The sequence below is a fragment of the Sciurus carolinensis genome, chromosome 11 (genome assembly GCF_902686445.1).
Source record: "Sciurus carolinensis chromosome 11, mSciCar1.2, whole genome shotgun sequence".
Lineage (NCBI taxonomy): Eukaryota > Metazoa > Chordata > Mammalia > Rodentia > Sciuridae > Sciurus > Sciurus carolinensis.
This window is the reverse complement of record NC_062223.1, coordinates 65,794,697-65,866,785: the sequence shown is the minus strand read 5'-3', so window position 1 is coordinate 65,866,785 and position 72,089 is coordinate 65,794,697. Positions and strand designations below refer to the sequence as shown.

At 38.7% G+C, this 72,089-nt stretch overlaps 2 protein-coding genes and 1 non-coding gene across 5 annotated transcripts; all 3 read right to left on the bottom strand.

Moving 5' to 3' along the window:
- Nucleotides 1-18,070: 18,070 nt before the first annotated feature.
- On the bottom strand, nucleotides 18,071-29,327 carry Eif4g2 (eukaryotic translation initiation factor 4 gamma 2). Its single transcript, XM_047517927.1, has 23 exons — nucleotides 29,312-29,327; nucleotides 29,128-29,139; nucleotides 27,722-27,848; nucleotides 27,388-27,453; nucleotides 26,658-26,798; nucleotides 26,098-26,200; nucleotides 25,018-25,149; nucleotides 24,871-24,937; nucleotides 24,549-24,700; nucleotides 24,066-24,176; nucleotides 23,782-23,865; nucleotides 23,593-23,691; nucleotides 23,182-23,323; nucleotides 22,926-23,086; nucleotides 22,475-22,588; nucleotides 21,738-21,863; nucleotides 21,425-21,529; nucleotides 21,116-21,331; nucleotides 20,773-21,031; nucleotides 20,248-20,452; nucleotides 19,894-20,105; nucleotides 19,684-19,805; nucleotides 18,071-18,898 (listed from the first exon to the last, which is right to left on the bottom strand). The coding sequence occupies exons 1-23, from the start codon at nucleotides 29,325-29,327 to the stop codon at nucleotides 18,833-18,835; spliced, it is 2,838 nt and encodes a 945-aa protein (XP_047373883.1). The 3' UTR covers nucleotides 18,071-18,832.
- Nucleotides 22,282-22,423, bottom strand: LOC124960857 (small nucleolar RNA SNORD97). The gene has a single exon (XR_007104177.1). It is a non-coding gene; the product is annotated as a small nucleolar RNA SNORD97 (small nucleolar RNA).
- Nucleotides 29,328-62,536: 33,209 nt separating the features above from the next.
- Nucleotides 62,537-70,828, bottom strand: Zbed5 (zinc finger BED-type containing 5). Of its 3 annotated transcripts, none has more exons than XM_047518539.1 (3): nucleotides 70,621-70,828; nucleotides 68,907-69,020; nucleotides 62,537-67,898 (listed from the first exon to the last, which is right to left on the bottom strand). In XM_047518539.1, the coding sequence occupies exon 3, from the start codon at nucleotides 67,657-67,659 to the stop codon at nucleotides 65,656-65,658; it is 2,004 nt and encodes a 667-aa protein (XP_047374495.1). In that variant the 5' UTR covers nucleotides 67,660-67,898; nucleotides 68,907-69,020; nucleotides 70,621-70,828; the 3' UTR covers nucleotides 62,537-65,655. The 3 variants fall into 3 exon arrangements, with proteins under 3 accessions (XP_047374495.1, XP_047374494.1, XP_047374496.1); XM_047518538.1 differs by having other exon boundaries at nucleotides 62,537-67,865; XM_047518540.1 differs by having other exon boundaries at nucleotides 62,537-67,861.
- Nucleotides 70,829-72,089: the final 1,261 nt, after the last annotated feature.

The following is a 72,089-nucleotide window of genomic DNA, read 5'->3' as shown; positions in this document are numbered from 1 at the left end:
TAAAATTATGGCATTTGCAGACAAATGGATAAAATTGGAGAATATCATGCTAAGTGAGATAAGCCAATCTCAAAAATCCAAAAGGCAAATGATCTCACTGATAAGTGGATGATGACACATAATGGGTTGTGGGAGGGGGGCAAGAATGGAGAAAGGAGGGACTGTATAGAGGGAAAAGAGGGGTGGGACGGGTGGGGGGAAGGAAAAAATAACAGAATGAATCAAACATCATTACCCTATGTAAATGTATGATTATGCAAATAGTATGCTGTTACTCCATGTACAAACAAAAACAACATGTATCCCATTTGTTTACAATAAAAATAAATTAAAAAAAAAGAATAATGTTGGCTGTGGGCTTAGCATAAATAGCCTTAACAATGTTGAGCTATGTTCCTACTATCCCTATTTTTTCTAGTGTTTTGAGCATGAAGGGGTGTTGTATTTTGTCGAATGCTTTTTCTGTGTCAATTGAAATAACCATATGATTCTTATCCTTAAGTCTATTGACATGATGGATTATGTTTATTGATTTACGGATGTTGAACCAACCTTGCATTCCCGGGATGAACCCCACTTGACCATGGTACACTATCCTCCTAATATGTTTGGATATGGTTTGCCAGGATTTTGTTCAGGTTTTTTGCATCTATATTCATCAAAGATATTGGTCTAAAATTTTCTTTCCTCAATGTGTCTTTGTCTGTTGGGTATGAGGGTGATATTAGCTTCATAGAATGAGTTTGGTAGGATTCTCTCCTTTTCTATTTCCTGGAATACTTTGAGAAGTATTGGAATGAGTTTTTCTTTGAAGGTCTTGTAGAACTCGGCTGAGAATCTGTCTGGTCCTGAGCTTTTCTTGGTTGGTAGGCTTTTGATGGCTTCTTCTATTTCATTGCTTAATATTGATCTGTTTAAATTGTGTATGTCCTCCTGGTTCAGTTTGGGAGGAGCATATGTCTCTAGAAATTTGTCGATGTCTTTGGTAGTTTCTATTTTGTTAGAATACAGATTTTCAAAGTAGTTTCTAATTATGTTATGTATCTCAGTGGTGTCTGTTGTGATATTTCCTTTTTCATCACGAATTTTAGTAATTTGAGTTTTCTCTTTCCTTCTCTTTGTTAGTGTGGCTAAGGGTTTGTCTATTTTGTTTACTTTTTCAAAGAACCAACTTTTTGTTTTGTCAATTTTTTGAATTGTTTCTTTTGTTTCAATTTCATTGATTTCAGCTCTGATTTTAATTATGTCCTGTCTTCTACTACTTTTGCTGTTATTCTGTTCTTTTTCTAGGGCTTTGAGCTGTACTGTTAAGTCATTTAGTTGTTGACTTTTCATTCTTTTCTGGAATGCGCTCCATGCAATAAATTTTCCTCTTAGTACCACTTTCATAGTGTCCCAGAGATTTTGATATGTTGTATCGTTGTTCTCATTGATCTCTAAGAATTTTTTTTCTCTCCTCCCTGATGTTTTCTGTTATCCATGTTTCATTCAATAGCATATTATTTAGTCTCCAGGTGTTGGAGTAATTTCTGTTTTTTATTTTGCCATTGATTTCTAATTTCATTCCATTATGATCTGATGGAACACAAGGCAGTATCTCTATTTTTTTGCATTTACTAAGGGCTGCTTTGTGGCATAATATATGGTCTATTTTCGAGAAGGTTCCATGTGCTACTGAGAAGAAAGTAAATTTGCTGGTTGATTGATGGAATATTCTATATATGTCTGTTAAGTCTAGGTTATTGATTGTATTATTGAGTTCTATGGTTTCTTTGTTTAGTTTGACAGTGGTGTCAGCGGTGTGTTGAAGTCACCCAGAATTATTGTGTTGTGGTCTATTTGATTTCTGGAATTGAGAAGGATGTGTTTAACATACATGGATGTGCTATTGTTTGGGGCATAAATATTTACGATCGTTATGTCTTCCTGATCTGTGTTTCCCTTAAGCAGTTTGAAATGTCCTTCTTTATTCCTTCTGACTAACTTTGGCTTGAAGACCACCTTATCTGATATAAGGATGGAAACCCCAACTTTTTTTACTGAGTCCATGTGTGTGGTAGGTTTTTTCCCATCCTTTCACCTTTAGTCTGTGGATGTCCTTATCTATGAGATGAGTCTCTTGAAGGCAGCATATTGTTGGGTCTTTCTTTTTAATCCATTCTGCCAGTCTATGTCTTTTTTTTTTTTTTTTTTTACTTTTTTTTTATTGTAAACAAATGGGATACATGTTGTTTCTCTGTTTGTACATGGCATAAAGGCATACCATTTGTGTAATCATAAATTTACATAGTATAATGTTGTTTGATTCATTTTGTTATTTTTTCCCTTCCCCCCACCCCTCCCACCTCTCTTTTCCCTCTATACAGTCCTTCCTTCCTCCATTCTTGCCCCCCTCCCTAACCCTAACTCTAACCCTAACACTAACCCCTCCCACCCCCCATTATGTGTCATCATCCGCTTGTCAGCGAGATCATTCGTCCTCTGGTTTTTTGAGATTGACTTATCTCACTTAGCATGATATTCTCCAATTTTACCCATTTGCCTGCAAATGCCATAATTTTATCATTCTTTATGGCTAAGTAATATTCCATTTTACATATATACCACAGTTTCTTTATCCATTCATCAATTGAAGGACATCTAGATTGGTTCCACAGTCTGATTTTGGTGAATTGAGCAGCTATGAACATTGATGTGGCTGTATCTCTGTAGTATGCTGATTTGAAGTCCTTTGGGTATAGGTCAAGGAGTGGGATAGCTGGGTCAAATGGTGGTTCCATTCCAAGCTTTCTGAGGAATCTCCACACTGCTTTCCAGAGTGGCTGCACTAATTTGCAACCCCACCAGCAATGTATGAGTGTACCTTTTCCCCCACATCCTCTCCAACACCTATTGTTGCTTGTGTTCTTGATAATCGCCATTCTAATTGGGGTGAGATGAAATCTTAGTGTAGTTTTGATTTGCATTTCTCTTATTACTAGAGATGTTGAACATTTTTTCATATATCTGTTGATTGCTTGTAGATCTTCTTCTGTGAAGTGTCTGTTCATATCCTTAGCCCATTTGTTGATTGGATTATTTGTATTCTTGGTGTAGAGTTTTTTGAGTTCTTTATATATTCTGGAAATTAGTGCTCTATCTGAAGTATGATTGGCAAAGATTTTCTCCCACTCTGTAGGCTCTCTCTTCGGATTGCTGATAGTTTCCTTTGCTGAGAGAAAGCTTTTTAGTTTGAATCTATCCCAGTTGTTGATTCTTGCTTTTATTTCTTGTGCTATGGGAGTCCTATTAAGGAAGTCTGATCCTAAGTCGACATGTTGAAGATTTGGACCTACTTTTTCTTCTATAAGATGAAGGGTCTCTAGTCTGATTCCAAGATCCTTGATCCATTTTGAGTTGAGTTTTGTGCAGGGTGAGAGATAGGGGTTTAGTTTCATTCTGTTGCATATGGATTTCCAGTTTTCCCAGCACCATTTGTTGAAGAGACTATCTTTTCTCCATTGCATATTTTTGGAACCTTTGTCTAGTATGAGAAAAGTGTATTTGTTTGGGTTTGTGTCTGTGTCCTCTATTCTGTACCATTGATCTACCTGTCTATTTTGGTACTAATACCATGCCGTTTTTGTTACTATTGCTTTGTAGTATAGTTGAAGTTCTGGTATTGCGATACCCCCTGCTTCACTCTTTCTGCTAAGGATTGCTTTAGCTGTTTTGGGTTTCTTATTCTTCCAGATGAATTTCATAATTGCTTGCTCTATTTCTGTAAGGTACGTCATTGGGATTTTAATTGGAATTGCATTGAATCTGTATAGCACTTTAGGTAGTATGGCCATTTTGACAATATTAATTCTTCCTATCCAAGAACATGGGAGATCTTTCCATCTTCTAAGCTTTTCTTTAATTTCTTTCTTTAGTGTTCTGTAGTTCTCATTGTAGAGGTCTTTCACCTTTTTGTGAGATTGATTCCCAAGTATTTTATTTTTTTCAAGGCTATTGTGAATGGGATAGTTTTCCTAATTTCTCTTTCTGAAGATTCATCACTTATGTATAAAAATGCATTGGATTTACGAGCATTGATCTTGTAACCTGCTACTTTACTGAATTCACTTATGAGTTCTAAAAGTTTTCTGGTGGAATTTCCAGGTTCCTCTAAATATATAATCATGTCATCAGTGAACAGGGATAGTTTGAGTTCTTCTTTTCCAATTTGTATCCCTTTAATTTCTTTGGTTTGTCTAATAGCTCTGGCTAGAGTCTCAAGGATGATGTTGAATAGAAGTGGTGAAAGAAGGCATCCCTGCCTTGTTCCAGTTTTTAGCGGGAATGCTCTCAGTTTTTCACCATTTATAATGATATTGGCCATGGGCTTAGCATAGATGGCCTTTACAATGTTAAGGGATTTTCCCACTACCCCAATTTTTTCTAGTATTTTGAGCATGAAGGGATGCTGTATTTTATCGAATGCTTTTTCTGCATCTATCAAAATAATCATGTGATTCTTAACTTTAAGTCTGTTGATATGGTGAATGACATTTATTGATTTCCGGTTGTTAAACCAACCTTGCATCCCTGGGATAAAACCCACTTGATCATGGTGCACTATCTTTTTAATATGTTTTTGTATGCGATTTGCTAAAATTTTGTTGAGAATTTTTGCGTTGATGTTCATTAAGGATATTGGTCTGAAATTTTCTTTCCTCGATGTGTCTCTGTCTGGTTTAGGTATCAGGGTGATATTGGCTTCATAGAATGAGTTTTGGAGGGTTCCCTCCTCTTCTATTTCATGGAATACTTTGAGGAGTATTGGAATGAGTTCTTCTTTGAAGGTCTTGTAGAACTCAACTGAAAATCTGTCTGGTCCTGAGCTTTTCTTGGTTGGTAGGCTTTTGATGACCTCTTCTATTTCATTGCTTGAAATTGATTTATTTGAGTTGTATATGTCCTCCTGGTTCAGTTTACATAATTCATATGTCTCTAGAAACTTGTTGATGTCTTCGAGGTTTTCTGTTTTGTTGGAGTATAGATTTTCAAAATAGCTTCTAATTATGTTTTGTATTTCACTCGTGTCTGTAGTGATATTTCCTTGTTCATTACGAATTTTAGTAATTTGAGTTTTCTCTTTCTCTTTGTTAGTGTGGCTAAGGGTTTATCAATTTTTTTAATTTTTTTTTTACTTCTTTTGTTGAATGCGCTCCATGAAATAAATCTTCCTCTAAGTACTGCTTTCATAGTGTCCCAGAGATATTGATATGATGTCTTTGTTCTCGTTTACTTCTAAGAATTTTTTTATTTCCCTCCTGATGTCTTCTGTTATCCATTCATCATATAATAGCGTATTATTTAATCTCCAGACCAACACCAAAACAGAAGTTTCTGTTTTTTATTCTGTCATTTATTTCTAATTTCAATCCGTTATGATCTGATAGAGTACAAGGTAGTATCTCAATCTTCTTGTATTTGCTAACAGTAGCTTTGTGGCATAAAATATGGTCTATTTTAGAGACGGATCCATGTGCTGCTGAGAAGAAAGTGTATTTGTTCTTTGTTGGATGGTATATTCTATATGTCTGTTAAGTCTAAATTGTTGATTGTGTTATTGAGATCTATGGTTTCTTTATTCAATTTTTGTTTGGAAGATCTATTGAGCAGTGAGAGAGGTGTGTTAAAATCGCCTAGTATTATTGTGCTGTGGTCTATTTGATTTCTGGAACTGAGAAGGATTTGTTTGACGTACATGGATGAGCCAATGTTTGGGGCATAGATATTCATGATTGTTATGTCTTGCTGATTTATGCTTCCCTTAAGCAGCATGTAATGTCCTTCTTTATCCCTTCTGACTAGTTTTGGCTTGAAGTCCACATTATCTGAAATGAGGATGGATACTCAGCTTTTTTGCTGTGTCCATGTGCATGGTATGTTTTTTCCCATCCTTTCACCTTTAGTGTGTGGGTATCTCTTTCTATGAGATGAGTCTCTTGCAGGCAGCATATTGTTGGATTTTTCTTTTCAATCCAATCTGCCAGTCTATGTCTTTTGATTGATGAGTTCAGGCCATTAACATTCAGGGTTATTATTGTGATATGATTTGTATTCCCAGTCATTTGACTCATTTTTTTTTTTTTGACATGATTTGGTTTCTCCTTTATTTGGCTATTCCTTTAGGCTAGTTCCTCCCATTGCTGATTTGCATCGTTGTTTTTCATCTCTTCCTCATGGAATATTTTGCCGAGAATGTTCTGTAATGCCAACTTTCTTTTTGTAAATTCTTTTAGCTTTTGTTTATCATGGAAGGATTTTATTTCGTCATCAAATCTGAAAGTACGTTTTGCTGGGTATAAGATTCTTGGTTGGCATCCGTTTTCTTTCAGGACTTGGTAAATGTTGTTCCAGGCCCTTCTGGCTTTTAGGGTCTGGATTGAAAAATATTGGTTTCCCCTGAATGTAATTTGATCCTTTTCTCTCATGGCCTTTAAAATTCTGTCTTTATTTTGTATGTTAGGTATTTTCATAATAATGTGCCTTGGTGTGGGTCTGTTGTAATTTTGTATATTTGGAGTCCTATAAGCCTCTTGTACCTGGTTTTCCATTTCATTCTTCAGATTTGGGAAATTTTCTGTTATTATTTCATTAAATAGATTGTTCATTCCTTTGGTTTGTTTCTCTAAGCCTTCCTCAATCCCAATAATTCTTAAATTTGACCTTTTCATGATATCCCATAATTCTTGTAGATTCTGTTAATGATTTCTTACCATCTTCTCTGTTTGGTCAATTTTGTTTTCAAGCTTAAATATTTTGTCTTCAATGTCTGGGGTTCTGTCTTCCAGGTGTTCTATCCTATTGGTTATGCTTTCTATGGAGTTTTTAAATTGGTTTATTGTTTTCTTCATTTCAAGGATTTGTTTTTTTTTTTCAGTATCTCTAGCTCTTTATTGAAATGATCTTTTGCTTCCCGTATTTGCTCTTTTAACTGTTGATTGGTGCGATCATTTAATGCCTACATTTGCTCTTTCATCTCCTCCTTCAATGCCTGCATTTGCTCTTTCATCTCCTCGTTTGCTTCCCTGATTGTTTTAATTATGTACATTCTGAACTCCCTTTCTGACATTTCTTCTGCTGTGCTGTCATTGAGTTTTATTGATATAGTATCTAGGTTTGTTTGGGACATTTTCTTCCCTCGTTTTCTCATATTGGTCAGATGTCAGTGGGACTCTGAGATATTGCAGATTTCTTCTGTTGGCTTATAGTGTCCCTGTAGATTTCCAGTGTATCACCTCCCAGCCTTCAGTAGCCTGAAGTCTTGGAGGAACTTGATAATGCAGTGCTTCTGAAGAAAGCTGCCCTTAGCCCACTACTGGGATTCTGCGTGGAAATCCTCTTGCTGGGTGGTCCTGCTCCTAGAAGCTGGCTATAGACAGGGCCTGCCCCCGCATGAGGGAGCCAGGTTGCTTGGGGAAAGCCTCTCCCTGTCCTGCCTTGGTCCCAGAAGCCACCTGCGGGTCGGGGCCCACCACTGGGTCTGGGGTTTGGGGTTGGCTCTGTGCAGAAAAGCTCTCACTGGGCGTGCCTGCTCCTAGAAGCTGGCTGTGGATTGCACCTGCCGCTGGAGGGAGCAGGGTTGCTTGGGGAAGACTCTTGCTGCCCTGCCCTGCTCCGAGAAGCTGCCCCCTGTCCCGGCCTGACCTCTGGCCGAGCTTCACCTGGTGGGAGAGACTCACCCCGCGGCTCTATGTTGGTCCGAGTCTCTCAATACCTCCCCTTCTTGAATCCTGAGTTCTGGAGCAACGGGAGATGCAGTCACCCTCTAGTCCACCATCTTGGATGGTTTCAGAGGTCTCCATCCATACCCAGCAGGCTCAATTCCTCAGGGCTCAAGGTGAGGTAGGACATCATGTGGAAGAGTGTGGGCGAGGGAACCAGCTCATATGATGATCAGAGAGCAGAGAGACCCAGTCTATGTCTTTTGATTGATGAGTCTAGGCCATTAACATTCAGGGTTATTATTGAGATATGATTTGTATTCCCAGTCATTTGGGCTTATTTTTGTTTTTTAATTTGACTTGGTTTCTCCTTCGATTGGCTTTTCCTTTAAGGTAGTTCTTCCCTTTGCTGACCTACATTGTTGTTTTTCATTTCCTCCTCATGGAATATTTTGTTGAGAACATTCTGTAGCGCAGGCTTTCTATTTGTAAATTCTTTTAACTTTTGTTTATCAGGGAAGGATTTTATTTCATCTTCAAATCTGAAGGTTAGTTTTGCTGGGTATAGGATTCTTGGTTGGCAACCATGTTCTTTCAGAACTTGAAATATGTTGTTTCAGGCCCTTCTAGCTTTTAGAGTCTGGGTTGAGAAGTCGGCTGCTATCCGTATTGGTCTCCCCCTATAAGTAATCTGATGCTTTTCTCTCACAGCCTTCAAAATCCTATCTTTATTTGAATGTTAGGCATTTTCATTATAATGTGCCTTGGTGTGGATCTGTTGTGATTTTGTGCATTTGGTGTTCTGTAAGCCTCTTGTATTTGATTTTCCATTTCATTCTTCAGGTTTGGGAAATTTTCTGATAATATTTCATTGAATAGGTTTTTCATTCCTTTGGTTTGTATCTCTGTGCTTTCCTCAATCCCAATAATTCTTAAATTTGGTCTTTTCATGATGTCCCATAGTTCTTGGAGGTTCTGTTCATGATTTCTTACCATCTTCTCTGTTGAGGCAACTTTATTTTCAAGACTAAATATTTCATCTTCATTGTCTGAGGTTCTGTCTTCCAAGTGGTCTAGTCTGTTGGTGATGCTTTCCATTGAGTTTTTTATTTGGTTTATTGTTTCTTTCATTTCAAGGATTTCCATTTGGATTTTTTTGAGAATCCCTATCTCTTTGTTGAAATGATCTTTTGCTTCCTGCAGTTGCTCTTTCAACTGCTTATTGGTATTATCATTCATTGCCTGCATTTGCTCTCTTATCTCATTCTTTGCTTCACGAATCATTTTAATTATGCATATTCTGAACTCCTTTTCTGACATTTCTTCTACCATACTGTCACTGGATTCTATTAATATAGAATCTAGATTTGCTTGGATCATTTTCTTCCCTTATTTTTTCATGTTGTTCTTATATCTTCCCCTCTAGCAGTGCAGATCTGGGGTATTGCAGTTTCCCCCCTATAGGCTTATAGTGACCCTATAGGTTTACAAACCTTTCCTTTAAGGGGGAGATCAATATTAGCAGTGCCCAGTACAGACAATATGCAACCCTAAACCAAATAGCCCCTGTGAGGATGTTAACAATATTGACATAATAAACAGAATGAGTTCTATTATTATCTTCAGTATAACAAAGAGTTTTGTAATAAGGTCTGAAGTTTCTAATGGAGGACAATGAGGATGTGGAGGGGTGTAGGATGTGGCTGTTAATGGGATAAGAAAATAATATATAGAAGTTCTATATCATAGAAAGAGTGAGAGTGTAATCAAAAGAAGTTGGTTGTTAGCATGTGAAAAGGGAGAAAGAGACTTTGAGGGAACAGGTAAACAAGAGGAAAACAGAGGGAGAAAAGTAAAGAAATAAAAACTTAAAAATTGTCAATAAGGAGAAAAAGAAAATCTATACTACAACAGTCATATAGTATTCAAACCTCCCAGTCTTCTGTAGCCTGGTGCATGAAAGGTAGCTGACAATGAGCTTCAAGCCTCCAGCAGGCGTCTCAGGATGGGATTTGCCCCACCTAAAGATGGGAGCTATGGCTTCCAGGATTATCCACGATGGTCGTTCTGGCTTCCAAATGTGTTGGCAAATGGGGAGCTGCAGCACAGGGTTTGGGCATGGTCGGGCAGGGGTCCTGGAGGTGGGGTGTGGTCACTCTGGTTGCGGGATCCTGGATGCAGGGCACAGTCAGTCCGTCTGGGGGGTCCTGGCAGAGGGGAGCAGTCACTCGGTCTGAGGGCCAGAGGCAGGGAGTGATTGGTCAGGCTAAGGGGTCCTGGAGACCGGGCCCAGTCAGTTCGGCCAGGGGTCCTACAGGTCCTGGCTGTTGTCTCGAAATGGCAGCAGGCACATGTAACCAAACCTGCAGGTACTGTGACAGTGAACTTCCAGGCAGCAGCAGGTGCTCCATTGGAGCAACTGGGGCTCCATTGGCAGTCTGCGGTCAGTCTGCTGGCTGCTGTCGGATGATGGGCAGGTGAACTCAAGCAGTGGGTGATGGGCAGGTGATGGGCAGGGAAGAGGCAGGCAAATGGTGGATGATAGACACCAATAGTGAGAAACCTGCACTCAAAAATAGTCGATCTGCTGGCAGACTGCAGGTGATTGAGGTGGACAAATGGGGTAAACAGCAGGGGATCAATAAGCAGCAAAAACTGCCTCACCAAGAAACAGATATCCACTGCTTGAAACCCAAGTTATGGGGTGACAAGGAACGCAGCCTCCCTCTAGTCCACCATCTTGGATTGGAAGACTACTTTGTTCCTAAAATTAAATTTTTTATCTGAGTGGAGGTTGTGGAAAGTGACAAGATTCTAGGCGCTGAGGTCTCTGGTAGCTCCATCCTTCTCTTCCACCCTTTCAGCAAATTTGCTGTGTTGGGGTCATGTCAGTGGCAGCCAGGAGGCATGAGTCCAAGGGCCCTTCACAGGCACCGTGGCTGTGAGCAAATGCACTGGCGGCTCTCCTGCTTGCCTTCCAAACTGCTCTTACTGCTCACCAGATTTTGTTCTCATTTTGACAGTTGCAAAGGTATTGAGTGTTACTAAAACTACTGAAAGATCACTACCCTTGAGCTCAATCCTAATAAATGAATCTGTGAATTCGTTGTTAATCCCAGACAGGCCAAGTTCATCTAAGTGGGGTGGCGTCTCTGTATCCACGACAGTATCCTCTCCAGAGGGGTGTCAATGCCAAAAACTCTGTTCTCTTCTGAACTATTTTGTTCTTTGAAACAATACTGCTTTCGTTTCTCCCGCGGGAGCTGGTGCTCCAATTTCCTTAACTGGAAAGAAGGGGAGACTTCATTTCCTGCCTAACCACTGCCCATTGTCCCTGACCTGCAAGACTGCAGACAAGCTCCTGGTTTACCTCCCCTCTCGCTGCTTCCTGCCTGGAGTGGCAGCAGAGGCCGCATGCAGGGGCACCTGAGGGCTCAGGAGGTGGGAGACGGAGCCCTACTCTATTCCTTGACCAGGAGCAGTTATGTGAGGGGTCAGGACTGGGCTGGCTTAATGGACATAGCCGCCCTGCAATCCTCTTGGAGGTCCTTGTCTGAACTGTCTTGCAGGGGGACCTTCATATCCCTTTTCATGGTTCACAGAAATTGCGCAACACAGGATCCCATCCTCTTGTTCTTTAAGAAGAGCCAGGGACTCTTCCTTCTGGAATCTCACATTGTTGTGGCTGTATCTCTGTAGTATGCTGATTTTAAGTCCTTTGGGTATAAACCGAGGAGTGGGATAGCTGGGTCAAGTGGTGGGTCCATTCCAAGCTTTCTGAGGAATCTCCACACTGTTTTCCAGAGTGGCTGCACCAATTTGCAACTCCACCAGCAATGTGTGAGTGTGTTCAAGGCAGCTTTGAAGTTCTCAGTGTCTCCTGAGCTGGGAAGGGACTGCGTTTTCAGCAACAGGTCCTCTTACTGACTTCAATCCAATAACTAGGACACAGTTTTGAGAAAAATGAAAAAGATGGTTTATTGCTTTGCTAGCAAAGGAGAAATACAGGGACTCTTGTCCCAGAGACAGTGATTCTGCCCATCAGCAGGAACAGGGGGCTTTTAAAGAGGTGACTCAAAGGCTACATTCCATGTGTTCTCTGTTGGAGTTGTAATCCACTTGTTAATTTGGGAGATAGTCACTTCTGAGATCTGGTGCCATCCCCAAAGTCTGGATGACTTCGTTCCTGTGGTGGGTGTGTGCTCAAGGACAGATATGCTGCCAAGATGGGGAAGAAAGGTAATCCTGTTTCTTTGGAGATTAGGGAGGGGAAGAGATTAGGGAGGAGCAGGGAGAGAGGAAGAGAAAAACGTCCGTTTTAAAAATCAGTTGCAGTGGCAGAGCAGTGAGGACTATATTCGCAGCATAAAGTGGACCAGTTTCACAGGACGAGATGAGCGTCTTGGGTATCAGAACTCATCAAACTCTAATGGACTAATGGATCACCGAGTGATTCTGATCCCGTAGGTGCAGAGGGAGACCAGCGATTCTGCACGTCTAACAAGCTTCCAGGTGTCCTAGATCTTTGAGTAGCAAGGTTGTATAGCCTGACAAATGTGCCCTTGCATGGGGGGCAAGGGCTCAGGTGTTTCATTAGGGCTTACTTAAAGACCTGACAAGGTAGGCTGGTGATGTGACCCAGTGCTTAAATGCTCCTGGGTTCAATCCCCCATTCCAAAATAAACAAAAAACCCAAAGAACAAGGTGATTTCATCAAGTAGGGGAAGGGAGTGGAGAGGTAGGGTGTTTCAATGTCAAGAGGCAGATGGGAGCCAGAGGAAGCTTAGGGAAGAGAAATGAAGTCACTGAACTCACGGAAGAGTGACAACAAACAACACCACCAAAACTGCAAGAACATAGAAGTAGCCACGTTTTGCTTTGTTTCCACCACACTTTTGGAAACTAGCTCCAATTTCAACAACTGTGTAACCAGAAAAATACGGGCTTTAGCAGTTATCCCAGCCCTAGAATTGTAGGACTTCCTAATATAACATAAAGCTGCTCCCCAGCCCTTTACGCTGCAGTCATTTCCCCGCCTCCCAACTTACAACGTAGCTTGTCAGTCTGTGAACATCCTAGCTAGCTATTGGTTCATCAGTCAGCCTGCAAGTATCCTTCTCCGTTATTGGTCCCCTGTTAACCCGCGGAATTCCACTGCTTAAGAACAGCTCCCTCCCCCTCTCCATCCCCTCCCCCTCCCTCTCCTTTCCCCTCCCCTCCCCCTCCCTCTCCCCCCTCTTTCTTTCTTACCCTGTAGGGACACACTCTGCCTGTTTGCTTAATAAACTCTTATGTGAGTTCCCGCATCTGGAGTGGTTTCTGGGTTCTTACACTTCCACTGGCGTTTGTCTACATCCCAAGACATTTCTGAGAGTAATATAGTCAGGGTTCAAAACAACCTTTTCCGCATTGATGATTTTTTTTTTCAGGGCTGGGAATGTGAACCCAAGTCCTCATGGAAGCTAAGCAAGTTAAGCAAGTGCTCTAGCAGTGAGTTACAGCCAGCCCAAGCCCTAAAATTCTTTGTGTGTGTGCTGGCGGGGAGCGGGGTGCATTGATTTTTTTTTTTTTAAAGAACTATTTGTGATCGAGCCTATAATTTGTGTATAGCAAATATTTTTCTTAGATTGTCCTTTGTTTATAGCATTTTGAATCAAACATATTAAAAGGCACATTTTCCTTTGTGGTTTGCAGATTTTTTTTCCACACACAGGTGGATTTTCTGTAAAGTTATAAAGCCTATGCATCAGGGTTCTTCACTTACTTGGGTTTCTTCCAAGGCCCCATACATCATCTTGTATTTATAATTCCGAATTCCTTTTCTTAAACAGAATCCTTCAAACTGGGCATGGTGGCACATGCCTGTAATCCCAGCTCCTTGGGAGGCTGAGGCAGAAGGATCAAGACCAGACTCAGCAACTTAACGATATCAGTCTCAAAATAAATAAATAAAAGGGCGTGGGGATGTAATTCAATGAAGAATACCCCTCAATTTACTTTCTAGTACCAGAGAGCCCTATAAAACCCCATAAAATCTGGAACTCCCTCTGATACTAAGAAAAGTCATTCCACCCCAGGACAGAAAGATAGTAGAATCAGACAGTATTACCCTATGTATATGTATGATTACATGAATGGTGTGAGTCTACATTGTGTACAATCATAGAAATGAGAAGTTCTACCCCATTTGTGTACAATGAATCAAAATGCAGTCTGCAAAAATAAAAAGATTTTAAATATTTTTTTTTTTTTTTTTTTTTGGTGGTGCTGGGGATCGAACCCAGGGACTTGTGCATGCAAGGCAAGCACTATACCGACTGAGCTATCTCCCCAGCCCCTGAAAAGATTTTAATAAAAAAAAAATTAAAAAAAAAAGTCTCTCCACTAATTATGGACAATGTTAATCTATCTTTTCTTCTGGTTTATTTTTATTTTCTAGCTTGTTATTACTGAAGTTCAGTTTCTTCAAAGAATTCTCAGAACAGAGTTCTGCTGCATTCCTTTCTCCTTTGCTTCACTAGTTTGTGGAAGCCCTTCCCTCACCTCTGCACTCAGCTGAGCTGTGAAGCAGCTCCTGGGTTCTGGGGAGAGAGGGAGTGGGAGAGCTGGATGGTGTGGGGGCAGCCGACTGGTTCCCGGGGGCTGCAGTAACAGAGTGCCAAACGGGGTGGCTCCAAACAAAAGGAGTTTGTTAAGAATTCACTGCTTCTCAGTCACATCATGCATCCTTCACAGTTGGTGGGGAACCAAGCTGAGGGCAAAATTCTCACTCCCTTCTCCCTTTTCTTGTTGAGTCTGTTCACTAGGTCTCGGTCTTGCTTTCCTTCAGGATGTATAGGATGATAATCTTTTGTCACCTGCCATGTGGTCTCCAGGGCCCAGCAGAGGGCGCAGTAGTCAGCTCTCTTCAGAGTCATGGAGTTCCTGCCTATCTCCTAAACCTGATGTGGGGTTGGGAGGGCAGGGGAAGGGGCAGGGTCCCAGTCTGGGCAGCCATGTAGCTCCGTGTTCAGTTCCTACCAATCCACTCTAAGCTTGGTTGTCTCCATGGTTGCTTTTCCTTGGAAGGTTACCTCTAAAGCTAGTGAAGTAAGTGAGAGCTTTTGTAAATCCTGGTCTCTCTCCTGGTCTCACTGGACAGTGAGTCACAGCAGGGCCCTACTGGGCTTTCCAACAGGTTGTTTTTTTTTTTTGTTTTTTTTTTTGTTTTTTTTTTGTAGTGCTAGGGATCGAACCCAGGGCCTTGTGATTGCAAGGCAAGCACTCTACCGACTGAGCTCTCTCCCCAGCCCTCCAACAGGTTTTGAAATGTCCTCTCATTCAGAGCTGTTGGATGGAAAATGCCCTTCTGGTGGACAGTGGAGCAGGAGATGGTGCTCTCTGGAGGCAGGAGAAAGGTGAGCTAGGGTACAGGCAGAAAGGACCTACCTAGGCCTGAACAGCACTACCTATTTTTTGTTTGTTTTGAGACAGGGTCTTGCTGAGTTGCTTAGGTCTCACTAAGTTGCTGAGGCTGGATTTTAACTTGAGATCTTACTGACTCAGCCTCCTGAGCCTCTGGGATTACAGGTGTGTGCCACCACACCCAGCAGCCTTCCCTCACATTTGCTGGGAAAACTACTCTTCCAGAAGTCACTTCTCCAGATGTTTCCTCCAATCAGCTCCCTGGCATTTCGTCACATCTCCACGTGACCAGTTTGCCTTGGTGCTATCAGCACATGAGCTGTCAGTGTGTGTCTGCCTGCCCACTGGAAGATACCAAGTCCTTCATTAAAAGACCAGTCCAGAGAAGGGGCAGACTTTTGAGGGCACACAGGGGGAAGAAAAAAAAAAAAAAAAAAAAAAACCAACCATATTGTGAGGAACTGGGTCCTTTGTAATTGGATTGGAAGCATTGGAAAATGGTAAGGCTGAGGCTGTTAACCATAAGAAAAACCTGTCACTTCAACATTCATTATTAATTACCATTTTTTTCTGTCCAGTGGGGTGGGCCAGATTGGTACAAAAATTATTTCAATTTAGTGTGTCAGCTATAAAACTTGAGTTACCATGAAGTTTAAGTTTCTCTCTCTGGACACTGAACTATTTTATTTTCCTTTAAGATCTTCCTCCCCGGCAAACGTATTTAAAGTCAGGTTAATTCACTGTTGCATTCAATACTATCTGATTCCTAATACATGAACAGCAATAACCAAGACACTTAATTGCTTCCTTGGAGTGCTTCTCCAGTGAGTGGGGAGATAGGCAGTAAGCAGGTGGTTTCAGGGTAGGATTGGGATGAGACAGTGGAGTAGAGGGATTTGATAATGGGCAGTTCTTTATGACAATCCACCCATAAGCTTAATTTTTCTACTAGCCTTGGGAGAAGTGAATACCTACTTACCACAACAGGGACCCAAAAAGCCATATCCTGGCTCTGCTAAAGGCAGTAAAGGGTAGAGGCACATTACCTGTCCAAGAGCAACTGTGAGCTCCTGACGCTGGGGAATTCATTCCAAGGTACTGGTAGGGGAAGCTGCAAGGCCTAACAGGCTAGTTACAAAACTGCCCCAAATTTCTGTGGCTCAGGTTCAGGCTGCCCAACTTCCCTGTCCATTTCTCAGCCTGGTTCTCAAGGTACCTTTAGGTCACTTGAGTTCCAGTAAACTTCTACTTGTCCAGCATTCCCGCCCCCACAACCAAGAACTTGGTACAAACTCCTGAGCCTTGGTAGGAAGTCACATTTTCAAGAGTGGGACATTTATGCTAATACCTAAAGGATGTTACAAAAGATTTGAAGTGATGGGAATGAGTGGGATATTCCAGTACCTACCTGCCAAAGCAGAGATGAAAAGGAATGAAAAAAGGGACAAAACTTAGGATTTTGGGTTAAAAATCCAGGTGGAAAGCCATTTCGTGGGTTTTGAGTGGGAAGGTATTTTTAAATTCCTCTTACTTGGGCTACTGTGAACAGGGCAAATGAAGATGTAGATAAACAACGGAAGCCAGGTAAGGCTATTTATTTGGGGCACACAGGCGAGAAATCAAAGTCAATGAGGTGAGAAGTTGTGTAGTTTCTAAATGTTTGGAAACCAAAGCTAATAGAATCTAATGTTAGATTAGAACATAGAAGTTCTTGCAGCAGCTGCAAAGGTGGTTTAAGAGATCCAAGCGATTCCCACTGGAAATTCAAATGGAAGAGTGAGGTACAAAGGAAACTAAGCATGGTGCCCTGGAAACATGTAAACAATCCTCAAGAATTGTCTAATAAGGTGATAGGATGATCAAAATCTACTGCATAGAACACAGGAGTCACTACTCATAACCTGAGAGGGATACAAACCTTACTGAGGTTTAGGGGAGAAAAGTATTTGGTGAACTGAATACAAAAGGCAACTTCCTCAAACAGGAAAGCAGAAATCTGGGACAAGATGTACAATTTCTAAGTCTCTACATATGCTAGTCCCTAGCCAAAATGAATTATGACTATAAACTGAATTCAGTGGCCAATCCACCTCAATCAGTTTTCACCCCAGCATGGAGCACTGACCAGATGGCTAACACCATTTTACTTGAATACACTTCAGTCTCCTGAAATCTTAAATAGGTTGTTCACTTACCCACCATTTTTGCTGTGCTTTAGACAGCCACCCAAAGCTACAAATTGATAAAATTCTAGTGATGACAACCTAAATACAGGGTGAGGCTTTGATTCCAATGGAACACAAAAACATTGGCTCTACCTATCACCCTTTTCTAGTAGGAAGTAGGTGGGGCTTCCTGCAACAGTGTCATCAGTATGATGTATACTGCCTGCCTTGAGGGTTTCTGTAAACCAAGACCAGGTTGTACTTAAGTGGCAGGACAGCAACCAGGATGCCAGGACACTTTTTCCAGTGTTCCTGCCCAAGCTAATGTTAGGGTCAAGATTGCAAAAAATTTCCAGGGCTTGTGGGGATGTGGGTAAACCTTTAAGGAGTTTCTGAAAAACACAACTTAACCCCATGAAGAACCTTCAGTTAAATCAAGAAGCCAGATAATTTTACTGGGACAAAGGATTTTTCAAGAAGGGATGGAAGTCTTCCTGGGAACAGATTACCTACCTACTTCAGCCTGATGAGAAGATAAATGTCAGTTTTTGTTGCTATGCATAGATAGTAACATAGCTCCAAATCCATGAGACGTGTGATCTTTGACTAGAAACTGTTTATATTTATACAGATCTAATAAAATGACTTAAGGAGGAATGACCTTGAATTTTATGTTTTATCATGAAGAGAGAATAGATTGAGTTTATAAACTCCCTCAATCTTCAGAGATGAGTCTGCTATACCTCAAAAGTTAACAATTCCCCATAAAGTTGCAGGTGCTATTCAAAGTCACATAAAAGTACATCAAGTATCACAATGTTTATTGATAGATACAAGTATATAAAATCAGGGCATGAACATGACTTGATAAATTAAGTAGACTTAATTTCAATACTATAATAAGAGGGACCAATTCAAATTCTCACCATTTGTTTCACACCCACAAAAACCACTTCAAGGGCATTAACGATCTCTCAAAACTGATCAGTTTTGTGCAAGTAAACCATGTTTCTTTTAAAAAGACTTGTGCACTTGCCCAGGCTCAAGGATATTAAAATCTAGCACATAAAGCCCATTACTAGAGGTAGAAATACAGGCAATATACTATTACGGCAACAACCATCAATTACAGTTAAGAATTTTTCTGTAACAACCAAATGGATAATCAAATATTGCAACAACTCAAGTATTACTGAGCAAAGTGCATTTCTACAGTATTCAGTGTTGCTATTCAGTTTTCTAACTTAAAACAGCCTATGATAACTGGCAGCAAAGAAGGTCCTTGCAATAGACTGCCTCTGCTTGAGAACTTATGATGTAATTATTGCATGCTGCTAATATACTATCTAAACATTAAAGATACTCCTAAAATATTTGATGGTAGACTATGATTAAGACATTACACTACAAAAAAACCTTATGCAGAAGGAAATCCTAACTGACGTGCTTCTGCTTTAAATATCGTGAAAACATTACAGCGGAATGAATTTTCGCAGTGGTTAGGTCAAATGCAGTTACATCATAGCAACAGTATGTTTTGCACAATTTAAGGCTTTGGCTGGTTCTTTAGTCAGCTTCTTCCTCTGATTCTTCTTCTTCAGCAGTTTCTAGCCAGGTTAGCCACTGATTCACCTGTAAATTAGATTTGTGATTATTTATTCAACGGCAGGTTCAAGAACCAAAAATCTACCCAGGGGCAAGTCTTAGAATAAACCACATCTTTATAATTGCAAACAGCTGCAAATGTAAATCAACCGAAGTTTCAGTTCAAAGCTAATTTGACACTCTCCACTTAAACTTCAGTATCTTTTTAGTCTAAAAATGATCCTGTGAGGCTACTCTGTAACCCTTAGGAGTAAGGTAAGACATTATAAAAGTTTCCCAAAGCCTGGTCCTTTGGAAAACTAGCATGACAACTGTGTACCACAGACCTACAAAATCAGAACCTTTGGAATAAAGCAGTGAACCTTTCCTCTCCAGGTGAGTGAGTAAAGCATTTTAATTCTGGAATGTTCTGATGTTTCTTTTCCCCAGGGCTGGCTATTACTCTACTTGGTAAGATCAAAAAAAAAAAAAAAAAAAAAAAAAAAAATCAAATTTTAAGAAATCAGAAGCTTTCTCTTCACTGAAAAAATTTTAAAAAGCTTAACTCTAAACTTCCACAAATTATTTAAGTGCCTTTAATACAAAAAGTTGTTAATCACCTTAATTCAACATCCTATAAACCAATATTAAGCATGACTTTGTGCTAACTGCCCATTTTAATAGTTTTAAACAGTTCAGAATTACACATGGATGAAAAAACTTTCAGAACCAACTTTTGTATTTCAGTGTAAAAAGAGAACTACTCACTGAAATACCAATGAAATCAGAAAAACGAAACAAAAAACCCCAGACCAAATTTATGGAAAATTTACCTGGAACAAAGCCTTGCCTTTTCCTGGAAACTCTTGGGTTATATCTTCTTTCCAAGCCAGGAAAGCTTCCTCTTCAATAATTTCCATGTCATAGAAGTGAACAAAAAAGCGGAGTAACATGCCTAAAAACCAAAACACAATCCCATTACTTAGGGTGCTATCTCATCATTGCCCCTTAACTCCCTATTCCTCTGACACCTGTCATCTCACCTTTTGGGAAGTTGCTGTTGTAGCAGTGCACCTGTAGAGCATACAGGGCACTGACCTGTAGATCCACATGATCATGAAGGAATTTCTGCATCACTGGCTTGAAAGAAAGAAGCAGTTGTTTTTCCTGCTCTAACTGTTCTTTGGAAGGAGCAGAGGAAGAATCTGTCTCGTCGCTGGGTGGGCTTACTTCACTAGAAATATACTGTAAGAAGCTGGACAGAGAGAGACCTTGTTAGAACCACAAAATGTTTTCTGGTGCAAGAAAGAGAAACTCTTAGCTCCCCGTTTTGCAGACTTTATTCTCTAGCAAATAAAATATGAATTTCACTGTATACAGAAGACCACTGGTCTTACCTAGTCATTAAGATGTTCACAAATCCTTTATCTACATGAAGTTTGGGAGAGATGTTATCTTTAATCCATTTATATATGGTTTGAGGGGATGGATCCAACTTTATTTGCTTCAAAAGTTCCTTCTCCAATTTGAGAAGTGGGAATAAGAAACTCAGTCCCTTTCCTTCCAAAATCTCCAACATGCGGTCCTTATTCTGATCAATTTCTGAAGAGACAAAATGATTTGCATCACTGAGTAGCAGTTCACTTTATCCAACTGGCCTATCTAGAAAGTGTAACATTACAAATAATTATCTGGCATTTAGTTTTCATGTAAAAGAATACAGAACTAACCCAGCAAAATGAACTCTTAATACATAGATCAAATAAAAAGTTGATGATCCTCTTAAAATAAGGTCTTAAGATGTACCCAGGGCAATGTTTATCATTACTTGGACAGGTAGTAAAGTTGTCTGAATTCACATAAATCCACTCAAGGTACCAAGAATCTCTAGGTTTAGTATTAACAAAATAGCATTCTCTTACCTGGGAGCATTTTCTGCATATTGACCTTGCTTTGTTGAAAAAGTTCTGTTAACCATTCTCGATCTTGTAATTTAGCTAATTGCTGAAGACAAAGTAAGAAGAGTGGGAAATGGGTGCCACTCTCCAGTGGTTGAGCTAGTTCTGAAATGCTCACCAGCTCTGAAATGATGGCACGAGCTGCAAACTGTGCTAAATATGATTTCACCAAAGGGATGTCGACCTCCAGTTTGGGGCACTGGTCCAATACGTTCAGGAAAGCCTTAGAAGGAAAACACAGCAGTCAGTTTATTAGTTTTCAAATGAGTGCAGAGTTCTTATTACATAATCAGGAAAAATGTTTTACCTGCATGAAGTTGTCACTTGTGGCTATCCCTTCCTGTTTAAGTAAACTGATCAAAGAACTTGCTTTTTCTTTATCTTCATCACTTCTATCTAGTGACAGGATGATTACTTTGCTTAACATCTCAGGAAGAAAGTGTTTAGGAGCTCTCATTTCTCTTACACCATTGACAGCCTCATTTGCATTTCCACTATTCAAATACTCTGTTACAACAGTTTCCTGAAAAGAGCGCAATCCAATTACTGTTTGTGTTTTCTCTATCCCAAATATACAGAGAACTAAAGATTATCTGTGGAATCACTGGATGCTTACAGTTAGTTTAAGTAGTTCTTCCTTTGAAGGTGGCGGCTTTTTGCTAGTCTTGGCAGGCTTTTCCTGGATAAGTGGTGGATTAGTTTTGAGACCAAGCTGAGGTGTCTAAAAGGCAAGCAATGTGACAGATAAAAGGAACATGTAACATTAGCTGAAGAAAACATGAAGTTAAAGAAAAAAAGAGCTCAGTTGGTAGAGTGCCTGCCTTGCATGCACAAGGCACTGGGTTTTCAATCCCCAGCACCACAAAAAACAAAAAAGTCTTCAGAGTACTGGATACTGGAAGAATTGTATCACACTACTGGGCCCATACCTGTCCCAGAGGTGGTGTTTGAGTGCGCGGTGGTTGTGCACTAGGAGGAATCATAGTTATCTGGGGCTGAAGCTTTGGCACTTGATTTTTATTCATTAGGAACGACTGAGCAGGCCTCAAGCTAATCTGGAATTGAAAACAAACCATTACACACATCCAAGTTAACACAATGCAATTGGCTAACATTAAATCTAACAATCTAATATCCTAAAATTAATTTTATAGACTAAATGATTAAATCTAGAGCAAAAATACAAGTTTCTCAAAAAAGAAAAAAAAAAGGTTATTCAATGTTAACATAATACATTTAATTTCTGGCAAGAAAATTGAAGATCTGATTCACAGAAGAGTAAGATACTGTCACAAATCTTACTTTGGAATTCTCCTAGGATTAGCATTATTAAAATATTCAAATAACCCAACAAATTTAATTTTACTTTAGAAAACATCTTGATTTGTTCTTAAATCACTCTACTTACAGGGAAACCAGGAACAATATCCTGACAACAATTTTCCTCACTCTGACTAATAAAAACTTTTAGACTTGCCCTCATATCTCATAATCTTCGCTCACAGGACGCTGGACATTCAAAGAAAGAAAAAGAAAGACAGAAAAGAGAGAAAAAAGAAAAGAACTCCAGCATAAGTCCTCTTAATAACGCGTCTTTTTTATAATCATCGGGCAATAGATTTTCTGAATTGACAAACTACCATATATAAATAACAGGCAAATGTACCTCATCTGCATTAAGCTGTCCTTTCTTAGAAAACCGAGGTGGCATATCCTTCGACTGTCCTTGCAGCTGGGATAAGAGTCCCTGACTCTGGTTATGGTAGAGCTGGCTTAGCCCCTATTTCAGAAAGGGAGAAAGAAAGTCTAGATAAAAAGGGGGTCCACAAATTATGGTAATCAAGTACCAAAGGGATGAGCCAAGCCAAAGGGAAAGTTTAATTGAATTTGCCCAGAGAAAGTAAAAGATGAAATAGGGAAGAATAAAAATCTAGCCTAACTATCAAAGTAATGTGATTTTACTAATCTTAAGGATAAGTATTTCACTCAATTAAAAATAACTGCCAAGGATGTAAATTTGGTTTAGAAAGAACACCTAAAACAGCTGCATCTTTATATAAAGTAGTAAAATAAATCCACATTGCAACATTAACACTTGTTTCCTAATGTCGTCTTACCTGGCTTTTCATAAACTTGCCTCCCATTTCTCCAAACTGTGATTGTGTGGGAGGCATGATGTGTCCCCCATGGCCATTGAAGAGTTGATTTGAACGATGACGTCCCATGGTGGGTGAAAATCTATCCTGGATAACTCCTGGACCAGTACCAATTCCACTACCTTAAAATACACATATGAACTCTTAAAACTCTGCTATTGAAAAATTTAAACAATTTTTTTAGTTTAACCAAACCACTGTTCTATTAAAAAATTACCTGGCATTTGTCCAAACATATCAGCAAGCCCTCCAAGTGGGTCCCTATCCATTTTCATCCTGGGTGGCATGAACGGTGCCTCCAGAAAGAAGTCATTTCTCATCCCTTGAGCCATAGGAGCAGGGATAAACACTCCTAGATCCTTTGGAAATGAGGTGAATAAGTACTTTCATCTCTGGACACTATTTTACTGAAAACTAAAATTAACATTGGGGAAAACAAAAACCTATGGAATATTAAACTGCTATTTGTTTCTGTAACAACTTCTCTCAAAAATGGCACAAGACACACTAAAAACATTAAGTTTCACTACTGCATCTCAAATAAGATGGGGGAGGAATGTTTGTGGCCCTGTGCTATTGTAAAAATTTAAAGACTACTAATTAAATACACACACAACTGTGATCTTACTTTAACTGCATCTTGACGGATTTGATTGATCGTCTTTGGTCCATTGTCAAGAAAAGCCTTGCGAGGAACCCAATGGTGTTCTCGCAACTCTACGGTATCCTGTAATTTAAAAGTTAGTGTAAATTTCATTTTAATATTCCCGGACAGAAAAAATTCAGCTTAACAACATAGTCAAATAAACCAGTTTACCTGCAGCAGGAAACGAATCCTCGCTGGCAATTCCTTACTTAACATCAAGGAACACATTCGGGCAAAGTACTGATCCATTAAGGACTGATAAAAGACAAAAATACATAATACATAATTAAAATACAAAAATACATAATTAAAAGCAAGCAAGCAAGCAAATATGTAGCTTAATTAAGGCTTTTATTATTATTGTCAAGGTAAACGACCATGGCAACCCCAGTGTCAAATATAAGCTGCCTGTTAGGACAAACTAGAGTATACTGTTGCATCAGCAACATACACACCTTGGCTCGTTCATGGTCTAATCTAGGTCCCACTGTCCTCATTATCTGACAGAGGCACTCCAAATCCTCTCCCATATCTTTGAGTTGGACTCTCTTCTTCTTTTCCAAAAGCTGCCAAAAGAATGAAATGCCACATGTTGACAAAATTTTAATCATTCTGGGTTATGTAGTTACTCAGTTTTGCAATGACCCCCTCATAGTTCCTACAGCATCTAGTACAGTTCTACTGATTGTTTTGTGAGGCAATCCCTTTAAAATAAGTAATTCTGATGTAGGCAACCAGTTCTACAACTACTCTGGTAAAACACATGGCATATGTTCACATTAGATACCGCTCTACATTTAGTTTTGCTGGTCATCTAAATATCTCACTAGCCACCTACTTTCTAACGCAGCACAGAACAATTATAATTGACTTCCTCCAAACAAAGAATGCTCCCATTGGCTATCTTAAGCTAACTCTAAATTCCCAGTGATACTTACTGTTTTGATGCACTTATGAAGGATAGATTCATGAATAAGATCAAGCTTGCCAAGTTCTCCAATGAATTTGATGTTCCCCAACATCTTGATCTTAGCAATGGCTCTCTGTTCCTCCTCCTCAGGGAGGAGGGGATTTTCACGCTTATCATAGACTACGGGGGGAAAAACCAACACTTGGAATTAGGTTGAAAATATACTCTCCGTAGTTAGTAAATACAAATTTTTGTGTGGTTCTGGGGATCAAACCCAGGGCCTTGCTTATGCTCTGCAAGCATTCAATACAGAGCTACATCCCAGCCCTCAAATACAAATAAATTCTTACCATCAACATTTCTGGTTCGGTTCTCAAATTCATCTTGTAATTTGGAAATTAGGAGGCGTCTGAATGTCTGAAAATAAAAGGCATCAACTTTATTAATGATAACTTTCAAATCAATTTTAAAGTAAGCAAGTAAAAATCACCACTTACTGTGCTTTGCTTCTGTCCCGGCTGACCCTCTGCTGCTGGGCCATCAAAGTTTGGTGCATCTTCTGCCAATCGCAGACATAGCTGAGCGTACAGTGAGCTATACTTTGGCTCTTCTAGGGCTTTGTCCACAATCTACAGAAAGTCATTAAAAAAAAAAAAAAAATTAAACTGGCAACTTTCTGAAAAAGTACTTTTAGGACTTTTTTTTTTTGGGGGGGGGGTTGGGGAGGAGGTTTACCAGGGACTGAACTCAGAGGCACTTGATCACTAAGCCACATCCTCAGCCCTATTCTGTATTTTATTTAGAAGTAGGGTCTCACTGGGTTACTTAGTGCCTTGATTTTGCTGAAGCTGGCTTTGAACTTTCGATCCTCCTGCCTCAAACTCCCCAGCCACTGGCATTACAGGTGTGTACCACCACACCCAACAATGACCTTTTTTTTGGGTAGTCTTAAGATTATTAACTCGTATGACAAATTATTTCTCTTTGCCTCTTTTATTATTTGGAAATAAGAACGCTTCTCTCGTAAGGTTTACTATGAGCTAAATTTGAAAAGACATACAGACTGCTTAGTACACAGCCTGGAAAAATAAGACCACTTAAATGTAGACTCTTACAATGCTATCAAACACTGTTATAAAAGGTCTCATTCCTCCCCCAATCACTGAGTTGGAAAATATCTCAGACAGAAAAAATATAAAGACACTGGAAGGCTGGGGATGTAGCTCAATGGTAGAGCCCTTCCTTGTCCACTAGCACATGAGGCCAGATGTTCTAGGGGATTGGGGATAGTGGGGGAAGACACTATCAAACAACTCATTTCCCAAAACAAAATATGGTTATCTTCTAAATAGGGAAAACAACTAGCTTGCTGATAACCCTTCAAGCATAGTATAAACAATTTTGAACTTCACCTCTTAAATCTTATGACAAAATTAATAGTTGTTTTTATTACTATTAGCATTCAGAAACATATGTTATCAACTCACACAATAGGGTTTCAAGAAATAAGGGTAAAAAAAGTAACTTGAGGTTGTTAATATTTTCTTCTTTACAAGTTTCCAACATTTAAAACTTACCAGCAGTATGACCCCTTTAAGGATGAGTTTAGACTCTACACCCACATTGAGGAGCTCAAGGCATAGCTTGTCAAACTTTTCAGGAGTAAGCTTATTGAGTATGCTGTGGGAAAAAAGAATCACATTTAAATGTCAGCAAACAGAATAAAGATTCTTCCTTGTCACTGTTGTTTAGACTATTAATATCTATCAGATCAGGGATTCCCAGATGTTTGACAAGAAACCTTTCTCAAAACAAGAGCACATGGGCCTCATTATCAGGGACTAGAGACCATGAACTCTGACAGTTATACTCCCTACTCTAATGGGTTACATACCAAGCCAAGATGAAAGTGCAAGCACAATAAGCTTATGGGTTACAAGCAACTGGCTGGAAGTAATGGTACAAATACTGTTGTGTTGCTCTTCAGTTTAAGACAAATTTTTAAGATACTGTGAACATTAGCATTAAGATATATTCTCTAGGCATGAACATTGCCTTTTGAGTAGTATAACACATACACTGCAGAAATATAGTGAATACATACTTCCCTCTTAAAAAAACAGACTCTGAAACTTACCCTCTTACTTTCCTGAAGATTGCATCATGTCGTTCTTTTTCATTTGCGGAGTTGTTTGCTGCGGAGTTGTCATCTCGTCTAGTGCTTCGTGCAGGAATCCATTTCTGAGCGTTTTGCCCTGGGGTTTTCCCCAGGAACTCGCTGATTAATAAAACATCAACAGAGACTCATAATTAAGAAAATTTGCAACAGCAGTCAGTCACACACCAAATGTCACAATGATTAGAAATTTGGAACAGAAAAACAATCTATGCTTTCTCAACTTCCTTCACAAACTCTGAAGATCATTGGTTCTCAAACAGTGCACACCAGAATCTCATACAGGGCTTCATGAAACAGACTGCTGGGCCTACTCTCAGTTTCACTTTAGCAGGTTTGGGGTAGTGGCTAAGAATTTTCATTTCCAGTATATATTCCCAGATGATACCATGCTGGTGGTCCAGGAGCCACATCTTGAGAATACTAATGTCTTGTGATCATATTCCATATAGAATACCTTGCATAGATAATAACTCATTTTTAAAATAACATCAATAAAAATAACCCAACAGTAAAAGGGGGGACAAAAAAGCAGTTTCAGAGCCCCAACTCACATCAGATGAGCTATCCAAGGGATAATCAAGAATTAAATACTCTGTATTTAGGATTATTTAGCAGACACCATGCTGTTAAGCATGGGAAAGACTTAATTTAAACCTACTATGTTAATGTTTTTACATGTTTACCATACCTGTTGCCAGCAGTCTTGGGATAGTGCTGAGGTGCACCCCTACTTCCTCCTCCGCCCGAAGAAGCACTATTGAAAAGGAAAAATTTTCTTGATTATACCAATTATGTCTCATTATAAAGAGTTAAGGGTTATTTTTTTAATTTCAGAAGAACTTGGGTCTATAGGAGATCCTAATAACTGCATTTATTCTTTGGGTAGTTAATTATGAGAAAACTGTCAGTAAAGACTTGGGGACTTTTAAAATTACAGCATGCTAAGTCAGAATTATTTAGTGTAGTCACTTCCTGATTTGTGAGCACTTAAAACAATCCCCCCCAAATAAATCTACACATACCTGAAACGAGAAGCACCCCCTTCTGCAATCGCACTCTCCACTTTGGCGGCTTGACAACGAAGAATCTTCAAAAGAATAATATTAATGGATGGGGTGGGGAAGGGAGGGGATGGGAGAAATGAAAAACCTAGAATGAGAAAGAGCATCAAGATTAGACACTGCTAACGTACAAATCTATAAACCTTCATTCAGTAATTTATTTCAGATCCTAGCACTGCAGTTGATTTAACTTTCACTGCATTGCAGGTCTCATAACACTAAAAATAGAACGTACTCAAAAAACACAAATGGACAACTTTTTTTTTTTTTTGCTTAAGAAATTCCAGCTGATCAAGGACGCAAAGAACAGCATTCGTAGGCATACAAGAACTCAAACTGCTCAGAACGAAGCCACATGCCACTGTCTTTAAAACTTAGAGATAACTTATCAACACCATAGCATTACGGGGGAAATGTCTGCTCTGACAATTCGTGCTGCCTGGGCGGCGAGCCGCACCGTGCGGTTAAGGCCTGAAGACGGCTCCGCAGCTTCTCTCACTGCCCATCCCTCCTTCCCGCAGAGGGCATGTGTTGAGACGCGCCGAGGGCCCGGGCCTGCGGACGCTCGGCAGGCGGAAGACCAGGGCCACAACATGGCAGCACAACCTCCGCCCCGTTTTCCCTTCCTGGGAACAAAGAGCAGCGGATTCCTCCCACCCCGGCTCGAGTTAGGTAAGTGCTACCGACAGGCGCCCCGGGAGGCTGCGAGTCCCCTGGCGGGAGCAGCAGCAGAGGCCGCCCCCGCCGACCCAGAGCCGGGCTCTTTGTTCTCCGGGCAGGAAGACGGCCTCCGGCCCACCCGCCGCCTGCGGGCGGGCCCCCTCCCACCCATAAATCCCCCGGGACTGACAGCCACCTCGCCATCACCTCCGCGGGCCGACAAAGGGGCCCAAGCCCTCACCCTCTGCCTCCCCCCACGAAGGGCAGCCGGCCGACAGGCCCCGCTTAACTTCGCCCCGCCGGGAGGCCGGGCTCCGGGACTCCTGCGCGTCGCTGGTCCCGCGCCAACGGCCGGGCCCTGCCCGCGGCCCATCGCCCTCCCGCCGCGGCGCGCGCCCGCGCCCGCGCCACGCTCCCCGGCCGCCCAAGCACACCGTGCCTCGGCCCGCCCGGCCCCGTAGGTGCCACCCGGCTATCACCCGACACAAAGCCCGACCAAGTTGCAGTTTTCCTTCTACTCCATCAGCAACGGCAAGGGAGAGCACAGGCCAGGAATTTCCAGGTGCCCCAAGTGCAGAGGAAACGCTAAAAAAGAGTCGCCCCGCCCGGCTCCGCCTGCGGCCGCCATTTTGTACCGCTCGAGAAGAAGCGGCCGGGGACGGCGGCCATTTTAGAGCGCTCCGCTCGGCGGCGGCGACTCTACTCACCTTCACCGAGAACTCAGCAGCTGCTACCGCAGCTGCCTCCTCAGGATCCGGTCGTCGGGGACGGGGAAGGGAGGGGGAAGGGGAACGGAAAACAAAAAAGGGGGAGGGAAGGGGGAGGAAGGAGTCGGGGACGGCTTGAAACTCTCAGCTCAGAGGAGTCGCTGCTGCAGCCACCACCCGGTACCAGCCGCCACCTCCATAGAGCTCCGACTCGCTGCTGGCGCTGAGGCGTGTCAGAAGCCGAACTTATCACTCTGGGGCAGCCGAACCCACCAGGGCCGCCCCGAATGGCTCTTTCGCCACCCAATCAGCAGCCTGGCTGCCATCTGCCACCAATCCGCGCAGGGCAGCGGGGAGGAGCCAGAGGGCCAAGCTCGGTTGCGGCGCAGCCCCGCCGCAGTGCGCAAAGCCATATTCGCGAAGGCTCTGGGTCCAAGCCAGTGGCGTAAGGCGAGCCGAGCGTTGTTGAGCTGCGGTCCGCTTGCGTAAAAGCTGGAGAGCCCTTCTGAGTGCGTTGGTGTGGTTGCCTCGTCTTCCTGCATAAGCTCTTTGTTCCCAGAATCCGTGCCCCAGTGCTCGAGTTGTACAAGCTTCTTTTCCCTCCTCGTCTTTGCTCCTGCAACCTGGGAAGAAAACGCACGGTTCTCCTACCTTACCCAACCCCTGTCCGTGGCGTGTGTGTGCACAGATTTTCCCAGCGCCCGAGGGAGCTGTGCTTGCCCCTCGCGGGCCAGGCCTCCTGGGACCTGCCTGCAGCGTTGAGGCCTGGCGCCCCCGGGGCGCCGCGCGGGGAATCGCTACCTGTTTTCAGGTCCTCGGTTTCGGCAGGCTTAGGGGTGGGGGGTCCGGGAGATAGAGACAAGACGAATGCGAAAGCCCAGTGCGGGAAGAAGGCGTTCAGCTCTTTATTGATGCACCGTCTGCAGAGTGAATGAGAAAGGGATGAAAGGAAGGGGCTTATTGTCTTTGTACCTCAGGTTAGAAGCAGCTGTCTCCAAAGGAACGTCGGGCCCGTGGTCACCGAAGAATGCCCAGAACATGCCCGACTTGTTCGGAAGAAGTGTTGGTAGAGCGCGGGCGCTTGGAGGGTTTTAAATTGCTCACTCTTGGTTTTTGTTTTTTTCTTTAAAGCACATTGAACACTGTTGGCAGTGTATTTTCATTTTATATAAGGTTTATTTAAGAAATAGGGTTAGGCTTTTCAAAACTGGCAAGTTGAACTATTTATATTTCTCAGTTAATATATTAAAGGATAGGGTAAGTGTTCCATCGTTTGCGACATTTCAGCTTTACGAAAATGGAGTCATGTTTCCATATATTTTAATAACAGAAATGTCCCCATCTCCATTTTGATCCCGGTTCTTGATACAATGTAATCAAAAGAAAACCTGTGTGTTAAAGTGCAGGACTTGTCCAATGGAGGGCTGGATTTTCAAAGACCCAAACTTAGGTTTGACATGTCAAACAGCTCTTGGTGTTCGAAGTGCCTGGTCCTGAATAAGTTTTCAGGACAGTTGCACTATCCTGAACATTAAATCTGATACTAGAAGGAAGTGGTGTGGTTCTGAAGGTTTCTGACAAAATTCTCGCATCCTTAGGTCTTTGCTCATTCCCCACCTTATTGTTACTACAATTATTGCTATTAAATCAATTTCACTTTATTTTTAAAAACCAGAAAAAGCATTTTCATTCATAAACTTAGTTATGTGTTTAAAAAAAAAATAGAGGAAACATTTTTGGGAAGGGTACAAATTTTGCAAATACAAGAGGTTTCATGTTGTAATTTCAGGACACTTCTAGCTTCAAGATAATACCAGAATAATACTTCATTATAATTTTTGTAGGATTTTGCAAACTTCAATATATGTGTATTTTTACACAACTGGTTTACATTCCTCATATTTGATAGAATTGTGTTCAAATCACTATAATAACCTAGACGTCAAAGAAAGTAGTCATGTAGCCCCAAAACCTGGATGTTCTAATAATTAAGGAACTTGAAACTTAATGATTAAAAATTTAAATAAAAAGAGATTTTACTTAATCTTTATAAATCTCTGCTGATAGTGAATCCCTCCCCTGTGGACTTTTAAAGTAAAAGCTTGTGAGAAACTGGACTGGTAGGGAGTAACCCAAGGTAGCAAAGAAAAAGTAAAAGTGTAGATAAAACACAGTTTTTCATTTACCTTTCACTCAGTGGAGAGAAAAAACTTTCACAATTTCAAATGTTTCCATCACACGATGGAAACCTGATAATTCAAGTCATTGTCTGATATTTAGCTTTTAGTTCATAGAAAACTGAATTTTAAAAGTACTTTGAAGTGCTAGTTTTACACTTCTATCTTGTCAGTTTCCTGTAAGACTGAAAAAACCTTAAAATATTCCTGTCTTGTTAACATATACTTTTGCATTGTTTTAACTAATGTCATATGCTGGTAGTTATTCTAGTGCATACTACTCCTACAACATTTACTATCTGTGCTGAAGGATTCCCTAATCATACATCTTAAGCCCCAATCTTCCAATCTAAATCTAATACTGAATTTCTAACAGCCTACATCAGAGAAGCAAATTTGCCGCCATATTTAGTTTGGTTCACATTAGTGTTTTGTTTGTTTGTTTTTATTTTTTTGGTTCTGGGGATTGAACTCAGGGCACTTAAAAACTAAGCCATATCCCCCGCCCTTTTTGTTTTTTATTTAGAGACAGGGTCTCACTGAGTTCTGAGGCTAGCTTTGAACTCCCAATCCTGCCTCAGCCTCCCAAGCCCCTGAGATTATAGGGGTATACCATTGCACCCGACCCACATTAGTTTTAAACACTTGAGTTAATTGACATTCAAATATTAGGAGGTTGTATATATGAACCCAGATTTCCACTTTTTCAGAAAAAAAAAAAATCTCAAGAAGTGGCAATACTGGGCCTGAATACAGGGCAACATTCAAGTACAGCAGAGTAGCAAACTCATATATGTTTTCTCTTGGAGCTGGGCGTGTAGCTCAGGGGTAAAGCATTTGCCTTGCATATGTGAGGTCCTGGGTTTGAACCCTAGCATTGAAGAAAAAGATTATTTTCTGTAGTCAAATCTAACTTGATGCACTCATTTGTGTTCTTGTCTGGTTTTTATAGCTTTTTTGCTTTTTCTAGTTGCTTGTTCAAATTCAACGGATTTAGTATGTAACAGATCATCTTCCTATTTTAAGGAAAAGGAGTCAGACCCATTGAGTTGGAACATCTAACACTTGCTGTGTAACTTTGGGCAAGTTATTTAATTGCTCTCTCGTCTTAAGTTTTTGAATTTGTAAAATGGTAATGATGATTTTATCTATAGAGTTGTAAAGTTTAAATGAGATAAAGCATACAGTGTAGAACCTGACATAATAGTTAATGTTGGTTACCATATTGTCAATAATCTTGAGTAACTAGCTGTTTCACAATATATTATGCTAGAAACTTTACATTTTCTCTTTCTTTTTGATCAGGTTTAATATTCAATCTGCTGTTGAGTCCTGGTATTACTTTTCTCTAAATGTTTCTTTTACTCCTCTTCTTTCCTACAGTGTTATTGCATGCATGCTTATCCAGGCCTTGGAAGTTTTTCTCCTGAATTACTGAAAAATTCTAGTTGTTTTCTACAGTCTTTTCCTCTAGTCTATATAGTCATGTTACTCTTCCCTAAAACAGTCCCCTTGCAACATATCATTACCACGCTTAACAATCTTGATGCTTCACTATTTTCTACATCTGTTGATCTCAACCTTGGCTGCACAGTGGAATCACTTGGGGATTTTTAAAATATCTTAGTGTTCAGGTTGCATCCAAGATCAGACAACCAAGATCAGACAAGTAAGAATCTCTAGGAGTGGAATCTAGGAATGAATAGTATTTAAAGGTCTCCGTGTATTTTTTTTTTTGTTCTTTTTAGATATACATACAATATAACTTATTCTAACTGGGATCCCATCTTGTGGTTGTACATAATGTGGAGTTTCACTGGTCATATATGAACGTGTGAAAGATATATCTAATTCATTCTACTGTCTTTCCTATTCCCCCTTTCCTTCCTTTCATTCCCCTTTGTCTAATCCAGCGAACTTTTTTTTTTTTTTTTTGGTACCAGGGATTGACCAATGAGCCACATCCCCAGCCCTATTTTATATTTTATTTAGAGACAGTGTCTCACTGAGTTACTTAGCACCTCGCTTTTGCTAAGGCTGGCTTTTTTTTTGTTTTTTTTTGCGGTGCTGGGGATCGAACCCAGGGCCTTGTGCTTGCATGGCAAGCACTGAGCTACCTCCCCAGCCCTTAAGGCTGCCTTTGAACTCACGATTCTCCTGCCTCAGCCTCCTGAGCTGCTGGGATTACAGGTATGTGCCACCAGGCCTGGCCAATCCAATGAACTGCTAATGTGCAGTCAAGGTTCGAGAACCACTATAGCAGGTCAGAGCATTATAGGAAGGTAATATTATTGTTGAAGAAAACCTTAGGAAAAGGAAACTGCATTCCAGAATAGAAAAGGGGCTTACCCCCCAAGGAGGGAAACAGGCATTGGAAACCAGGACTCTCAAGTCATATGCTTTTGCCTGGCTTTCAAGTCCTTCATATTCTGTTCTTTCATTGGTCTTATTTTTCACCACTCCCCGACACCCAGTCTTCTTTCAGGGAGCCAGTTAGACTGGTATAGCTACCCCTAAAAATTCATTCCTACTAATGTCCCATTGCTTCTAATTCAAGGTTACTCTCATTTATTCTTTCTACTGATTCATTCCTGACACGCAGATATTAGTGTCAAAATTTCATTAGCTCTCCCTAACAGAATAACATCTGAACTCCTTAGTTTGGCATAAAAGGCTCTTTGTAATCTGGCTTCAGACTATTTCATCCCTCCTTCATTCCCACAGTTAACCCTAATCTAGTTTTATGATATTCAAACTTTGCTCCATCTTAACACCACTGTTCTATATTATGTGATTAAAATTTTTTGGTCTTTGCCCACTTGGAAGAAAAATAAATACATTTAGTTAATATACTATCAGCTAAGCCAGGAGCTTAGGTGTAACCTGTTTTCAAGGACCTCACAATCTAGACAAAGACAAGACAAATACACCAATAACAAACAAGGGAAGGAATGGGCGGAATCAATGCTAAATAGGACAACCAAGAAAAAATGCTATAAGATCTCATAAACAGCTTAACAGGAGATGGGGCTGTGGCCATCTTTAACTCAAGTGCCAGAATGAGGAGTTGATAATTAACTACACAGGCAAAGAAAACTTTTGAACATGTGAGAACTCCGATCAGTTTGGTTTAGAACTAATAACTTTTCCTTTATCAGAGGACTGTTTTGGGGGGAAATTACCCTGTGGCTTCTATGGAATAAATTATAGGCAAACTTGGAGATAGGGAGACCATTTAGAAGGCTATATACTCTTATTAATTTTATGGGGTTTATTTTTATTTTCCTTCCAAAATGGTAGGGTTCTTGTGATGGTGGTACTTCTCTTGCATTACGAATAGTTATTTGCATATACAGAAATGAATTATTGTTGACATTTTATTTATTCATTTTCTTTAGAGTTCCTCCTATCCCATTGTCTCCTTCAACAGTTTAGCTCAGTCTTTGTTCTGTTTTCTGCCCCTGTTTGACTTCTAAATATTGAAGTACCTCAAGGATTTATTCTGGACCTTTGATTTCCTCTGAGTACTTTCCCCCAAGGTAATTTATCTGTTCTGTGACTTTATCAGTTTTATGATGATGATTTCCAAATTCATATCTCCATCTTTGATCCACTCTGATGCACTCTTCCCCACCACGGAAGCTCTAAATGTATATCATCTGTATTGAAATACCCACTAAAATTTTCCTTTGGACATCTACTAGGCATTCCAAATCTAACATGTTCAGAATAGTTATTCTTCATTGGGCCTGGTGACACATGCCTGCCATCCCAGAGGCTTGGGAAGCTGAGGCAGGAGGATTGCAAGGTCAGAGCCAGCCTCAGCAACTTAGCGAGGCCCTCTAAGTACATAATAGGGCTGGGGATGTGGCTCTGTGGTTAAGTACCCCTGGGTTCAATCCCTGTACCAAAAAAAAAAAAAAAAAAGTTATTATCCCATTGTTGTCATCTGCCAGTTGCTAAGACCAAAAATCTACAAATCACTCTAAATTTTTCTATTTTACCTTCCATATCCAATCCATCAGTTTTGTCTCCAAAATATATCTAAACTTGATCTACTTTGCTTGATCTCTATTGCTGTCACCTTAATCTAACTACTATTGTCTCTAGCCTGCATTACTGTAATGATCTCTTTGAGCTGGTCCCTCAATTTCATTTTTTGCTTCCTAATACATTCTCTACTCAATAATCTAGTCATCTTTTAAGACTGTAAATGAGATAATGCCAGTTTCATGCACACAACCCTCTAATCATGGATATACATTATATTCACAATAAAATCCAAACTCCTTATTATGGCCTACATGACCCTACATGATCTGACCCTTGAATATCTGACCTCATCTCTTCCATTGTTTTCCTTGCTTTCTATAATTTAGTCACTCTGACCCTTTTTCTATTCTTCAAACACATCAAACTCATGAAAAGCTTTCCATTCCTCAAACATGCAAAAATTATGGTTAGTTCTCCAAGTTTCGCTGCTCAAAAGCTCTTATCCCAGTTTTTTACATGGCTCCCCCCACAACTTAATTGGTTTTGACTTGAATAGCCATCTCTTCAGAAAATCTTTCCCTGATGCATAAAATTGCTCCCTTTCCCAAGCACTGTTACATTACCCCACTTAAATTTTAAAAAGTCATTATTGTTATCTGAAATACTTTTTTGGATTTTTTTTATTGTGTATTATCTGCTCATTGCATTAGAATGTAAGCCCAATGACAGTAGGAATCATGACTGCCATATGGTGTCCCTTAGAGTTTTAAAAGATGACTGACTTCTTGGTAGGCAGTGTATCAGGGAACAAGAGAGTAAGAGCTTAGAATAGTTCCTGGCACATAGTAGGCATCAATAAGTATTTATTGAATATGGAATATTTTACATTCTCTCAATTTAGTCTCAATACAGAATCATTTTGGGCTAAGCAGGGATGTGTCAGGTCTCCCATTTTACAGATACAAGAAACTGAAAGGTAATTTTTCCAATATGATTTAATTAATGGGTGGAGGAATCTCATACTTTCCCAAATGCGTGAAATTCTCCCCTACAGCAACATAAATAACCATGAGGATATTCTTTTTTTTTAAAATCCCTTTTGCATGCACTTTTGCATGCATTGTGTAAGATGCTTGTATTAGTTTCTTCTGGGTTCCATAACAAATTGCCACAAAATGGGTGAATTCATTTTTCCCTAATTTATTTTCTCATATTCATGGGGGTCAGAAATGCAAAATAAAGGTGTTAGCAAGGAGAATTCATTTCTTGCCTTTTCCAGCTTTTGGTGGCTGTTGGCATTCTTTAGTTTATGGTCATATCTCTACCCTGTCTTGTGTGTGTGTGTGTGTGTGTGTGTGTGTGTGTGTGTGTGTGTATGTGTGTGTCTTATGTATCACAAAACCTCCTCTGTTTTAAAAGAATGCACTCAGATAATACAGGATAAACTCCTCTTAAGATTTTTAATTTAATCACATCTTTGCCATATTAGGTAATATTATACAGGTTCTAGGGATTAAAACATGAACATATCTTTTGTGGGGCTCATCATTCAACCCACCAAAGTGTTCATAGCATTTTAATGCAGAACTGGATTCTCAGAACTTGATTTAATGGGCCAGTCTCTTTGGATACAGACTATTATTTATTCATTAACAAATAGTGAGCTCCTAATACATGCCATGTATAGTACTAGAAATTTGTATATATTGATAAATAGTAGTAAGTACTTTATATTTGGAGATTCAAAATGGGTGTTATTATTGATTACATTGGGACATCAGGCAAAAATCAAGACTATACCAGGCAAACCAGGACCTATGATCACATTACTTATGACACATGTTGTTAGACCAAGTCCCTGCCTGCTAGTATTTTTGTAAGTCAAACATAGTATTTCATTTTTGTTGTTGTTGTTGTTGATGTTGTTTGTGGTGCTGGGAATCAAACCTGAGGGTCTTGCACATGCTAGCCAAGTACTACACCAGAAGCTATATTATCAGCCCTAGTAAGATTATTTTAAACTTCTTAAATGTATAAATAGTAGCATAACTGAGATTATCTCAATAGACTTCATCAACACATTTGAATATTAGGCTTGTACACCAAAAATGGGAGGCTCATTTCAGGGCAACATTTTTTTTTTTTTGTACTATCTAGACTAGACACTAGAGCCTTAAATAGAGGACGAAAACAGATGCTTTCTGTTTACTGTAATTCATAATTTATTTCATTTAGGAAAGTTAAAGTTAGAGATACTTCAGCAAAGAAATACTGCTAAAAGGTTACAAAGATTATTGGCAACAATTTAGATGACATATACTTCAAGTTACATATAACTCCTAGTATTCCTTTTTTACCACAAAGTAATAAAACATATATGAATACAAGTTACTGAGATTGTTATTATAGGCATAATATTGAATCCATATTCAAAGAGGGGCTATGGCTGTGTAGCTCATTGGTAGAGCACTTGCCTAGCATGTGTGAGGCACTGGGTTCCATCCTCAGCACCACATAAAAAATAAATAAATAAAGGTATTGTGTTCATCTGCAACTAAAAAAATTTTTAAAAAGAAAATCATTTGCAAACTATATGATACTTTATACATTTTATTAGTGACAGTGCTTATTTATAATACATCTTATATCCAAACATGACCAAAATGTGGTAAAACAATGTAATTGATGAATCATTCTTTCAGAAAATGCAATTTACTGTTATTGAATTGCAATAGAGAACTATACATGCCATAAGCCAAGTATTTTGGCATGCTTTGGAGGGTTAAGAGCAGATTATATTATATGCTGGTAAGGAAGTGGGGGGAAAAGGTGTACTCATACATTGCTGGTGGGACTGCAAACTGGTGCAACCACTCTGGAAAGCTGTATGGAGATTCCTTAGAAAACTTGGAATTGAACCACCATTTGATCCAGTTATCCCACACCTTGATATGTATCCTAAGGACTTAAAATCAGCATACTACAGTGATGATGTGGCCATATCAATGTTTATAGCCACTCAATTCACAATACCTAAGCTATGGAACCAACTTAGGTGCCCTTCAACAGATGAATGGATAAAGAAAATGTGGTATACACACACAGTGGAATATTAACATTAAAGAAGAACGAAATTATGGCATTTGCAGGTAAATGTATGGGACTGAAGACTATCATGCTAAGTGAAATAAGCCAATCCCATAAAACCAAGGGCTGAATGTTCTCTCTGATATGCAGATGCTAACACACAATAAGGGGATGGGTAGGGAAGAGTAGAAGTTCATTGAATTACAAAGGGGAATGAAGGGATGAGAGGATGAATGGAATAGGAAAGACAGTAAAATGAACTGGACATAATTTCCTATGTTCATATATGAATACTGACCAGTGTAACTTCACATCATGTACAACCACAAGAATGGGAATTTATGCTGCTTGTATGTAAAATATATCAAAATACACTTTATTGTTATGTATATCTAAAAAGGAAAAATTTTAAAAGTTTAAAAACACATTCTATACATAAATAATAATTTGTAAAATGCTCATTTACATACTTCTGTATAGAGGAGAAAATATTTTGGGGGGTGCTAGAGATTGAAACTAAGACCTCACACATGCTAAGCATGTGCTCTATCACTGAGCTACACTTACAGCTCAGAAGAAATATCCTTATATCCATTTTACAGATGAAGAAACTAAGGCTTGGATAAACTTACATTCATCTTTCCTTTTGGTAGTGCTAGGGATTTTACTAGGGGGACTAGAGACTAGAGACTAGATCTAGCTATATTGCCAAGGCTGGCCTTGAACTTTTGATCCTTCCGCCTCAGCCTCCCAAATTATCCATAATCCCAAATTGCTGGGATTACAGGAATACACCTGGCACAGTCATATCTATTTTAAAAACTTTGATTCCAGTGGCTTTTCCTTTACTGTCTCGCTTGCTTGCTTTCTACTGGGGATTGAATTAAGGTACATTTACCACTGAGACACATTCCATGTCCTTTTTATTTTTTATTTTGAGACAGCTCTCACTAAATTGTTGAGGCCTTGAATTTGTGATCGTCCTGCCTCAGCCTCCTGAGTTGCTGGGATTATAGGAATGTGCTACTCTACCCAGCTTTGCTTGACTTTTCATCTCTTAATAGAGAAATAAATGGCATAGATATTATAAAAGCAATAAAAAAGGTCAATAAAATGAAGTGATTTTTGAAAAGATAAACAAAATTGACAAACCTTTGGGTAGGCTGAGAAAAAAAAGAGGGAGACTAAATAAAATCAGAAGTGAAAAAAAGACATTAAAACTAATATGGGGGTGGGGAGCTGAGGATATAGCTCACTTGGTATAGTGCTTTCCTAACATGTACAAGGCCCTCGGTTCAATTCTCAGCACCACCACTAAAAACAAAACAAAACAAAAAACAAAACCCTAATGCACTACAATAGAAATACACATTAATAGAATACACACAGCTAGGCTTGATGTCCCCGGCATAAACAGTATTCATATATTTATATTGATTAGATCATAATAGATGACCATGGACACTTATATGCCAACAATTGGACAGTCTAGAAGAAATGGATAGATTTCTTAACTTATACAACCTACCAAGATTGAATTATGAAGAAATAGAAAATCTAAATAGAGTAAGGGGATTGTGTCAGTAATAAAAAAGTCACCTGCTGGGTGTGGTGGCACACGCCTATAATCCCAGCTCAGGAAGCTGAGGCAGGAGGATCATGAGTTGAAAGCCAGCCTCAGCAAAAGTGAGGTGCTAAGCAACTGAGTGAGACCCTGTCTCTAAATAAAATACATAATAGGGCTGGGGATGTGCCTCAGTGGTTGAGTGCCCCTGAATTCAATCCAATACACTGCCCCACTCCAAAAAAGTCTCCCATCAAACAAAAGCCCTGAACATGATGACTCATGGTCGAATTCTGGTGAATTTTTGAAGAACTAATATCAATGCTTAGACTCTTCCAAAATATTGAAGAGGAGAGAATACATTCAAACTCATCTTATGAGGCCAGAATTACTCTGATACCAAAACCAGAAAATGACAGTATAAAAAGAAAATGAATAAAAAAACAAAAGAAAAAGGAAAAAATTAAACCACTTTAGATACAAAAATCCTCAGTCAAAAGAAAAAAAAAAAAACTGTTAAAATATCTGCACCAGGAAACTAAATTCATAATCAGGTGAGGATTATCCTAGGGATGCAAGGATGTTTCAACATACACAAATCAATAAATGTAATACATCACATTAGTAGAATGAATAAGACAAAAGGATATGATCATTTCAATAGATATAGAAAAAGCATTTGACAAAATACATCTTTTTATGATAAAATCCCTCAGCAAGTTGAGTATAGAAACAACATACTTCAGCACAATAAAATTAATACATGACAAACACACAGAAAACACTATACTCAACATGAAAAAGTTGAAATCTTTTCCACTAAGATTTGGAAGAAAACTATGCCCACACTCACCACTTCTATTTAATATAGTACTGAAAGTCCTAGCCAGAGCAATTAAGCAGGAGAAAGAAAAGGCATCTAAACTGGAAAGGAAGAAGTTAAATTGTCCCTGTTTGCATATGACATGGTCTTAGATTTAGAAAGCCCCATAGACTACACACACACACACACACACACACACGAAACAAAACAAAATTGAAGAACAAGAATTAAGGTTTTAGTATTAAGAGCACAAGAGATGTTCAACAGAGAGTCATATAAAATTCTGCTGTTTATCTTTTCTGAAATTCCTGTTCTGGCAAACAGGTGGTTTCTTATACCTGCAGTATTTCATTTCCTCATGCACAGCTGTGTTAGACAACGTTTGATTTTATGAACCACATGCCAGACTTGGCAATATTTTTATAATGTACAGGAAAAAGCAAATTGTATTGCTTCATTTATTTTTCCTATACCAACAATGTAAATTTTCAGATTTAATATTACATGTTTTCTTCATAGTCAACTTTTGTAATATAAGCAGCTGTTTCTCCAGGAATATGGACAATAGTGTGAATTCATCCTTAAATTCACATGCAAAATAAAACACTGCTGATGAAAAAAAAAAACAAAAAACCAAAACCAACCCCTCCCCAAATAAAAACCCAACCTGCTGCAATTCAGTAAAATTGCAGGATACAAAAATCAACATATAAAAATCAGTAGCATTTCTATGTACTAACAGCAACCTGTTTGAAAAAAATATCAAAGAAACAATCCCACTTACAGAAAAAATATTAAGGAATGAAATTTAACCAAGGAGATGAAAGATTAGTAACTGAATTACATAAAACAATGAAAGAAATTGAGTAAGACATAGAAAAGAAAAGATATCCCATGTTCATGGATTGGAAAAATTAATATTGTTAAAATATCTGCACTACCCAAAGAAATCTACAGATTCAATGCAATCCCTACTAAAATACCAATAACATTCTTCACAGAAATAGAAAAAAATTTAAGATTCATATGGAACCACAAAAGACTCTACACAAAGCAATCTTGAGCAAAAAGAATTCGGCAGTAGTATCACACTATGCAACTTCAAGGCTATAGTAACCAAAACAGTATTTTAGTGGCAAAAAAAGCCAGATGCATAGACCACTGGACAGAGAATACAAAAATAAATCCACACATCTATAGGCAATTGATTTTCAACAAAGGTACCATGAGCACACAATAGGGAAAGGACAATCTTTTCAATAAATGATTTTGTGAAAACTGGATAACCACATGCAGAAGAATGAAATTAGACCATTCATAAAGATATAAGAATTAATTTAAAATGGATTAAAGACTTAATGTAAGGACCCCAAAAGCACAGGCAACAAAACCAAAATAGACAAGGGGAATTATATCAAACTAAAATGTTCAATCAACATAGTGAAGATAACCTACAGAATGAGATACAATACTTCCAAATCACATATCTGCTAAAGGGTTTATATCCAAAAATACATAAAAAATTCAAACAACTTAATAATATTAAAACAAATAACCTGATTAAAATTGGGCAGTGGACCTGAATAGACATTTATCAAAGGAAAACATAGAAATGGCAACACATATATGAAAAAATGCTCAACATCACTTATCAGCAGGGAAATGCAAATTAAGAACACAATGAGCTGTATCACCTCATACCTATTAGAATGCCTATTATCAAAAAGAAAATGTTTATTTACACAATAGAATATTATTCAACCATATAAAGGAGATTCTGCCATCTATATAACAATATGATGAACTTGGAGGACATGATGTTAAATGAAATAAACCAGGCACAGAAAGACAAATGCTACATTATCTCAATCATGTGGGAATCTAAAAAAGTACATCTTACAGAACTACAGTGTAGAATGGTGGTTTCCAGGGGTTGGGACAGTTGTTTCTGTGTGGTGCATGTGCGGGGGGAGGGGTGAGGGTTGTTGGAGAGATGTTGGTAAAGGATACAAAATTTCAGTGAGGAGGAGTAAGTTTAAGAGCTCTATCATACAACCTGGTGACCATAGTTAATAACATTATATTTTTGAAAAATGCTGAGTGTGGATGCTAAGTGTTCTCATCACCAAAATAACTTTGCATATGTTAATTAGCCAATCCATAATGTATATGTACTTCTAAGCATCACATTATATCTGATAAATACATACAATTTTATGTCAATTAAAAAAATCAGAGTAAAGTGTTCAGAATGAAGATAATATGTAATAATGTATATTTATATTTTATAGTTTAGTGCCACTAAACCAAAGCAACTGTGATCACTAATTTTATGTGTCAATTTACCTGGGCCATGATGCCCAGATATCTGGTTAAACATTATTCTGGATGTGTTTCGCGATGGTGTTTTTTGGATAGTATTAATATTTCAATTGGATTCTGAGTAAATCAGATCCCTCCATATCCAATCAGTTGAAGGCTATTATGTTTGGATGTGAGGTGTCCTCCAAAATCTCATGTGTAAGATAATGCAAGAAGGTTTAGAGGTGAAATGATGGGATTATTAGAGCCTTAACCCAATCAATGAATTAATCCCCTAATGGTATTAACGAGGTAACTGAAGGCAGATAGGGTGTGGTAGGAGTAGGTGGGTCATTGGGGGCATGCCTTTGGGTATATATTTTGTAAATTGAGCTTAATCTCTGTTTACCTCTCAACGGCCATGTCATGAACTGCTTTCCTCTGCTACACTCTTCCCCCGTGACACCCTGCCTCACCTTGAGCCTCACCTTGAATCACAGTAGTGGAAAAAGCTGACTAAAACAAAGGCCTTAACCATATAAGGACTGACATCTTTCCAGCAAAACGGAATTCTGTCAGCAGACTGCCTTTGCATTTAACCTGCAATTCGATTTGACCTGCAACTCTTCCTTGAATCTCCATTCTGCTGGACTAGCCCACTAGATACTGGATTTGCTTAGCCTCCACATTCAACAGAGCCAGTTCCTTAAAATCTCTCTGCACCTTGTGTTTCTACTGTCCCCTTCACCCCCACATACAAGCCTTGTTGGTTCTATTTCTCTGAAGAACTCTAATTCAGTAGCTCTCTGGAAATCTATTATGATCAAATAGAGTTGTCTTCTTAGGGAACCTGGAATTTCTCATTCTCTCACTTCCTTTGGAAATCGATCATTAATTTAATTTAAAAAGCCATTCATTTAAAAAGAAGTCCAGGTTGTAGGTAATTTTAAAAAGTGAAATTACAGTTTTGCAAGACTTAGTCATGTGAAGACTGACTCAGTCGCTAGCTGGTGAGTTTACAATGCTGTTGCTCTGAGAGCCAAAGTATACATTCTTATATACTAGAGTGGAATTCTGGCTTTGGATCATTTAATTGTTTGAAAACTTAAGCAAATTACTTATTTTGCATATTGAAATTACAGATTTCCCCCAGAGATATGCTATATGAATACTTATCTCTCTGTATAAGTCTTCTTTGAATTTTTCTGATGAGAAGAATATCAAGAATAAGTAACAAGTACAAAGATGATAATAATAATGATAATTTCAAAGTTATGCAGCACTATTTTTCTGAGCAATTCAAAGCACTTTCCCGTGTCAGATCTCAGTATCCTTAAGAGGGGATGGTAAAACGAAGATAGTAGTATCACAGTTCCACAGTTGATGAAAGTGAGGCATGCTGAGATCTATATTTAGGGTCTTGCTCCTAAAGTTGCACAAGGCAGGGTGTAGAAGACTGACACCACATTCCCTGAACAACTACTCTCCCTTTAAAATTTGTTTATTCATGTTTCCTGGGCCAGGAATTCAGGATCCCGTGATTCTGATTCAGATTTAAGCAGTAAACAAGAGCTGTACTTGTTATACGTTCAGATATTCTGTATTCCTAGCAATTTGCCACAGATTGCAATACAACCTTAAAGGATCACTTTAATGATAAGGTGAGAATTTCAAAGATATATAAATACTATTGAGAATTCTTGCATGTCTGGATCTGGAATTGAGTACTCATCATGGCTCCTAATTTTAGACTGAAAATATTAGGGGAAATGGGAAAGATAATGTGAGAAAATGGGAAAGTTTTGTGATGCTAGGTGACAAAGTCAGCAGTTTTATAGAATACCAGTTGTATTCTTTTTTGAATCTCAAATTTTGGTATTCAACTAAAGTATAGAATAGTTTTCATTTTCCCCCATCAAACTGAAAAGAAACTAAATGCAACTGCTTTAGTTCACATTAAAATTGTCTAAAGCATATTTATTGTATTAATTGTGATTTTAAAGAAAGATTAAATTGTGATTTTATTGAAAAATTAATGACTTACTAAAATAATTTTAATTATCACTGGTTGAATAATGATTGGCTTTTAAAAAGAAAATAATGAGTTGATACTAAAAAAAACAAAAGAAATTTGAAGATAGTATGGCAGAGGTGTATAATCCTTTACTATTATCTCTATTGACTTGAATGCAAGAAAGAATGTTTACCCTTTGACTAATATTGTATTCTGTTTTCTTCAGAAGGTTAGAAACACACTTTTCAATCATATATCATGATCCCCCTTTGCTCTCTCCTAAATTTACTAGGGATTACAAAACTATATCTTTTCCTATTTTCCTATCATCAAAAAGAAATAATACACCTTGTCTTCTTCCAAAACCTGTTCTTCAAATTCTCAGATATGATAACTTTGGATTATTCTGGTCCTATTTTTCTCCCTCTGACTTTGATTTAGTGGTTTGTCAATATAGATCTGCTTTCCCTTTGGTTATAGTAAAATGTGGAAAGGTAAACTGTAATCAGAAAAGTGTCAGAATTTACCATTGATGTGGTAATTATTTAAGGCCCTTTCTCACCAATTTTTCCCAGATCGTACTGAATATATCTGTGACTTATGATCATAGTAAGAGCATGCAGAAAGGAAACAAACTTAAAATGTGCTCGCCAGAAGATAACACACAACAAAAACAAAACGTGAAGTTCTAATATAAATGATGCTTGAAAAGGGAAAAAAGGATTAAAAAAAAAGATACAGTGAATTAACTAAAAAATAACAGACAATTCTTTGTTCTTGTTTATCATTCTCATTCAAAACCAAGACATTTTTATTTGTATACTGTGATAAGCATTATCTCTTCTAAGGAAGGGAAGGAGTCATGGACAAGCCCTGAGCTCAGTTGTAGGAATGTGAAAATGGAGATGTGCAGTACTGTGGGGCAGATTAGTCTCTGGGAGAGCATTGGGTCAGCATTGTTTTACCATGGTATGTTTGCTTTCTGTTTTGAGATCCTTGGTGACTCACAAATGTTCTCTTTCTCCCCACCCTTTATCTAACCAGCCACAATAAAATCTAACTATCCGAGATCAGTATGTTTATAACTAAGGAAAGGCAGGTATTTGGTGCAATGGTAACCAAAATTTACCTTTCCACATTTCACTATAACCAAAGAGAGAAGAGATCTATATTGACAAACCACTGAATCAAAGCCAGAGGGAGAAAAAAAGGACCAGAATAATCCAAAGTTATCATATCTGAGAATTTGAAGAACTGAGGTTTTGGAAAAAGACACGGTGTATTATTTCTTTTTGATGATAGGAAAATAGGAAAAGATATAGTTTTGTAATCCCTAGTAAATTTAGGAGAGAGCAAGAGGGATCATGATATATGACTGCAAAATGTGTTTCTGACCATCTGAAGAAAACAGATGGGTAGTCAAAGGGTAAACATTCTTTCTTGTATTCAAGTCAATACAGATAATAGTAAAGGATTATCTAGAAAAGCAGCTATTCCTTTGCCCTCAGTTCTATCTCTAGACCAAATGCAGCTCATTGAAGTCAGAATTCATTTCTGCTTCATCTCTATATTCTGCAGGTACATTATCTGTCACCTGTGGTTATTTGACAAATATTTGCTGAATTGTTAGTGTGTTAGAAGTAACATGGGTCTTTCCCCAGTAAGGTCACGGGTAAATTCATAATAATAATTAACACTTATTAGATCATGTTTCAGATTATGTTCTAAATGTTTTACACATATACCACCAGCCTTTGGTGGTGGTTGATATTATTCTTTCTTTAATAGCTCAGAGAACTAAGTAGTAGTACTGGGATTTGAGACTAGGCAATATGGGTTGGATCCCAAATGCTGTACCACCACTTATAGTACCTCAGATTAATTAGTAAAGAGCCCCAGGGCAACTTTATAATACATTAAATCTTTATTGGATATGTGCCTGACTCAAGAACCAAGAAAAGGAAGTATCATACTAGGCTGGGGAGTTACTAAATATAGTGGAAGTTGGCTGATAGTAAGCCCTGGGAATCAGGAAGAGCCTCTGACAGCCTATGGAGTGGGTGGGGCAAATGTACTCATACCCAGTTTAGTTAGTTGATAATAGAGCAGTGAATTTCCGAAGTTCATAAATCCTTGGTTGGGTACTTATATGCCGAGTAGAAATTTCGGAAACAACAATGAGGGAGAAAAGGAGGAGGAGAAGGAAGACGGCAGAAGAGAAGGCAGGAGGAGGGAGACAGAGAAAGACAAAGATTAAAAACCAAGGACAAAAACTGGCATTGGAGGATGTATTAGGGAACAGATGGAACCAGGAGGCCAAGCTCTGAAGTTGATGAATTAATTGTAGTGGCAATATGCTTAAAGAGTTTTAACATTTCTCCCTACCTCCATCCCTGGATGCCTGCTCCTAAAAAGCCTTTTGATCACAGGAATTATGTAAACACTGACAAGTAATAATAAGCATGACTTTATAAAAAGAAAATTTCTCTCTACTATGGTCTGAATGTTTTGGCTACCCTGCTCCCCCATCCCCAAAGTTTGTGTGTTAAAACCTTAACTCCCAAGGTGATAGCATTAAGAGGTGGGAGCTTTGGGAAGTGATTAGATCAAGAGGTCAGCGCCTCATGAATAGATTAGTGCCCTAATAAAAGAAGACCAAAGTTTGCTTCTCTACCATGTGAAGACACAGTGTGTGAGAAGGTGTACCATGTCAGAATCAGAACAAGTGCCCTCACTAGGCATTACATCTGCTGGCACTTTGATTTTGAGTCTTCCAGTCTCTAGACTGTGAGAAATCAATTTCTGTAGTTTAAAAACTACGCAGCATAAGGAATTTTGTTATAGGATCCTGAATGAACTAATATACTCTCAAACCAATCTTCTGTAACAAGACGACTAGAAGGTGAAGTGATTACGAAATTAAGTTTGATTTGAATGGAGTTTTGAATTTTATTTGGTGTACCTGTCTCTCTAAAGAAGACAATTAGGAAGAAGTGGTCCTGATTAGACAAAAGTAGTACAGTTTCTTCCCCACAACCCCACCTCAGTGACTGAAGAGGCTTACCATCTCCCTTGTCCAGTCACTACAGATGGGTGCACAGAAAGATAAACTTCTAACAGGCACCAGGAAAAGAGTAAGAGCATCACACAACACTCCCCAGGACTTACCTACTGGAGACCTCAGGGAAGAAAGGGAGAAGGGAGGGCTACTCTAGGTGAGTGACATGGTCAAGTAGGTTGTGAAACAGATCTCATGAGCCTGGGAATTAATCAGTCAGTGTCAGAACAGAAAGCTATACTTTAAAAATTTCAATTTTCCTTTTTGTAATTTCTTTTGTTGAATGTCCTTTTGGAGTCCATTATGTTTTAATGGAACTCATTTTGAAAAAAATATCTCAAATGACAAGGGAAATAAACTTGGTTATTTACTACTATGGGCCAGAGAGAAATGTGAGAGTGTAACTTGAGGCCAGGCCCAGAGGTGCTACATTTATTCAATAATCATCTACTAAATGCCTGCTATGTGTCAGGCATTCTACTAAGATGCATTGATATAATAATGAAGAGGACAGAAATATTCTTTGTCTTCATGTGGCTAAAAGTCTTTTGGGGAAGAAAGGTGCTGAAAAAGAAACTTAAATATGAAATCCCGGGTGCTGTAGGTATTATTGGAGAGAGTAGTCAGAGATACAAAGTACTATGGTCATTAGTGGAGAAAGCAGTTAAAGATAAGTAGAAGAAAAATTCTCACTGCAAAGAAATCAAAAGCCAAGACCAAAACCAGGAATACTTGAGAATGGGTGGAAATGGCTAGAGATCCATGAAACCAAGGAGATTTAATTTGTTTTACTTCAAGTAGTTTGAATATTTCAGTAAGGAAAGGACCCTATTCTTTTTCTTTTTGGGCCCTTGCCCAGAGAGTGGGAGCATTCTGAAAGATTTGATCTGAATCCAGGCTCTTTATTATTTTTATGGATTGATTAATATTGCTATACACAAAAGAGCTTCAGAATGTAGAGGATGGGGATACCACCCCTAAGCTGTTTCTGGCTTTCTTGGGGAGACAACTTATAAACACAGACAAGATAAAAGACAGCTATTAACTATTAAGAGAATATTAAGACTATAAATGATTAAAGCCTTAATAAAGGCAGAGGAAGAAGTTGCTATGGGCAGGAATGATAAGGCATTGTATCTTAATGGAAATCTCCTATTGTAGAACTTATTAGTGAGTTATGACACTATAAGACAAGGCTAAGTGAACAAGACTTTGGTCTTAAAAGCTGGGATTTATCAATCTCAACACTATTGATATTCTGGGCCAAGTAATCCTTTGGTTCTGGGAGCTGGTTCTGTGCATTGTAGCATATTAAGCAGCATCCCTGGTCTCTATTCACTAAATGCAGAACGTTTTCTGCAGTTGTGACAATGAAAAATGTCTTCCACCATTACTGAATGTCTCCTGGAAGATGAAAATTATCTCCCCCGACCCAGCTGAGAACCTGTGCATTATACCACAATATTGGCCTGACTGATGCCAGAGGGGATGTTCAACAATATAGGAGAGATTCTATAGCCAAAGATGGGTCATGCGATAGTGATGATGAACTAAGTAGCCGGCATCAAGACTACATGTTCTGGTGTCTAAAAAGGGGTTCTCAGATTTCAGAATGCTGAGGCAAAACTTCCCTTTTAGTGAGTCGCATAGGGGTATTTTGTCCTTGAGACTAAACATCCATGGATTGAGATAAGATCGCTATTTCTGGGCCAAGCAGGGAAGATGATTCCATACTAAGTCTCACTCAAAGGGAAGATGAAAAGCTATTCAAGTATTTATCTGGAAATCTGAGGTGCAATTGTGTCAACATGTAGTAGATACTGTCAATATAGAGGAGAAGAGCCATGAATGAGCTGGGGCAAGTAGAAACAGGAGATGTGAAAATTTCCTTCTTTTGGCTTTGCGTTTATTAGTATTGTGGAGCTGGATTAGATAAATTCTTATGTTTTTTCCAACTTCAATGCTGGATGTGTGAGGTAGGGGAAGACATTTTTATAATAATATGTACTACTTGTTGAGGATCTGCTATGTGGCAGGTAATTTCATAATTACTTTATTTAAGTCTTACAACAGATTTATGAGGAAAGTATTATCCCGTAGTACAGTTAAGGTTTAGAGGGATAAATAACTTACCCAAGGTTATATTGCTAGTAAGCAAATAAGCCAAAATTCAAACGCAAATTGATCCCAGATTCTTGATATTTCTAGTCAGCATACTGTCCTCTAAAGTGTAATAAGAAAGGAAAAAATGTGAAGGAAAATTCCATTTCAATAAGGCATTGGGATGGAGATAATCAATTGGGTCTGACTGAAAAAAACGGTATTAGGACCAGTCTTTACTCTTATGCACACAGATTCCTAGTAAACAACAAAAATTTGTTCAACAGTATTGTTGTTTAATTGTGGAATTATGTTTGAGGGAGGCACTGGTAAATGCAGGCTATCCTAAAGATGAATAAAAATTTATCCTTGTTTTTAAAAAAATCTCAATCTAATATAGCCACTATAACTAACAAGAAGTATAATGACAATTCTTGATATAATCAAAAAGTTATGAGAGCTGTGGATTAATGTTATGAGAATGTTATGGAAGCCCAACCCCTTTCCAATTTGCAAGAGTTGGAAAGCTAACAAGTGACATTTCCCAGACTTCCTTTCAATTAGGATTCCAGAGTTCATTCAATGCATCTTGTAAGAAACGAATTCAGAACTAACATATGAAGCGAAGAAAGATGTGTGTGTGTCTGCAGTTGGCAATTTCGTATAGCATCAGTAACAAAGGTAATGTGGTTGTGTGGTGAGCAACAATGGCAGCAGGTTCCTGCAACGACTATAGGAATTTTTCTAATCATGGTAGAAACAGAGAGGCTGAGAACACTAGAGATTGTTCTGAGAAGTTGGACCAAGAGCTTGCTCCTTTTGTCTTTTCAGTGGTAAGCATTTAGTTTTTTTCCTTAAGTTCCTTTTTTGCCTAAACTGGATTCTCTATTATACAGCTGAACTCTGATTGTTGCAGTAATTAAGAAAACTTGTAAGTAATCAAATTTCTAGGAAATATGAATGTGGGATGAGTTATCTGAACTGGTGATATATGAAAGCAGTGAGAATTTGATTATTGTTAGAGGAAGCAAGTAGTTAGTGATACACAGTGGAGAAACAGTTCTTTAAATTATCATCCTGGATTGCTAAACTAGTAAAATGTAAGAGAACATCTTTGCTATCACAGGACCAGGGAGTCTTCCTAGGAATAAACACAACAGAGAATGATAAAGCCAAGAGATAGTAAGAGATTATTATTAAAACGATTTGAGTCCCTGGATCTAGGTCAATTCAGAAACTTTTCAGTTATGTATAAAAACATTCTCTTTTTGCTTCAAAAATTATTACTTGTGGTTATCTGGAATGAAGTACCTATTAAAGGCAAGTTTTTGGTGGACCAACTTGCTGCAGTGATAGGCCATTATGGAAGGCACAAGGAGCACGAGGGTCAGGGTTGTGCTAATTACTTCTAACTGTATTAATTGTGCTAAAGAGCTTAAAGAAAATCATAGACTCCAGATTTCAAGTTTAGTTCAAGGCGTGTTCAGAAAACCAGGGTTTTATGCTATGATCGTTCTAAAAATGTCCTCATCTCTATAGCCATAGGTCTAACACACCAAGCAGAATTTGCCTCAAAAGAATGATGAATTATGACCAAGGTAGAATTAATAGTTTTACTTGATCTCCAATGTGGAAGTTAGGGTATTGACTAGAAAAGAGTGGAACTCCAAATATGGCATCCTGTGCTCCCAAAATCCTTTGGCCCTTGCTTACAGAAGTAGCCTCCTTTGTTCCCAGATAAGATTGGCTTCACTTTTCTCAAACTCTATTGTGATCTTATAGTAACTAGTCTCCAAGAAGGCCTCAGTAATCTCCAACTCCTAATAATAAATGTCTTTCTATAGTCCCCTCCCATATTGAATGAATAACGTAGAACTGAGTAACCTATAGAATATTGCAAAATGATGTTGTATGACTCATGAAGCTAGGGTCATAAAAGATATTACAGTTTCTATCTTGTTCTCTCTTCAATCTGGGAAAAGCCAGATGATGCCATGTCATGCAAATACTACAGAGAAGTCCACATGATAAGGAACTGAGGCCCTTAGCTAAGAACCAGCACTAACTTGCTAAATATGTGAGTAAGCCATCTTGGAATTAGATCCTCCAGCTATAGTCAAGCCTTCTGATGATTGCGGCCCCAGCTGATTTCTTGACATCAACCTCATGAGTGAACTTATGCCCAAACTGCCCAGCTAAGGAATTCCAGATTCCAGATCTAAAGAAACTGCGAGGGGCTGGGGAGATAGCTCAGTCGGTAGAGTGCTTGTCTTATAAGCACAAGGCCCTGGGTTTGATCCCCAGCACCCCCCCCCAAAAAAAAAAAAAGAAACTGCGAGATAATGTTTATAATCTTCTGTTGCTAACTTCTGGGTAATTTGCTTCTGGGTAATAGTAGATAATACAGGTCCCATCTTGCACAGGGACATCAAATTTCCTCTTCTACCCCACTTCTTCTCAATAATATCCTATTTATAAATTGAGTCAGACCCCAGAATGCTCTAGGGAATTTCATAATAAATCTGGGAAGAGAAGCTTTACATGCCCAAAGAATGACAAGATTTTGTTAAATTACAGTAACAAAAAGCTGGGGATATGCATAGGAATAGACTCTGAGGGTGCAAGATCAGGCAAAGAACACAGTTTTAGATTGTGCTGAATTTGTTGATGTAAGAACACTTAACTAGAGATTTTGGAGTCATACTAGTTTGGGTAGCTAGGAGTGTTCTAGATGTGTTCAACTGATTAATTAAAAACTAGACTCAGTTGGTGACCGAAACAAAAGTTGAGTTGCCAAAATTTCTTGGTATAATGTTGAAAACAAGTTACAAAGTTTTCAGAAGAAAGCAACATTGAAGTGGGTTCTTTTTTGTATTAGATCATCTACTCCTGTGTCCCCAACAGGGCCTACAGCACATTCTCTTCATACTATAGCATGAAGAAATAAGATTGGTGAGGATGATACACAAATTCCTGAACATTACTCTAATGACTGTTCCTTGGGGATAAAGGTTTCATGTACTGGCATTGAAATGGGCTTTCTAATTTCAAAGATGATGAGGGATCCTGAGGTGGCAGAGATCAGGTAGCAATACATAACTGCCATAGTCATGCGGTGCATGAATACCAACTAGGGTGAGAACAGTAGTTGAAAGTTCTGACCTACAGATTCTTGATGGGTGGCTAATTGATCATAGTTTCTAATACCAGAAAAATAGTTTGGATCTATAATGCTCACTACAGGCTCCTGTATTGAAGGCTTGAATCCCAATGTAGTAATGTTCAGAAGTAGGGCTCTTAGAAAGTGATTGGATCACAAGGGCTCTGATCTGAACAATGGGTTAATTCATTGATAGGTTCATAATTGAGTGGTCTATTAGGAGGTAGGCCCTAGTTGGAGGAAGTATGTCACTAGAAGTGTGCCTTGGGTGTATCTTGTCCCTGGCCCCTTCCCCCCACCCAATTTCTCTGATTCCTGACTTCCCATGAGGTGAGCAGGTTTGCTCCACCACACCCTTCCAACATGATGTACTGCCTCACCACAGGCCAAAAACAATGAATCCAGTTAGCCATGTACTGAAACCTATGAAACTGTAAGCCAAAATAAATCTTTCCTCCTCTAAGTTGATTTTCTCAGGTATTGTCACAGTGATGGAAAGCTGTCTAACAGGTAGCTTGTTAAGGACTTAAATTTTTATGCAAATGAACAAAATCTAAGTTGGGAAAACAGAGGCCAGACTATGGACATTATTAAGAGTAAAAGCCCTCAACCATTTCTTAGTCCTGGGATGTTCAGATCCAGAGACCCTCAAGTACAGAGTATTCTATGCATTTTTGAGAAAGAAGCTTGTGATAATGATATGTGAATCTTTTTCTTAGCATTCCCCCAAAGGGATATATAGTTATTTGCTAGGGTAAAACCATACATGGGGGAATGGAAACATTTTTATCTTTAAGGGGATTATTACAGAATAGTGTTTATTCCTGGTTGCCCAGAAACCATACTCACAAGACTCACTAGTACTAGTCTTACTTGTACAGTATATCTCATCATTCAGAAGCAGCTAGACTTTAGAACTCTTAAATGGTCTTTTAGTTGTAGATGTTTATTTATTTATGTGGTGCTGAGGATCGAACCCAGTGCTTCACACATGCTAGGCAAGTGCTCTACCACTGAGCCACAACCTCAGCCCTTGAATGGCCTTTTAAAGACTCAGTTCCAATGCCAGCAGGGAGGGTACACATTGCAAAATTAGGGTGTTGCCCTATCACAACAAATTAGATTCTGAGGGCAAATATGGTCTACATCCTGTTTTTGTATAGCCTTTGAGAATGGTTTTTATACTTTTCAAGGGTTGTAAACAAAAGCAAAGAATATGTAGCAGATATCTTATATGGAAGCCTGGAATATTTGCTATCTGGCCCTCTATAGAAAAGAAGTCTTACAACTTCTATCCTACAGCCATTATGTGTAGGGAACCAGTAACCAACATAAAGTGCTATTTTCTCTTCTCTGTAATTTATCAGCTGGGAATTCCAGAAGTGAGATAAACACTTCCAACTATTAAACCTACTGATCCACTCATAATATGTTTTGCTTTCTATTTCCACAACTTTGAGCTTTGCCTAAAGGTCTTTGTGTCCAAAGAAGGAATGCTCTGCCCAGAGAAGCCAAGAATGGTTTCACTTAACTGGAAGTTTTGTACTATTAGTTGCTTATTTTGGGCTTTTCATACCATTGGAACAATAGAAGGAAAAAGAGGTTCCTGTACAGGCTTGATATTGGGGAAATATGATTGCTGCTACCTAGTGAGCACAGAGATGAGAATGTCTTAAACCCAGGAGATACTTCGGGTCATCTCCTAGTATTGTCATGTACAGTGATAAATGTTGAAAGAGACAACAGCAACCTATTAAAACAGAACATCAAGAACTCATCATTTCTCAAGTTTGAGGATCACCAAATCACATGGAAACTTTAACCAGCTGAGGATGCTGACAAAAAGAATATGAAGATGATGAAAGGACATAGTAAACAGTGGCATCAAATCTAGTTGAAGAAATAAGGATAAAATAGCTATTGATTTTCTTTGTTCTATTTTGCATTTATCTGCATACATTAATCATTCCCACTGACTTGTTTTCCATCCTAGCTTATATAAGGCATATTTATAATTTGGTTAATGGTATGGTTCTTATGTTAATTTATCAATTTTGATAATCATACTATACTTACATAAGATAACAGGAGAAGCTAGGTGAAAGGTAATTTTTGCAACTTTTGTTAAGTCAAAATTTATTTCAAAATAAAGTTTAAAAACCCAGCACAATTGTCACGAAAACATAAAAATATAATTTAGAAATACATATTACAAAGTGATGAATTTTAGTTGCAAATTGTAATAAAAATAAAGATGCACTTACATAATGCTTGATCATTATTTTTTAAAATGCAAATGGCATTAAATATAAATTACTCTAGATTAATAGCAGGAATTTTTCTTTTATCACTTATTCAGCTATTCCCTCCCCCAAATTCTTGTCTCTCTCTTTAGAATTATGAAAGAGATTAATTTCTAGATTTATCTTACATGTCTCTAAAATCATACTCCCCCAATCTTTGTTCTTTTTGGAATAGTTCTTCAGCTTAATTTTGCAGTTTTGCTAGTTTACACTTCATCAAAGTTCATTTGCTATTCCATTCATCTTTTAATTTTTTATTTTCACAATTTTAACTGGTTCTTTTTCATAAGTTAGTTCTCCTTTCATAGATGCAATATTCTTTCACATTCCTCTGGGAATATTCTATATAAGAATTAAATTAAAATTACAATTAAGGTCCTTAGAACAATGCCTGATACCACACCCATATGCACTAAATAAATATTAGTAATTATAATTTCTAAGATCCTCCTCTTTTTACTCTAATAACTATTTTCTTGGGTGTTAATTCTTCTGTTTGTTGATTAGTATCCCTTTTTCTTTATTTTTACAGACTACATTTTGACTCATTGTACATAAATGGGATACAACTTTTCATTTCTCTGGTTGTACACGCTGTAGATTCACACCATTCGTGTAATCATACATGTACATAGGGTAATGATATTTATCTCATTCCACTGTCTTCCCCTCCCCCCTTATTTCCCTCTACACATTCCAACCTTCCTCCATTCTTCCCTTACCACCACACCCCACCATCATCTTTTCATGGTATTAGTCTTCTTTTGAGTATTTGGTTGTTCTTGATTTGGGGGGGCAGGGGTTTGCCAGGGATTGAACACTGAGCCACATTCTCAGTCCTTTTTTGTATTTTATTTAGACACAAGATCTCACTGACTTGCTTAGGGCCTTGCTAAGTTGTTGAGGCTGGCTTTGAACCTTCTCAGTCTCCCAAGCCACTGGGATTACAGGTGTGGGCCACTGCACCCTGCTTTTTTTTTTTTTTTTTTTTGCATTGGTATTTTCTGTTCTATGCGCATGATACCATTTCTGTTCACCATAGTTTGCTCTAGTGATTGCAAATTAGGAATAAGATATAATCTTGGACAGGGTATGTCACTGGCCAGTATTCTGCATGTGAAGTGAGCCTTCCTTTCCTTCTGGGGTATGCCTGGCTTATCTGCCCCCACTCTCCAGAGTCACTGTGCTAGCAAGGGGCAAACATCTTTCTGGGGTACCTTGATTTTGAAGAGAGTGAATGGTGGAAGAAACCAATTCAACTTGAAGTTTCAAATTCCAGTATCCAATAATTACCCTTTAAGTTTGTTTTAGGACACTGTACTCTCCCGACTCTCACACCCCAACTCCATGTTTCTGTCATCTCTGGGCCTGAAGTTTGACTTCTCTTTTGCCAATTTGATCCCATCTGTCCTTTCTATTTCAGAAAGTACTCAAAATTTCAAAACTGCTGGGAATCATCTTAGGCTCCAATAATCTTGGGCCATGCTAAATTATGTTGTTATATTATGTGCATATATGGATATATAATAATGAATGCCACCATTATGTATAATTATAATGCACCAATAACCAATATGGGAAAATATATAAATAAAAAGCAACCCTTAAACACTGCTCCCCCCCAAAAAAAAAAAAAAAAAAAAAACTTGGGCAATACTTTTTTTTTTCTTTAAACAACTCAGTGCTACAGTCACCTGGTAAACTCAGATTCATGGTTCAAGACTCAGTGTATTTCTTTTCCTGAATGAATTCTTCTTTGATACAATTTTTTCACTGTATTCTATGCATCTTTATTGTTAATTACAAATGTTTATGTTCTCCCCACTAAACTGTGAATAAATTAACAAATGAAAAGATATGCTTTCCAAAGGCCTATTAGTAATACTGACTACTAAGTTGTTTCCTTTACATAATCTTGCTGAGAAATAATTTGTGTACTTTCTTAAAAATGAAAATTCTAATATTGCCAAAATTTGGAAGTTATTACCAAGACCAAGAATAAAAATGGTTTACCTTATCTATAAAGAAAATGAGAAACTGTCCTAGGAAAAACAATTAGGATGCAGATGGCTTATTCTATCCTTGAGAAAAAGATTTGTAACATTTTAGAAGAATTCATTTCTAGGAAAGTTTATGCTAACAAAATATCATTCCTATGTATTCACTGGAAGAATAGAGGGAAACACTGTGGGCTTTGTTGGCAGATGTGACTTGAAATCCCAGGTTTGCTACTCATTAGCTTTGTGAAACTGGATCAACAACTTGTACATTCTCAGCCTGTAGGAGATGCCTTCTAAAATGTCTCATGATGACCTCTGCCTCCTGGTATTCATGTCTTTGTACAATACCCTCCCCCTCCAAATATGGGTTAGATACTGTGACTTACTTTTAATGAATAGAATACAACAAAAGTAATGACATGTCAACTCCAAAATTAGGTTACAAGATTGACTTTAGTCTTACTGGCATTCTTCCATTTGCTCATTCTGATAGAACCAGCTGAGATGATGTGAGCTGCCTACAGAAAGTCCACTTGTCAAGGAATTTCCAAGAGCCAGCAAGAAAATGAATCCTGCTGGCAGGAGTGAGCTTAGAAGAACATTCTTTCTTAGTGGAGCCTTGAAATGGCGGCACTTCTGGCCAACACCTTCATTGCTTGTGAGACTGTGAAGCAAAATCTGAACTAAGTGGCATCCGATTCCTGACCTATAGAAACTGTGAGGTAATAACTGTTGATGTTTTAAAGTCACTAGGTTTTGAGGTAATTTGTTATGGAATAGACGATTAATGCAGAGCCTTAGTTTCCTCATCTCTAAAATGGGGCCAATAGCCTACCTCATCGAGTTGCTGTTATAATTAAATGAAATAACATCTGGCACCCAATATATGGTCAAAAAGAAAAAAGGTTCTTATTAATCAAGTTAATAGGATCTCTAGCAGGCAATGTTGTGTTATAACACTGTTGGTATTAAAATAATGATTTTTAATAATGCTATAGCACATTACACAATGATTTTATGTGATAAGATTTCTTGTCTCAGAGCAGGCCTGTGAGTAAAACAGAATAAAATAGTATTTCCTCTTAAAACAGATAAAGAAACTTAAGTGATGAAAAAACTTAAGCACCTTGTACAAGTCTCCACAATTAGGAAATAAGAGAGCTGAGATTTGAACTTAGACATTTTCACACCACTATAAATGCTGACATTTAACACTTACTTAGTAAACAACTGTTTGGTATCAGACATTATTCTAGGCTCTGAGAATACAGAGGTAGAAAAGAAATTCAAGATCCCTGCCCTCTGGAAGTTTTCTTTTTTTTTTTATTTATTTATTTTTATTGTAAACAAATGGGATACATGTTGTTTCTGTTTGTACATGAAGTAGAGGCAGACCATTTGTGTAATCATACATTTACATAGGGTAATGGTGTTTGATTCATTGTTATTTTTTCCTTCCCCCCACCCCTCCCACCCCTCTCTTCCCTCTATATAGTCCCTCCTTCCTCCATTCTTGCCCCCCTCCTACCCCCCATTATGTGTCATCATCCGCTTATCAGTGAGATCATTCGTCCTTTGGTTTTTTTGAGATTGGCTTATCTCACTTAGCATGATATTCTCCAATTTCATCCATTTGCCTGCAAATGCCATAATTTTATTATTCTTTATGGCTGAGTAATATTCCATTGTATATATACCAGTTTCTTTATCCATTCATCAAATGAAGGACATCTAGGTAGGTTCCACAATCTGGCTATTGTGAATTGAGCAGCTATGAACATTGATGTGGCTGCATCTCTGTAGTATGCTGATTTTAAGTCCTTTGGGTATAGGCCAAGGAGTGGGATAGCTGGGTCAAATGGTGGTTTCTGGAAGCTTTTTCTATTGTAAAATTGGAAAAAATGAATTTAAACATCATTAATTAAATCTTCCCTATGTTTAATATGGATTTGTTTTTAGATATTTAATAATGCAGAAATGCAACATTTACTTTATCATTAACTGTCTTGATTTGAGTCCATTTTACTCAGAGTGATGTTATGTAAGGCAGAGGCATGGTTGGGTTTCAGTATTTCACTGGCTAAATTCAAGATAAATACTCCATATGTATACCACACAATTCTTCATTGATTTTGGTAAATGAGTTTATGTCTTGAACTTAAAGCCTTTGTTTTAGATTCTATTTTTTTTCCTTATGTTTTGGTATAAAGTTTAGTTTCTGAAAGCTTCTTTTTCTTAAGTATAGAATTAAGTAAAAGTGCAATGTCCAGTTTAGTGATATTGTACAATTTAAGGAGTATGGGACTCAAATTTAAGGAGTGTGGGACTAACTTGATACATGCAGGAACAATGCAAAAACTTCCTAACTTGTAGTCAGTTTACCTATGAAGATAGTAATAAGACTCAGAACTTCAAGCCCATGACAGACTAGAGGTCTATATTGTATTTGTCTGGATACTGTATAGCTTTTAGAATAGCCTGTTTTCTAGAATACATCCAGTTTGAACATCAGAAATAACATTTTTCCCCCAAAGCCTTTCTGAAAAGCAGTGTTGGCTGAGTTTCTGATGATAGCTAGAGTCTGGTTGAATTAAGATGCTTTGATAGATCATATGTATATTTTAAACCTAAGACAGGTACTTGAAAAGTGAGTTGCTGTAAAGGTAGATGTATTCTACAATCATCTTCATTGGTGTCTCTTGTAATAGGAGCTTGGTTGAGAAAAAGAATGGTGAATAAATGTTGCTAAATGAATCTGGAAAACACTTTAAAAGACTCCAAAACATTTGTGGATTTGACAATATATCATGGTTTTTATTTCTAAAGTATGAGTTAAGGTTAACCCTTTCATTTTTACACCTAGTTAAAAATGATATTTTGCATTTTAAAGTCCTCTTTCTAAAAAACCCAGAGTACTTCCTAAGTGTTAAGACAATTAACTCTTCCAAAGATACAACATGGTTATAATATATAAAGAATTAATTGTGCAGTACCTATTGAAGTACTCTGGAAATGGAACATCCAGTGATTTAAAAAATATTGTCAGTAGCATAGAGAAAAGTCTTTGAATTAAATCTTATTGCTTTTCTAAGCTCAGCCAATGTTTTATCATTCAGACCAGGGTTTCCCTTACGTATTTTGGGCAGAGGAGTAAGGGCTACTTTATTTGAAGTCTTGATATCACAAGACTCAAGGAAAAGGGAATTTTTAAATTAAGCTAAAAAAATTATTCCAACAGTGGAATTTTTAAGGGCGAGTCCCTCTTTGCTCCTCTACCCACTGAGAATTCTGGGATCCTCTCTTCAGAGGGACAGAGGAAGAGCAGTAGCCACAAAAAGAAAACGGTAGCAGTCAACTTGAAGACTTGGAGACTCAACATTCATCTCTTCACTCAATAAAAAACAAAAGCACATTCAGGTGGTTTTTACAGATCACAAGCCTTTCTTTGTTTGACGAATGCCTACATTATGACAAACTCAGGTGGTTATTCACTATAACAGTGACACAAGAAGGCATGATGCTATATGGGATGAAAAGAGGCCCAGACTATGGACCTTACTCTTAAGATGAAAAATCACTAATCTAATAAGCACACTTTCCAAAGAAGTCCCCAGAGCGCAAGATCTCCTCAGAAGTCTTTTAAGGTCCCAAAATCATCCAGACTTTGAGCTTTTCAAAGGCAAGAGTGGGTGGATATTCCAACTGTACTAATGGGTCCTTTAGGGAAATTGTTTACAACTTTAACAGACAGCAACTTTTAAGGCCAAGGACTACTAAAACTACTTCTGGCTTAAGCTGCTTTGTTTTCTTAAAATTCTATTATCCTTATTAGGGTCTTCAACAAATTAAAGGAAAAGTGAATAGATTTAAGTTTAATTTCTAATTTCAATTATATAACCAATTCATGACTAGCTCAGACTAAACTAATAAAATCCATTTATCATCAAATGGGGCTTTTAATGACATCTAATATTGTCAGTACATGTGCTGATTTAGCTTCTGGTCTATGAAAATATCGCAGCAGAGATTCAAATGGTAACACTGTGGGAAATGGCTGAATAACTAAGGATCAGACTATCTTAGTTTAGGGTGGCACTCATCATTGTAACTGTTACCAATAAGTTTATTTGGCTTTGCCTTTAGACCACTATATTAAGATGGTTTTGCCTATGATAGTAGGAAACCCAACTTGAATTTTCTTAATGAAGGGCATTTACTTCTTAAGTAACAACAAAGGCAATGCAAGGCAACTAATTTTTTGGCTTTGCCTTCTTATGTGTTGGCTTTATCCACAGGCTGGTAGCTAGGGAGCTGCACTATTCCAGCTCCCACACACATAGGATATTTATCTCTTCCTTAGAAGTACAAAAGACCTTTTGAAAGCCACCCAAAATTGTCCTATCTTTTTACTGGCCTGTATCAGGCACATGCTATTTCTGTGGCTAGAGCAATGCAACACCTTAATAGGCTTACATCCAGGTTCCTGAACAAGTTTTTTTGTAAGGGCAATGGCATACACTCATCAGTTAATCAAACGGGTTATAAGCCAAGAATGGATCATGTAATTAATTTCTGGGTCCTAAACATCATTAAAAAATTAAACAGGGTATAAAATTTGAAATTACATTCCACAATGTAAGGTCTAAATTTTATTAAACTTTAGTGTATACACACACACACTTGGGTCACGATGTCATTTCTTTTTGTGTACTGGGGTAAAAAAAGTTTGAAAACTACTGTCTCAAGAGTCTCATGCTCTACTGAGTTAGCTGGGCCTAATCAAATATTTTAGTTTCCCCTTCATACTTTGAAATTTAGATTTTTCTACCTTCCAAAAAAGTCCCTCTTTCTTTCTACCAAGTAAGTATGCATGATGGGGCAATTTATAAATTTTATCTTTTGGCTAATAGAAAGTGTTAGGATAAAAGACTGATTGAAAATTATGTTTTTAAAAATTTTTTTAGATGTTGATAGACCTTTATTTTATTCATTTACTTATGTGTGGTGCTGAGAATTGAACCCAGTGCCTCACACCTGCTAGGGAAGCACTCTACCAGTGAGCCACAACCCCAGCCCCTGAAAAAGCTTATCTTGTAAGAAAAAAGTTATATTTCAAATAACTGAGCACATATCAGCCTAATCTTCAGTTGTTTAAAGATTGATCTTATTGATAAACACTTTATTCATTCGAGTTCAATTCCTTTCATTTACTAAGTGAAGAAATTAAGACCTGGAGAGGGAAATGAACTTATTATCTATGGCATTAATTGGAGAACACAAATCTCTTGACACCCGCTTGAGAATTCTTTCCATTGTACTCATTAACAGTGCAGTGATACCAACTTTAAAAAATGAAATAAGCAAAGATAAGTTCCAGAGGCACTTAGGTTTACATAGCTGATGGATTTTTTCATGATTGTATGTGAATCACATTTTGGGGAGTAAAATTGCATTAAGGCAACAGGAGAGATTACTAAAAAAAATGTTGCCTTTGAAATCCATGATAGACAAAGGCTTGCTAGTCACTGCCTTTTAAGTAAGACTAAGCATTATTAATGTTAATTTTTCATAATAAAGTATGGATTGTATTTTACCTTAATACTTTAAGCTAAGATATAAAATTCACTGAGCACTTTTCATGATTAGGAACTTGTGAAGTCTTACAAATGACCCAAAGAAGTCTTAACTACCAAGAGCTTATGATTGGTGTTCTTATACATGTGGTGATGAACAAAATTTAACAAAAAAGGAATTCAATTACTTTTGAAATACAGGGAATAAAAGTGAGGGTCCTTTTGGGTTGGGCACATCAGAACTTTACTGTTTCATTCACAGGCAAGAAGGGTAGTTGTCACTTGAAGTCGCCTCAAGAATATCATTTAGACCCAGATAGGTCTTCTATTATTCAGTGAAATGTCTTATTTCTTCTTTAACAGTAGTTCTCTTTTGAGTGAAAGGTTTTCAGAGGCTTCCGGGCTAGCTCTAGACAGAGGCTCTAGTGTCAAAGTCTCAGGGATGCTGTCTGGCAGAAGGGTAACCAAAGGACTGTTAGGAGGCGAGAAAAGCAGGATGGCCGTGCTGCTTACTTTGCTTTTCACAGAAGAGAATGCCAATTTTGAAGGGCAGGTAATGTTAAACATAAATGAAAAGATGTTGTTTTTGGATTCTGTCATGGTAACAACTATACTAGGTTAATTTAGATGTTGTCGTCAGGAAGTAGACTTGCCCTATAATCCAGCAGGTAGGTACTAGACCCATCTTTAAGTGCTAAAAGGCTGTTCTCACTAGCTTACAACCCACAGGAAAGTCCTAAGAAGTTATAAATAGGTGGTGTTGGCACCAAAGTTGGGTAGCATCATCAATAAAGAGATCTAGTAACAGATGACAGGGTCCCAGTTGTGAAAATGGATTTAAGTGCAGGAATCTAGACTCCCAGAGGAGGCTGTTAGGATAAAAGTGTTGAAACATAAGAGGTGTCATATTTTAAGAGGATGACACCTTGAACAAATATGATCTAATCAAGGACTCGGGCTCAGCAATCAATGAGTCTAGTGATCAGACTCCAGGTTTGAGCCAGACAGACATGGCACTGAACATATTCTCAATCTAGGGCATATTTAATTCTAGGGTTAGTACACAAAGAGTATGGCATGCATGAGTAATCATGATATATCTTTCTGGAGAATTTACTTGATAGCAATTTAACCCATATTCTTATATTAAACTAGGCAATCATACAATTTTTACACGAAAATGACATTCATGTCTATTAAAAATTAGATGGCTAATTTTGGATGATTTCAGAAGAAAACAGATTTCGAAAAAAGTCTGAATTCTGGTAGGGAGTTTTAGATTATACACACAAGTCACTGTTTGATGCTTTCAGAAGTTTGCAAGGCAAACTGGAAAAAATTACACCTTTGGGAAAGACAAACTAAATTCCACTTACTGTGTGACCTTGGGTAAGTCCAAAATTACCTAAATTCTTAGGACTGTAAAGATTACTGATAACATACAAAGCCTCTACTAAGGTGCCTGACAGATATATAGGGAGGTATTCCTATTCCCCAAAGGGGGAGACAGGTTTCAATAAGCGCGATTAAATAAATAATGGCTCTCAACCACAGGAGCAACACAAAATATTTAACACTGAGATGGTGGCCTGTGTTGTATCATGTGACGGGGAAAAGTAGTCCAGACAGCCAAGTCATTCAGGAGGCTTTTACAGTATTATAAGAATAAACTGATAAGGAGTTAAAGTTTAATCATCTTCAAGTGCTGTACAGAAAAGTCTCATTAATTTAGAATATAGTATATGGAATTTGCAATAATCTATTTGGAACTGGAAATAAAATATCTGAAAATGTTTTCCATGCTTCTTTTCCTCTCCTTCAATAGTGCAGCTTGAATCACATAACTATGACATCTTCAGTGACTTTTGAATAATGGCCACATGGAATTCTAGTTAACAAAATAACTGAAAACAAAAACAAACAAAACCAAAACTAGAGTAGCACTGTGTACTGAAAAACAAATCAGGAAGCAAGATGGGGATGCAATAGTTTTTTTGGACCTGATAGCATGCAACAGTGTGACATGTTTAGGGAGTGACAAGAAGTTCCACGGGGCTGGAGAGTTGCAAGGCAGGCATGGCTAGAAAAATGGGTAGGGATGAGATATCCTGAAGAGATATGTTATTCTAAGGAACTGGAATTTATCTAGTGGATCATCATTTCCCAGTTAAGACCAGAGAAATCCTTGAAATTACAATGTAAAAAAAATGCCAACAATAACTTTTTTTTTTGATTCTTTAGTTTTCTTAAGACCTAAGAAGTATAAAAAATCTTGAATAACTTTATTTAAAATCTCAAATACTAGAGATGAAGTAAATCATCTTTTATTTTCATGTTACATTTGGTTATCAAGGGACATGCAAAAAGCTCCAATTTTAATGAGAACAGTGTTTTTGTGTCTTTTTATCACATATCCGTTTAATATTAGGTGTAATGTTGCTAAGTCGGATCCGCATGTGAGGTGCAGCATCAAGTCTTTTCCTGTATTTTGTTTTTGTCGCAGCATAATATGAAAACCCTGTTTCACACAGGTGCATTGTGGCGAAGGGAAGTAGTACACGAACTGCACGCCTTGCAATGCTTGGATATTCTTGAATTAGGCTACTCCAAAAATCATTTAGTGAAAGTTCACTGAAATTTTGTTTCACCTGAGAATCAGATGTTAAATCAATAAGGCTCTCATAGTCCCGTGCTACTAATGAAGCTGGTTTAACAGTTACTGTAAATGGATTTCTAACCCAAGCATTATTGTCATTTGTTACAGGAAAATATTTTAGAAGAGCAGAGCGCAAACCCCTTAGGTGCTGTACAATGGCACTGCAGATATCTTTATCAACTGTAGAATTAATTTCAGTCAAAAAGTCACTGAGTGTAGGAAAACAATCAAAGTTTTCTTCTTCTACAGATGAGGCCCAAAATTCTAATTTTCTTAATAATGATGACATTTTATCAAACACTGTAAAAACTGTCACATTTTTTCCTTGCATTGACAGATTAACCTCATTTAATTTAGTAAAAATATCTGCAAGATATGCAAGTCTTAACAGCCAGGATGAATTTGATAAACAATCAGATAGTCGAAAAGCAGAATCCATGAAAACCAGTAGTTCACGCCGAAGCTCAAAAAGTCTTACAAGAACTTTACCTCGGGAAAGCCACCTTACCTCAGTATTTAGAAGAAGTGCTGTGTGCTGAGCACCCATTTCTTCACATAAAATTTTTAGTAGTCTGGATTGATGAGGTCGAGCTTTAATATAATTGATGATTTGTACTGCTTGATCTAGCACATTTTTTAGAGATGTAGGCATTACTTTAACTGCTAGAGCATGTCGATATAATAGGCAGTGACTACTGGTGCTTTCAGGAGCCACATATTTTATCAAGGTGACAGCCTCAGCGATTTTTCCATCCACTGCCCTAGAAGCATCACTACAAACATCGACACATTTTTCCCATTCAATTTCATGTTTTTGCATAAAACTGTTGATGCAGTTGAATATTTCTTCACCAGTTGCATTACTTTGCAAAGATTCACATAAAAGTAGGTCTTCCTCAATAGACTTATTAAACCTATAACGAACAAACACAAGCAGCACAGCAAGTCCTGAAACATCAGCTGATTCATCTAGTTGTAGTGAAAACCCATCACAAATTTTCAGTCTACAAACAAGCTCTTCTTCAATATCAGCAGCCAGATCCTTAATTCGTCGAGCAACAGTACTGTTTGATAGTTGTACTGCATCTATTTTTTTACTATACTGTTCATCAAACATTCGCATCACTACATCTTTTGCACAAGGTTTGATAAGCAATTCTCCAATAGTATGAGCCTCTCCACTCAGAGCTATATGGTAACTTACATTGTAAGATGCCTCTGTAGCACTTTCATTATCTGTATTGACAATTTTGGGTGCTGGGGGTTTATTATTTTCAGGTGAGTCAAGATGCTGCTTGAAAAAGCTTATGTCTTTGTCTTTATATGCGGCATGTTTAGTTTCCAAATGTCTTCGAAGCTTACTAGGGGCTAAAGAGCTATTTGATAAAATTTTTTTACATAATACACACTGAGCATGAGGTGCATCTCTATTTCCAAAGTAAGTAAATCCAAAAGACAAATAACTTTCATCATATTTTCTTCTTTTTGGTTTCTTACTAAATGTTATTTTGTTGGAATTGGACATAAATTTGACCCTAGAAAGCTCACCTTCTGATTTTTTAGAAACCGAAGGCTGCAACTGTTCATCTTCACTTTGTAATATTCCAACCTTTTGATCATTTGATTCAGATACAATTTGATAACAAAATGACTCTACTTCTTGTTTAAGATTTCCTTGTTTCAGCAAAAGATCCATGGGCAATGAATTTGTGGTACAAAACATGGTTAATTTAGAATAAACATTGAGTATCACAAATGTGTTGAAATTATAAGACAGGATACAAAGAAGGCAAGAGATGATACAGAGTAACACATCAGTTAATTTGTAAATGCTGCCTATGCATCAGTGCGCAGATGGAACATCACACGTTCGATTATCAGGTGATCTCTCATGCGACTTCCTGGTGCTCTCAGGTATGGCACACCTTTCTTAAAAGGTAGATTATCACATAAAAATAAAAGCTATAGAAATGAGTTTAGTAGTCTTAAACTTATATTTAAATAAACTTACATTAAAATAAACTATAAAAAATTATTGCCAGTAGCAATCTTTTTATCAAAACACTTGGAAGAATATTAACATTCTTTAAAACAACCCTGAGGATCACTGAACTAAAACATAATAGAGTTAATAAGATTATTTCTAAGGTTGATGAACACTTTGGAAAGGGCTGCATAGTAAATATTTTTGGTTTTGCAGGCCACAGTCTTTGTTGCACCTACTCAACTCTAGTTGTAGCATGTCTGTGGCCATAAACAATAGACAAAAGAATGGGCATGGGTGTGTTCCAATAAAACTTTATGTGCAAAAACAGAGAGCATGGGCCATAATTCACCAATCCCATATCATGGTATATAGTATCTTGGAATCTCTTTTAGTTTTATTAATGGCCTTAGATATACTCAGTTTTGATACTATTATACATCAAAGTCTCACTTCAAGGCTGGCAAAAATTCTCATGAGCTATATTAAAAACATACACTGTTGAAAGCATTGTAAGATACAGAATTCTGTATCCTACATACTATGTGATAACAATGAACTATAGACCAAAAGTTAGGTATTATTTATCTGGACTTAAAAATTACATATATGTTTATATTATCCAAATTAAGACTCATTGAAAGTAATGTATATTTTTACTGATTACTCTGCATTCCATTATGCTATAGTTAAAGACCTAACTAGGAACTAAAGAAAATGCAAACTCTCATTTTAAAAGGTTTCTTCTCATGTAATAAAAAGCATAATTAAAAGAGTAAAGCAAACTTAAGAATCTCTAATAAATACTATTTTTTAAACTCAAATTTTAAGTTAAACTTTGTAACTTAAAATATACAAAATGTGTCTATACACATGTAGCTACTTTTGATTTAAACTTTCTAATCTTGGCCATGGAATAAGCTTTATATTCTCATGTAAGATCTTGAATCAAAATGATTCTATTTACAGCTAAAGGGGTAAGATACCTGAAATGAGGAGTACTCCCTTCTGCAGTCACTCTCCACCTTGGCAGCTTGAAATGTAGACTCTTCAAAAGAATAAAATTAAGGGATGGGGTGGAAAGGGAAGTAACCAAAAGCCTAAAATGAGAAAAATTAAAATTAGACACTGCAACAAGCAGTATTAACTACAAACTTCTAAGATGACCATTTATCAAAATAAATTTTAGTCCTAGGCAGTACAAATGGTTCTTCATTGCAATATTGCTCTCAGACTGAGACAGAAGATGCCTAGCATCTAGCAAAGTACAAATGCAAATATTTTCATCCTCTTTAATTCTGTGGCAATTTCAGTGCTTTGAAATGCTTCCCCACCCCACTGACTTCGAAGACATCAAAAACAAAACACCAAAACTAGGAAGACTGAACCTAATTTTTAAAGCAAAGTCCCACCTTAATGTCTCTAAAATGAAGCACTGAAACATGGAATTATACATGGAAGTGTTATATGGAATATGCCTTAGGCTACAGTTTTGTCCCCTCAACAACCAATCTCCCAAGGCAATTAAGATTTATTGATTAATCGCTATTTACTATGTGCAAGTAACTGTGCTCAAATCCTAATACAGATTAATTTACGTAATCCTCAAACAAGAGCCAGGGACTATTAACTCCATCTTAGAAACAGAGAGAAGTATCTGCTAAGTTAACACATTTAAGTGAAGCACCAAAAACAGAGTTCCAAAAGTTTGACCGTATAGCCCACGTGCCTCGTGTGTTCCTGAGGATTCTAATTCCCCAAGCACCCCTCCACCCAGAAAAAAAAAAAAAAAAAAAAAAAAAAAAAAAAAAAAAGCCAGGAGTTGGGCAATAACTGCCAGGAAGTCAACAATCTCAAAGTGGCAGCAGCACATAACCCTATTTCTTATTGGGAGTATAAGAGCAGATCGTTCTTTCACAGTTTCAGTCAGGATTTAGCAGAAGAGCCCTTCGTGGAGCAGCTGGGTTATGTAGGAGTAGGCTCCCTCTCCTTGCTATCAGAGGACACAGAAGAGCACGAAGCTTCGTATCCATAACGGAGGGCCTCATCCCCAGCTCTTCAGAGGCGCTTTCCCCAATCTCTTGAGGACAAAGAATCTCTACTCCCTTGAGGAAGGTTTCCATTTCACTCCCTGAAGAGGTGGGGAAACAACTCATCTCTCTCTTCCTCCGACTAGACTAAACTGACAGGTAACGCACCCGGTCGCCTCCACCCGCGGGCGGGTCCAGCTGTGAACACCACCCTCGGGCTGGAGGGCCGGGTCGGAGTGCAGGCCAATCACAAAGGCTAGGCTGGAGTGGGTGAGGGCAGCTCTGCCGGCACCTAAGTGCTTTTCTACACAGTCACCTCGACTTGCCGCCGGGCCTGCCACCCTCGGCGCCTCCCTGTCACAGGTGCGCGCAGCCCGCACACCACCCCATCTGGGGGCGTGCTTCCTGTTGCTGCCCACCCTCGCCGCAGGACTCCTCTCGCGTCCCTGGCGGTCGCCTACGCTAACGACCACATGAACTCGTCTCAGCACCCAACGCCTTCTTTCTACTTCCGCTCCATCTGTGATGGAGAGAACGGCCTCGGCCGCGGCTGGGCTGCACTGCAGCGCCGCGGTCCCCAGCTGTGCCTGCGACCGCCATTTTAGACAGCGCACGGCAGCGGCCATTTCAGAGCGCGCTGCTCAGCCGCGGTGGCGCCTCTGCTCCTCACCTTCACCGAGGCCTGAACGGGGTCAAGAGCCAGTCGTCGCGGACTGGAGGGAGGAGGGAGGGGGAGGGGGCGAAAAACAAAACAAGAGGAAAGAAGGATGCGGGGCCGGGTGATGCTCTCAGCTCAGGGATACCGCCTATGCCACCTCCATAGAGATCCGATTCGCTGCTGGCGCGGTCCCGGTCTGAAGATAAATTTAGCACTCTGGAGCAGCCGAACCCTACAGTCTCCAGGAGTGACTCCGCCGCCGCCCAATCAGCGGCAGAGCTTCTCCCCGTCACCAATCCGCGCTGAGCAGCGGGGCGGGACTAACGGAAAGGACCAGGCTCGGTTGCGTCGTTACCCAGCCAACGCTGGGATGGTGAGATAGCGGTGCGGCCGGGCGTGAAGCGATTGTTCTCAAACTTCCCTGGACCGCGGTCGGCTCGAGCTCTAGTTTAGAATGCAGATTCCAGGGTGCTGCCAGATGGAGTTGATGGGACTGTGGGACTGGAGCAAAGTCCGGGAATCTGCATTTTCATCGGCTCTGGCGCTCCGCTGGGTTGGGGGTGATCTGTGTGGATCCGCTGCGTTCCCGAGGGCGCGCAGGGCCTCGAGCCTCGACTGCTGCGCCTTCTCCACTTCTTTGTCCCCCCAGGCCCAGGACGTGCTGCCGCCGCCTCTTTCCCAGGGCTTCCCGCAGGAATCCGGGAAGAAACTGGCCCGCTCCCTTCCGGCCCGACACCCAACGTTGGCGGGTCCGGCTCTGACACTGCCGAGACAACCTGGATGGCGGGGAGGCCCCGCTGGGCTCAGGGGCTTCCTGGGAGACTGGCCAAAAGTCCACTACCTTTCCTCAGCTCCCACTTGGCGGCCTACCCGCCGTGGAATTCACATTTTGCGGACTGCCCTTCCGTTTTCAAAAACAGCATCGCCAAAGGCTACAGGCTGAGCTTCCATTTTCTGTGAAAATTCGTGGAGCCCTGGAGTCTTTCTCAAATTGGCCCCTTGAAACAGATATGCTTCTGGGGTGGGTGGGGATTGGTAAAGTACAGGTAGTGTTGACTCTGGGTCCCGTTGTTCGCAGTATTTTAGCCTTTTGAGGCTCCATGGAAATGACTAAATGAAAATTGGATCACGATTTTAAACACTACCAATGCGACAGACTATTCCCAACTTGGGGTCAAAAGCTAGGGCAGCTTCTGTTTTTTCTTAATATACTTCTTTGATCTGTGATAGAACATTTTAGGTGTTGAAAGGGGCCTGACCCTAAACACAATTTTCAGAACTGCATAGATTATTTCCTAGGATTGACATTTAGTTCCAAGTGTTTTAAAACCCTTTCAGCATGTTCATCTTGTATAGTAGACGGTCCATCTGTTGTCACTGTTATTTAAAAATTCCTATTAAATAAGTTCCATTTTAATTTTCACCACAAAGATGGAAATCATTTTTGAGATTCTAATTTTGCTATTGCAGGACTTACCTAG

Coding starts and splice junctions, on each gene's coding strand:
- Zbed5 (XM_047518539.1), bottom strand. CDS start 67,659: ATGTTTTGTACCACAAATTCATTGCCCATGGATCTTTTGCTGAAACAA.
- Eif4g2 (XM_047517927.1), bottom strand. Junction 24,701..24,870: donor CCGAACCAGAAATGTTGATG/GTAAGAATTTAT, acceptor TTCCCCCCGTAG/TCTATGATAAGCGTGAAAAT. Junction 23,692..23,781: donor GGATTCGTTTCCTGCTGCAG/GTAAACTGGTTT, acceptor TTTAAATTACAG/GATACCGTAGAGTTGCGAGA.